The sequence below is a fragment of the Natrix helvetica genome (assembly GCF_964273705.1).
Source record: "Natrix helvetica genome assembly, chromosome: 3".
NCBI lineage: Eukaryota > Metazoa > Chordata > Lepidosauria > Squamata > Natricidae > Natrix > Natrix helvetica.
Window position 1 is genome coordinate 68,100,753 of NC_138549.1, and position 72,089 is coordinate 68,172,841.

The 72,089-nt window shown below is 40.4% G+C and overlaps 1 protein-coding gene across 2 annotated transcripts; it reads right to left on the reverse strand.

Annotated features, from left to right (window-relative positions):
* Nucleotides 1-9,514: 9,514 nt before the first annotated feature.
* On the reverse strand, nt 9,515-46,669 carry RGS8 (regulator of G protein signaling 8). Of its 2 annotated transcripts, none has more exons than XM_081948943.1 (6): nt 46,442-46,669; nt 46,145-46,200; nt 35,155-35,256; nt 33,327-33,391; nt 13,266-13,432; nt 9,515-12,251 (listed from the first exon to the last, which is right to left on the reverse strand). In XM_081948943.1, exons 1-6 carry the CDS (start codon nt 46,610-46,612, stop codon nt 12,069-12,071), a joined length of 744 nt encoding a protein of 247 aa, XP_081805069.1. In that variant the 5' UTR covers nt 46,613-46,669; the 3' UTR covers nt 9,515-12,068. The 2 variants fall into 2 exon arrangements, with proteins under 2 accessions (XP_081805069.1, XP_081805068.1); XM_081948942.1 differs by having other exon boundaries at nt 46,409-46,669.
* Nucleotides 46,670-72,089: the final 25,420 nt, after the last annotated feature.

Genomic DNA, 72,089 nt, shown 5'->3' on the forward strand with positions numbered 1-72,089 from the left:
GTATATGCCTGTATTTTTCAAGTGTGGCACTCTACACTCCTGTCTCCGAGGAAGCGGATGAAATGGAAAATAAGGAGATTTGTGGGGTCCACGTGAAGCTCTGGTGGCTCAGCTGGGCTATCTTTATTTCCTCTTACGCTTGACTAAACTGGATAGCTAGTAAAGTTAGATTGCTCTCTTGCCACCTCATTTACTCCTCTGATTATTCTCTCTGGAGCAACATCTAGTCTTCATAGAATGTGTCCCAAGGTACGTAGCTCTCCAGGGAAAGAAATACGTTATTGCCTGCTTCAGCAGATATAGCAACTGTCCTGCCTAGCGAGGTTTTATAGAGAGTAAGTTAAGCAAACAGAGGACCGTCTGTTATTCTCCACTTCGCGGCTGAGATGTAGATTATATCATTATGGTCCAATGCCATTCACCAACTGTTCTGTAAGTTAGATGGTGCTTTCTTTTTAAGTAAAAGAGTGGAAGTTCTGCCCCAACCTCCTTCAAGCACACAGCTTTCCAACTTTCTACTTATGGGGGAATACCTTTTCACAGTCCAGGCAAAGACAAATCTCTTATTTAAAGGTTAATTGCAGGTGAGTCTTCCTATCTGGCAAGCTCAGCATTGTGATGGACACATGGGTAGAATGTCTTACTCCTCTCCCTATGAATTTGACGGGGTGACCATCTGTGATTCATGCATTCTAGTAAAACCAAAAAGCCAACATTAAACGCATACATGTTTGTGGCTTGGGAATTCAGATTGGGATGATGAATCACAAAGGATATATATTTTTTTAAAGCATATCTTGCCAATCAGCTTTTCTCCCATTTGGGGGAAAGTTTCACCTTCCTGAAACTTCAAAACTAGAAAGGCTCAGGGTGCATTCCAGAGTAAAAATGAAACTGCTTGTTCAGGAAATAATATTTCTAGCACTGCTACGTGTCCACCCTACCACCTTCCAAGAAAACTGCACGTATGCTTCTCAAAAACTCTGATTGTATTATCCATCCCCTTCTTCTGATACTCCAGTGAATCAGAGAAGTGACTTTTACCAAATTTTATCTCATTGTTCTGGACTTATTAAACATTTCAGCCTCTTTTGCCTATGTAATGTTCCCTGAATAAGGAGGGTCATCTTTTTTATTGCCTACAGTCAACCCCTCTCCCCAAATTAAACAACAATGTGGGCTCTCCAATGGGATTGCACAAAATATTGAAGTTGAGATTGTTGAGACCTCATGCAATGTGATGATTTCACAATATTTTCCTCCCTCCCTCCCCCCTCCCTTTCTCCCTCTCTCTCTCTCCCCCTGTGCGTGTGTGTGTCCCCGTCCTATCATACAAGGCAAACTAACAGTTCAGGATGCCTGAAAGAACTTCCAGTCCCTGCATGGGAGCTTTAAACCACAATATACAAATTGCAATGGCTAGATCCAGGCAATGCACCAAGGCAAAATCAAGCTAATTATATTGTGATTTAGCATGATATGTGAACCCAGCAAGTCTTAAAAACACTATCTTATATAATCTTCAATCAACCAGGCTGTGTTCTATATAGCATCCGTTCTTGGCTAAACTTAGCCCTGTTGCTTTGTGCTTTTAAGTTTGCTTCTCTTCCTTAAAAATTGCTTCTACTTTCAGTCTTCTACCCCACACCTCTCTACAAAAATATAACATGCATAAAATAGAATTTTCTGGCTCATTCTGGGAACCTAATGTTAACCAAAGGAAAATATTCTCCCTTCCCCATCTTTACAAAAAAGTCAAATAACAATATTCCATTTTCATATTTACAAGACAATTCCACTGATGATGTCAAAGAGATTTTCAATCATATAAAATATACATTGTATGAGCCATTGTACTGATATATTAAGAAGATTACTCATAAAATAAGCACTAAAATAGCAAGTAGGAAGATATTTCAAACAGAGCTGTACTCCCATCCTATTTCTAACTTTAGTATATCTGCTTGTCAGTTTTGCAGGGAACAATTTGCTTGGTAGTTTTGGCAATCAACAAATGCATGCAAGAGAATGGAAGATGTTCTGGGGAAATTTGAGATGCTTCCTCCTTCTCTTGGGAGCCTCATAGCTTTAGATGAAAAAGCGGCACATATTTTCTCTTGCTTTCTTCATGACCGTCAGGGAAATTGAGATGGGGAGGGAGAGAAAAATTATTATATTCCTCCAACCTGAAAACATTTTAATATGAATTAAAGCATGAATTACAAGGCCCTACCTTTGCAACAGACTTGCAATTTCTGTTGGCTTATTTATAATGCTGCTCAGAAAACCACTTTCATATTGTGGCCACTATTTTCCCCTAAACGTGGGTTTCAGCAATGAAATAAAGCAATACCTAGAACATTCTAGGCTATGTACAACTAACACATTAAAAGTTGTTTTTTTCCCAATCTGCTTGGACAGCATTTACCTTTGCTCTGTAAAAACAGATGAGGCATACTAACAGCACCACTGTTAATAAACTCATCAGTTTGCTAATTCTCATAGGCTTTACAAGACCGTAGGATCACTCACTCAGTTTCTGCATGGACATAAGTGCATTCATTAATTGATGGATGGACTAACAAATTGAGCTTCCTGACCAGTGAGACAGGTGTTTTGGTTAGACTGAGAATGTAAGCAGTGGCATACTGGATCAGAACCCTGGTTCATCCGATGCAGCAATCTTTTTTCACGGTAGCCAAACAACTGCACAAGCAGGTGGACTTTATAGGCAATCCACTGTCTTCAAGGTTAATAGTCACCAATCACCATGATTTCCATGATTGGTCCAACCCATTTTTGAAGCCAGCCAAACCTAAAAGTTGGCCTATGTCCATCAATTCACTTCATTCTGTTCTGGCACCCATTCCAGAGAATCAAGGTTGGTAAAACGTTTTAGCCCCAAGGGCAACAGATAATATCATGTAAAGAGGTGTATATTGTAAGTTCATGCACTCACATAGAATATGCATGGTGTACCTGCAGATATACATAGACCTTCCTATCTTCCGCCCCTTAAAAAAAACTACATTATCACATAGCCTGTTAAACTGCTAAGTGGTGGGTGTTTAGGGCTATCATAAAAAGTAAACTATTATACAATTATAAAATGAAATGAGCATAGCAATTTAGCATTATATTGGTATCGCAGTATAATGTTTTAGCTTTATGGCAGTATAATATCACATACAATAACATGATAGGACTCTCTTTCCCAACAGAAGTTCATTTCCCTTTCAAACAGCTTACTAGGGACGCTACTGTGATAAGTTGCTTTAGTGTTAATGTTATAATAACAAAATAATGTTACTGTGATACAGCACATAACATGATGATACAACATCTGTTCATCAGCTTTTTAATGTGCTGCAGAGTAGGGCTGCCAAGCTGGGGGAAAATAATAGGTGTGAAAATTAAGTTAAGTGATTCTGGGCTTTGAATAATCAACAGTTCCCAAGTCAAAAAGAGCAGAAAAAAGGCAATTAACATGGGAAGATGGGAGAAATGGAAGGAGGTACTAGAATTAAAAGATAGTGGCTAGATAGAAGAGGTGCACTTACTTCAATGGAGATTGATTTAATAGAGTCATCATAATATGCAATTAAGATTATGTGATGTGTGTTGGGCAGCTATAGACTAAATACAAGCCTAGTGCCTAAATGGAGAATCAGGTGTGGTCTCTTGCAGTGTTGTTTAATTGTATCCGCTTCCAGTTGGGTACCAATCAATGGCTAAAAAATTCTACCATGATCTTCCAATAAGTCTGACAACAGTAATATGACATAACCTGGTTCCTGATCTGTGAGAATGAGATTTGGAACCAGAGGCTGAGCATAAATGTAACATCTGCTTGCATATTAGCAAATCAGGTTTGCAGATTAGCAGTAGCCTTTTCCAGAAAAATCTAATCTAGATATGGTCCTGCATGCTTCAGATTTGGTTATTTTGATATACCACAGAGCTCTCTTTAATGACTATTCAAGACCTGCTAGTAGTTCAAAATATCTTTATCAAGACAGGGCATTTTATTCTTATAGTATTCAATCTACAGTTTTGTTGTCTATCTCTAGTCCTAAAAGTGTATTTTGGGATACAATCTAAGCTTTTAAAACCTTATTCCTATCTGAAAGTTATCTTAGTCTATTAAATTTTATTCACCAATTGTGATTATTTGGGAAGGATGTGCCAGTGTTCTACTCCTGCTTGAAATGAGATCAGTAAGTACACAGGGCTAACTTTGGCTGGTGGACCCAGGTCTTCTACATTTTCTGAATCGGCTTAGACAAAATATCTGCAGGTAGCCCTGATACACTTTTAGTATGGAATAATTTACATCCAGACTGATTTTCATTACTTATGCAGGATATTTTTTGCTCTGTTCTTTTTTTAGTTTGCTCTGATGCAGCTATTCGTGTGTGTGTGAGAGAGAGAGAGATTATTCCATTTATTTATTGCTCAAGAGACTGAACTTGGCTGAAAAGCAGCAGAAAAATAAGTTTTATTACTCAAACTCACTAGTTTTTGCTGAAATATTCTTATTTTTGTTTAATGAAACTTATTTTTTTATTTTTTCATTTCAGTATTCTACATATTGGTATATGGGGGCTGAACACAGATGAAAAGCAGCATAAAAATAAAAGCATTTGTCACCAGTCTTATGTATAAGAAGGAATTTTGCCCAGAGATTCTGGACCTATCTTATTTTAGTTTAAAGTTGTGTAGTTAAAATCATGCGGATTGACATTATGAGGTGAAGTTAGATGCTTAGTTGGATCTTGGACCATTTTATCTCAACAACAAAAATAATAAATATCTCTATGTTTCATATGGGAATTTTATTTAAGATGTAAATTGTGAGGGCCAAAAGAAAACAATAATGTTAACATGTTTATGAGCTACTTATTAGCTGAAAAGAATCCAGACTTATATTAGGACTGTTTCTTTACTTGAATTAGCCAGTACACATTCCTACTTTCTACTTATACTTTCTGCTTTCTGCTGTGCCTTTAAATTATTGCCTTCATATAATCTCTAGTCCATGTCTGAACCAGCCTTAAATAATCCTTAGTTGTACTATTAATAAGGTAGTGGGTTTCCCCTTATATTTGTTGTTGATATAATCTAATGGACTATTCTGCCATTGTATTTTGTTGGTTCTTCAGTCAGCTGATCATGGAGAATGGGATCAGTCTGGCACCTTTTGACATGTCCAGCTGGTCCAGATACATTTGTTCCCCAGTCCATTCTACTTTGGCAGGGCGAACCACTGTTTTCAAATTAAACCAATGAAAGAAGACTCCGAGACTTGAGTTTCCTCAACATTCCATTTTATTAGAGATGTCATATTGGCATATCTGGGAAAACCCAAATCTGAAAGTTTCCAGGTTTTTCCCACCCAAGTGAAAATTCAAGATCCTGCCCAGCACCCACATGTCCATCACATAATCCAATCAGGTATCACTCAAGCCAGGAGTTATCTCCCAGTCATCCCATCAAAGCTGCAGGGCCAGTTGACTTTGACTTTCTGAGAAAGAATGTTATTATGGCTACATATCACCCACACTCTGTATAATCCCCCCTCCCATTTTCCCACAGTAGAAAATGTGGCAGGCCTGAAATCCAAAAGGTAAAAGATAGCTTCCAGGTCTGACAACTGATGCTTGTAGGAGCCCACAGCCAAGCCCTAGGCCCCTGTTTTCAGTATCTACATGTAACTGCTGGAAAAGGTCATCCAGCGTATAGGACAAACTACAAAATAATATGTTGGTGATACCTTTTAGTCTCTGTTTCTGGTTTTCCAAGTGAAGCTGTGAAGATTTTACAATGTATGGAGACTGTGGGGATCTGAATGGAAAAGATCATATAGGAACGTAATGTTATTTTTCCTTGAAGGTTTGATCAGTTTTCTCACTATGGACCTAGTCTCTAGATCAAATAGGTGGCCTAGACCATTCATGTGCTTGTTTATAAACATCTTTCCAGTATCTTATCAACTATATGACTCTAAAGAACAGAAAGCACTGAAACAATGGGCTTGATCAGTTGCTTAGCAGGCAATTAGTGTTAAGACTCAGAGGAATATTATAAAACACTTCCTAGAAATCCCTCTAGAACTCAGCCGGACAGCTTATGGACTGTAAGTAGCCCTCAGAAGTCTGTGATTTGCTAAGGTCACAAAATACACATTGTACTTTCCCTTCCACACTCTCGAGACCACTGCTGTTGTTTGCATTCTCTACATTTCAAGAGCCAATTCTGCCAAACATTTTCCTCAGCCGCTAATGAAATCTATTATAAGCAATTGATCCATTGAGTTTAGATGACAGAGTATTTAGCAGATGCTCACCAGTCATACTTAGAAAGTCAAACATAGAAAGCTTCAGATCTTTTAGGCTCATGCTCATGTCTTGCTTGCATAGCATGAAGACACCTTACTTTTTAGGGACATGTTCCCATGACATTATCTATATATTATCCCTACATGATACTGATAACAATGCTGATGATGACTTTTGGCTGCTTAAGTCCTCTGGGGTCCATTTGGTTTTGGCTGAGAGAGAGACCAGACATCTGGATTTCACAGTTCTTGTAGGGGGAAGAGTTGTTGACTTTGTCACTCTTATAAAAGCCCAAATATGGGTTTTCCAGAAGACTGATATTCTTATATCCAAATAAAAAAAAGTCCACCCAAATGTTTGCATTTAGAGATGAGGAGCCAGAGGTAGACATGGTAATTCCAGGCTTGGGCCTTCAGCCAATAAAATTTCCACATCACCATTGTGAGTGATCACATCCTATCTTAGTTCCCATTGGCAGACCCTCAATCCTGTCTATTTCTTCCTTCTGAACAAAGCAATTACACTCAACAACTGGCTTGGTTTTCTTGCAACTCTACTGTTCAAATTGTAGATGACAGATCTAATCTAATATAAGATAGCCCTGTTGAAAGAAACCTTGTGTGTGGAGATAGAAAGTAACACACGTCCCGATCTTCAGTTTTTCCATATGCAAGGATGTTGTTAATACTGTTTATTGTAATCAGATATATAATCAGAACATTATGACATATATATTCCTACATGTTTTTTTCTAAATAAATACACAAGCTTAGTTATGAGTGTACAAATAGTGTTTTCCATGTCCTCTCTTTAAATGTTTTGTACATAAAATAATAGTTCAAAAATCAATACGGATGATATCCTGCAGTTTATTCTGTTTCTCAGGGGCACAGGCATGCACAGCAATATGTTCTTGCTGATATGGCAACAAAATCATGTATATTGAAGTAATATTACAAGTCTCAATTAGGAATAAAATAAACATACTGGCCATTTCCCATAACTCATTTAACTGAAAAAGTTCTCTTTAAGTCAAGCTTGACTCCTAGTAATTAATTGACGCATCCATGTAATTTTCTCCGTAACTGTGGTGAATTTGTATGTCACTATTTTAGTTCAGGTTGGGTTTTGTTGTTGTTCTGATTGCCCGCTCTAATATATAGATTGATACATCTGTGTATTATGGAAACACCAAAAAGGAATCAAGTGACCCAACCATCTAATCTTCAGGGAGTTAAATTTGACCTCAAACAGACCCATCCTTGAATAAATCAACTACAGCCAGCCAGTCAGCCATGTTGCAAGAATCCACATGGAACCAACAAAAGCAATGCCTTCCTGTTTCATACTTTGGCCCAACTAGTCCAGCCGCTGTTCTCACAGTGGCCTACCAACTACAAAGGTAGTCAACTACTCTCCCATCAAATGGCCTTTGGAGATAGTCACACCATCATCAAGGCAAATAACCATTGATCTCCATGACTTCCATTAATTGGTCCAACCTTGTTTTGAAGCCAGCCAAGCTGGTAGTCAGCACCAGATCTTGTAATAGTGTATTCTAATATCTAAAGATTATATGCTATGTAAAACAAAAATCCTTTTATGTATCCTGGTTCTTCCAGGATTCAATTTTATTGGGCAACCTCTTGTTCTAATCTTTTGGGAAGGGGAAAATAGCACCTGCCTGTTCACTTTATCCACACCATGTAGTATTTATGCTTATTTTAAGGTTCCTTCAAAAGCCTGAGACCGCATACAAATTAAGGACCTTTCAAAACAGAGATTTCTAGAAACTGGGAGAACATCATGTGTACTCTCCACTGCCCTTGCTTCCATGTGACACTAGAATTTGGAGCATAGAAACCGTTAACTAACAAATAACATATTGTATTTATTTAATACATTTAGGCTGCTAGGGCTTGGAAACAGGGTTTTTTCCTAGGATTGTCCATTAGAGTTAAAGTAAGCATATATTTCTATCTTTTAGGAAATATTATTGTGATAATTAATGGTCTGCATCCATTTCCTTGAATTTATTAACAGGGAAAGAAACTATTCATCAATGAGGCTGCACTGTTCACATGATATTTACATTGGATGCCTATTTTTCCATTAAAACAATGTTCTGAATAATTAGGGTATTTTTATTTCCAAGAAAGAGAATTTCCTTGCACAAAAGCAGTTACCAAAATAATTATACAGCTTTCAGATGTTTCCTTTCATTATATATATATATATATTTTAAGTTCACTTTCCTATAGTCTAAACCATGGGATAAGCTTTCAGAGGCTAAAACGGAGGCAGAAAGCAGATAGAAAGCTCATCTAATATTCCACTGTTTCTTCAGAAAAATATTATCAGCATAATGAAAAGTTATGCAAACCTTGGCGTTTAGAAGTTAAGACCATTAAAATGAATGAAACTTTTGTTCAAGGGCTGGACTGCAGTGCAAAGCACTCCACATGAAAGAAAGAATAATATTTATGAAACAGCCTTGCAACCACCAGTGTGACTGGTTCAAAATAATGTTTACTAGTCTATGACCTTGCATAAGCTTGTGCAGTATTTTTCCATTCTGTACTATATGCTAAATGAGTCTCTATTTAAAATCTTGCTTCAGAATACTTTAAGCTTTTGCTAAGTGAGGAGGTGAGGGTAGCTGCAATACAACCCAGTATCTATCATGTGATCCTAGGAGAAATAGTCCAGCATAAAAACCCATGAAGGGCCATAGATACTCTTCTCCTTTGCTTAATAAGCTCTAATTGTTTGTAGGTGTTAAATGACCAAAATCCAAAGATTTTATATCCATACACACAAAAACCCCATAGAACAGGGGTGTCCAAAGTTGAGAACTTTAAGACTTGTGGACTTCAACTCCCAGAATTCCCCAGCCAGCTATGCTATGCTGGGGAATTCTGGGAGTTGAAGTCCACAAGTCTTAAAGTTCTCAACTTTGGACACCCCTGCCATAGAAAGCCCACCCTTGATTCCCTAAGAAACCTCCTAAATTATTCTTACTCTGTAATTTTAGAATGTCTCTACTAGGAAATCCATTTTCCTTCCTTCTCCTTTATCCAGCACATTTGATTCCTTCTGAATTGTAACCACAAATCTACCAAGGGACCATCATGCAGCTCAATTTTCTACTTCATTTTCTTCTTTTTTTAAAAAAAAAAGTGTATTATTTTTATTACATATGGGGGGAGGGACTGCATAATACGACATATTTGAATACACTCTCACACCAGAAATACATGCAAATAGAACGACTCCCAGCACTCATCTGCTCCTCCTCCTCCATTCATATTTGCAATTCCTTATCTTCATTTTGGTGGGTTACACTGCAGAGATTTTCTACTGCAGAGAATCATACTGGATTCATTCTATGCTAAGTCATAGGGTTACCAAACTGCATTGATTGAGTTCTTATTAAATGCTAAGCCAAAACTAAGCCCAAGACAGAGTGGCTTAGCATTTTTTGGGCCTCCATCCAGTGTGATTATCAGGAAGAGCTCCAGACAGCAATGCTTTGAAATCGCCTCTGGAAGAAAAATAAAATTTCAGGAATGTTTCAGGAATGTGCTATATTTTCTCAGGCAACATTGGCAGATTGGTTTCGATGGTGGCGGCAGCTGGAAATCCAAGGCATATGCAGTAATTCACCTATATTTATTGCTTCTGCTTCATCCAGTCTGCCCCCTCCTGTCTCCGTTTTACCTGATATCCCACATGGGTCCTGTTAGTTAGCAGAAATAAGCTCAGCTGCCTCCCTGCAATCACATCAAGTACAAAGTCTGTCGTGAAATATTTATTCTTTGCAAAGCCTGGCAACATCATGACACAGCAGATGTCTAGGTGAAGTCTATTTTAAGCTGCAAATCTCAAAGTTATGAAATACAACATCTGCTATACATACATAATTGGGCATGCTGCTGTAAGGGAAGAGAAATGTGGGCTGGATGATGTCTAGTAACTAGGCCGTTCACGCAAACAGAGCTTCAAGATAGGGCTTTTCATCAAAAGACGGATATTTCCCCCCGCAAAGCAGGTTTCCTAGAAACAGGGTCAGACCACCAACATCAGTTTGGTAATAATAAATAACAGGGCGTGGGGGGGAGAGGGGGTGGCAGTGTCATTCAATCTCCCAACGTGAGGAAAATGACCATTCTCGTCAGAGTCTGGGATGTTTTGCAGCTTTGTCTCTATGACTGAAGATCTTAAAGGAATAAAATTGGGCTTCACACCCAGAAGTGCTCTTCCTTGGGGCAAAACAAAACAAAACTCATCATTTTTGTTCCAAAAATGTTACCACTCAACTGGGTGTTTTGAAATAATCAAGTGAGGGGAGCTGCAGCCATGTGTTCTTACTTGTTAATTCAATATTCTAGATCAGGGGTCCCCAACCCCTGGTCCATGGATGGGCACCGGTCCGTGGCATGTCAGAAACTGGGTCACACAAACAAGTGAAGCCCCATTCATGGGATGCAGGCAACACATGAAACCATGGCTCCTCTGGTCCATGGAAAAACCTCTCTCCATGGAACTGGTCCCTGGTGCCCCAAAGGTTGGGGGGCCCTGTTCTAGATCCAGTCCCAAGCTGAATTCCCAGAAATTTCTATTAACAAAACAAGTCTTTCTGGGCAAAAAGTAATCTGTTACTTCTAATACCCATCTGCCATTTTAAAAAATCTAGCACCTTAGACAAGTTGTCCAGTAACAGAACTAGCCATGTTAATCAAGGTTGATTGGTCCATTCTGTGCAGGAAACAGATGTTTTGACCAGGAAGAAAGACCTTTGCCTCCTTAGTCTAAAATATGAAAAATGTATTCAGAAATCCTTGCCAGTACCAGTCTTACTATCAGGCAATGTGAAGGGGTTACTTTAAATTACACACTATTTTTCCCTAGTGTCCATTTGTACAAATTATTTTCTAAAAAACGCAATCTTCAAAATATTGATGGGAAGACATTGAATTTCACATCCAGTTGTCATTACTTCAGCATTTCTGTTTTATACAGAGGATAAAGTGGGATGGGGATATGATCCCATATGACCTACCAGATGCTGCTTCCAGCAGTTACAATCGTAAAGGATGCTCAGACATCTGGAGGGCTGTGGGTTTTTCTATCTCTAGCCTATAAACTGAAATTATGTGAACCTGAATTATTTGGACAAAACAATTGACAATATCTTTTTATGTTCATTCAAAATCGCTTTCCCTAGTTCAGTCCCCACCAGATGTGTTTGGGCTGCTGGAAACACCAGAAGCTGCAACCTCAAAACAAACAGGTTGGAGATGTTAAATACAATTATAATTCTGTTACATGCTTTCCTTCCAGCAACATTTCAGACAAATAGTCCAATATGATCATTGTTCTTAACCCTACTTTTACTTCAATTCATTGATTTGTCCAAATATATTGGAATATGCTAGAAGCTTCTATCAGGGTTAGACTAAGGATTTTACTTCTATACATATGCATGGTCTTCAGTTAAAATATGGACATGCATACATAGAACTATGAGGATCCAAAGACAGCACTGATTCATACTGTGAAATGTTTTATCCATGTACACAACTCAATTTCTCCATGCTTCTTCCATTTCTCCTCTCATTCTATTGCTGTTGTAAGGAAATGAATTTAACATCACACATAGAAATGGATGTGGCTAGTGCAAGAAGCTTGTGGCGCCTAAGGAGGACATTCCTCCTCCCGATCCCTGCCTTAGCTGAGCCTCCTCTGGGTTTGAGACAACAGGTCTGAATACATTTTGGACCTCAGGAACCTGGGGTAAGAGTCTTTTTCCATAAGGCTGTGGATTTTCCCTTGGGCTTGGTCAAAACATGATGGTGATGGTTCTTCTAGATTCCTTCTTGTTGCCTCTCTTGTCTGGAAGTCTATGTTGACCTAAGGAGAGAAAAACACGAAAATAATGTAGATAAAACAATTATCTTCCTATTCCTTTCATTTGAATGTTACATAGTCAAAAACAAATATTTTGCTTTCATCTGAAAAATGAATCTAATATCAGGCTTGCTGACATATTGATGACATTATAGAACAGTGATGGGGAACCTTTTTGGTGCCGAAAGGGAGCACTTCGTGCGCACCCGCGCTCATCTGGGCTGTGACCAGGAAGAGGAGCTGCCCACGGGGCATACACGCGCTGGAAAATGTACTTCCGGTTTCCGGCACATGCATTCCAGCCAGCAAGTCTTTTGGTTACTGCCACACATGCACATGCAGCAATCAGCTGGCTAGCGGATGCCGGAAAACAGAATACCAGCTCTTCCGGTTTCTGGCACTGCCGCACGCACAAAGGCCAGCTGATCGGCACGTGCGCATGTGCACCAGAAACCCAGAAGAGGAACGCCCAACGCTGTGCATGGCAGGCGATATGGCTCTGCATGCCACTTCGGGCACGCATGCCATAGGTTCGCCATCATGGTTATAGAATATTGACCACTTGTATTACCAACTTACGGTTTGGTAAACAACCATCTGTATATGAAAGTAATTATTAATCAATATTAATTATTTCCTATCCTTCCCTTTCACCGTGAAACGTAGTTGACTGTGAGCCAGTGATTATCTCAAAATCTAACACACTTCACAGGGCTGTGTGGATAAAGGGATATGCGGAGAAGGCAATCATATATCCTTGGATTTGTTTTCTTCAAATATTCAGAAGAATAATATCATTTTAAAGACACTTTAGGTGTGATGTAGTTTATTCAAAGATGACCGAGACATCATCAGAGTGATTATGGTTTCTTCAGTTGCCACAGTAATACCACAGATCTCTAAGAATCCCCAGCCCTAAAGGTAATGCTGAAGTACTAAGTTTGATGAACCCAAGAGGAGAAACTCTCGGTTCCCAGCCATATCCTGCCCAACTATCCATGCCTTCCATCTGCTAACCTCTCGTGGTGCTTGCACATCGATAAATTCTTCAAAAATCCGGTGGGCCTTGGTAGCTAGTTTGGTAGTGGATCGTATCTTCTTGAATTCCTCGCATGCCAGCCAGAACTCCAGGTTTTCTTCACTGAATTCTGTCTTCAGAAAGGCACGAAATGCAGCCACTCCATCTGGCAAAAAATATTTTAACATGGTTCAGAATTAAAGGTGGCTGCTATTTTCCATTGTGGCATCCTTGCATGAATCGATGGCAGAGTAAAACAATAGAAATTAGCAATTCAACATGATTCAGTTCACATTGCTAATAATTGGGAGCATGGACATATCCACACTTAGTGCTTACTCCTTGAACTTCCTACTTTTCCTTATGTACATATGAGGGTTCACTGGTGTACTATTTCATCATTTTTCACATCAGTTTAGGTATGAGGGCATCACCCTCAACTTCCTAATAGCCCAAATTATCTCTGGATTATTTGTGAACTGTGGTTGAAACCCTTGTATTTCAAGTGACTGGGAAAATAAAATTATGCACTGCTAGGAAACTTTTTAAAAAATACAAAGAGAAGTGGGGGGGGGGGGGACAATGTTTTTAAAAGTTCCTGGCAGATTTCAAACCAACAACCTTCCATTTACAAAACAAGAATTATGGCCATTTTGGTATTACTGCATTCATGATAAATGTAATTATGAAAGGTATTAGACATCATGGTAAACACTGAGTCAGTTGAAATGGCATTCTGCTTCTGTGGGGTAGTCAGTGCACCTATTAGATCGGTGAATGAAGGCACACTCAGGCTTCAGAGTAACAAACAGCTCTTTATTAGCACAAGTCAACTATGTACAAACCAGAGAAGGTTCAGTCTGACAGCAGCCCTTTTATAGGGAGTGTCAGACCCTTCGACCAATCTCTATTCCCACCAGGACAGAGGACCTTGGTGTAAACCATTACCAATGTTTCTGGTATCTAACACCCCTCCCCTCTTAGATGGGCTCAACCGACTTGTGACGTAGTCACGCAGGTAGGTGGGCTTTCTGGTGGCTCACCCAGACCTGCGCAGTTCAGTTGGTGGGTGTTCTTCAGTCAGGTCGGATGGACCTGTTGTCTCCGCGGCTTCGCCTGGTGGAAGCTCCTGGAACTTTGCACAGGCCGAGGGGAGTTTCTGGAGCCGGTTCGCTCGGAACTCGCTGCAGGCCTGCAACACTTAAAGATAAGTGCCCCAGTACCTTCGGGATTGAGTTATCTGTGGAAGGAGTGAATTCGTGCTCCTTTTGTGTAGGGATTTGGCTAACTCGTGCAGGAATTATCTCTGGTTGCCTAAGACTGGAGTTGGAGATGCGGCCACGGAGTTGGTCAATGTGCCGTCTCCAATTTCGACCATCCTCAAGTTCTAATAGGTAAGAGCGAGACCCGGTGATGCCTATTACTGTGGCAGGAATCCAAAGAGTTCCCCCAACGTAGTTGTGAGCATAAACTTGATCCCCTACACTAAAGTTTCTTATTTTGCCGGTCGAATCTGGGGGCAACATGGCAGAGTAGTTTGGGTGTAGCCGGTCTAAGTGGGACCTTAGCCAGTGACCCATTAGAAGCTCAGAAGGGGTTCTACCAGTGGTAGCACTTGGCGTGATGTGCTGAATGAGGAGGAATTGATCAACCAGTGTTTGCCAATCTCCCAGGCCCATCCTGGCTAGGGCTTCTTTTGCAGATCTCACTATTCTCTCCACCTGATCATTGGAGGCCAGATGGAATGGAGCAACCAAGGCATGTCTGATTCCCTGTGCTGCTAAATAGGTCTCGAATTGCATGGCCATGAATTGGGGCCCGTTGTCAGAGACCAAAACATTAGTCAGGCCGTGAGTGGAGAAAAGTCTCCATAGTGCCTTGATGATCGCTTCTGCCATGGTAGAGGTCATGAGGACTACTTCTAGCCATTTCGAGTAGGCGTCCACAACTACCATAAAGGTCTGGCCATGAATAGGGCAGCAAAATCTATGTGCACCCTAGACCATGGTGCTTGAGGTCGCTCCTACTCCTTAGTGGGGGCCTCTGGGGGAGCTGGTCTGGACTCCTGAATGGTGTGCAGGTAGCCACCCATTCTTCTATCTCCCTGTCCATGTTAGGACACCACACGTAACTCCTGGCCAAAGATTTCATCCTGACAATTCCAGGATGCCCTACGTGTAAAGCTTCTAATACTGCAATGCACAGTTTGGGTGGAACAACGACCCGGTCTCCCCACAGTAAACAACCATTTATTACTGACAGTTCATCACACTTGCAGTAAAACATTTTAAATTCAGACCCCACAGGCCCTTGGGCCATCCCCTCCATACCCAGTTCAAAACCTGTCAGAATGTAGAGTCTTTTGCTGAGTGGCAGGCAACATCACAAGACAAGACAGGACCAGCCTCAAGACACTCAATGAGGAGGACTGGCGTCTCAGGGGTGGGGTCTGCAAGCAGTTCAGGGAGTGGGCATCGACTCAAGGCATCGGCATGCCCCAAGATAGAGCCAGATCGATGGACGAGGCGATAGCTGTAGGCCGCAAGAAAGATTGTCCATCTGGTCATTCGCGGCGACAAGGAAACAGGAATAGGTCGGTCCCCAGCCAGCAACCCCAGTAACGGTGTTGTCACGGTTTGTGGTCCATGACAAGTTCAAAATCACGGCCGTAGAGGTACTTGTGGAACTGTTTTACACCAGTGACTGCAGCCAAACCTCATCATATAGGATTCCCAGTGTTCGGTGGCTGGGTTGTACGGAGTCGGTGGGGCGTGCATTGTCATCTTGTGTTCCTGAGCATGTTTGAATTTGCCTCTCAAAGATGGCTGCTCGATGCCGCACCAAGCTCTGGGCTGGATTGACTTGCTGGATTGTCGTTCTCTTTTTGTTTGCCTAGTTGCCTTCCGATACCACCCTCGTCGTCAGTGTTAGATCGGTAAATGAAGGCACACTCAGGCTTCAGAGTAACAAACAGCTCTTTATTAGCACACGTCAACTATGTACAAACCAGCGAAGGTTCAGTCTAACAGCAGCCCTTTTATAGGGAGCTGTCAGACCCTTCGACCAATCAGATTGAATCTCTGTTCTGGCTGGAACAGAGGACCTTTGTGTAAACCATTACCAATGTTTCTGATATCTAACAGCACCTATGGTGTTAGCCTACATCAAACTGAAGCCTATTGTCCAAAATGATTCCTTGCCCTTTCCGATGAGAGATCACGATAATCCTTAAGCATATTATTTGCAAACATTAAAAAAATATGCATGGAAAATCCAAGAATAATGTTTGGGCATTCTGGAAAAAGAGAAATCTATCTCCACTTATTGAGAAGAGGAAGTAGATCCTGCTGACTTCCCACCATTGTTTCAAAACAGGAACTTCAACATAGGCTTGACAGGGGCTTCACCCTGAAGGTTTCTACTGAAGGTGCTTGATGAGGCCCACGCTACCAGTCAAGGGAATCCCACTAGTGAGTCACTTCCTCTTTGGCTGGAGAGCAAGTGAATAGCAACATCTGTTTAATTAAATCTTCCATTCAGGCCATAGCTAATCAAATCGGAAATGGTAGAATACAACTCATGCTGCCACTTCAATATCCTGTTGTGTCTTTCTGAGGAATGTGTCGTACCAGAAAAACAAGCATGAGTATCTTACTGAAATAGATTTTAAATGCTTACCATTTGAGAAACATAATTGGATCGAAGATCAAAATGAGATGAAATGAAGATTGTGATTGAATGGAATATTGTACCCCGGGTGATCTCTGAATATGAATGATTATAAAGTATTTCTGATTCCCATTGTGTGTAAAAACAAGTATCTTTATTCCACTCTTTAAACTAATGAGGGAGGGAGGGTGGGAGAGAGAGAGAGAGAGAGGGAGAGGGAGAGGGAGAGGGAGAGGGAGGGAGGGAGGGAGAGAGAGAGAGAGAGAGAGAGAGAGAGAGAGAGAGAGAGAGAGAGAGAGAGAGATTTGCTGCAGGCTACAGGTAGTGATGTTAGTGTCCTTACCTCTTTACTGTTTGATAACTGATACTTTGAGCAATGGAGAAAAAGGCCTTTAATAACAGTGTTTGCATTTCCTCTTCAGCAGGTTCTAAGAAATTCTGCCTCTCAAAATACTATAGTCAATTTTTTTTATTAAAACAAATTAGTTGTAATTCAACTGAGTTCTCCCAGAGGTAGTAAACCTATATCTGGACTGTACAACTGCAGGTTATAAGTGGGCTTCTGCAAACAACAAAACATATCCACCCAGAAAGCAGAGAGTCTGATTGTTGCTGTTATTACACAGAAGAGGCAGTAAACCCTATCATTCTTTATCTGAAAGTACATAGATTTATCACTTCAGAAGCTGAGATTGCCTTGTTTGTTGCTCAATGCATTATGCCAGGCCAGCCAATGTGTTTAGGCAATGATTCAGTATATTAGATGAATCTAGTGCATTCGGTTAGCCATCAAATTAATTTTATTTGTTATTTTATATATTCATTGAATTTATATCCCACCTTTTCTCTTTAAGTGCAAGATAGCCTACCTGGAGTCTTCTTTAGTTTTATCCCTTAATAACAGTTTTGTGAGATGGGTTGGGTTGAGTGAAAATAACTGAAAATACAAAATCTGTATGTTCTGATACTGGCTTTGTAAATGGCCCCTTTTACTGGAGGTAACTTATTCCACATGCCTCAAGAAGACTTGGGATTGATTCTTTAAGAGATTTAAGAGATTGTGCAATAGGCCCATTTTTTCATCTGACCCTCTACGACCACCAAAAGTCAATGGAGTTGATAGTCTCTTCTGTAAGTAAAGATTCTTCCTGGGAGTAATGACTGGAAAATCACTATCCTAAATCAAGTAGAGAGCTTTACAGGTGGGTCTTCACTTTAGGTGGCCACCCCATCTACGTACTTATGGAAAATGATGTGAAGCTGGCATTCATCCCTGCTCTTTCTTAACTCAAAGAAATTGCAGAGGAAGGCAAAAGAATCCCTTGTATTCAACCTTCTTGCAAACCTTGAGTGAATAAATATATATATACATATTTAGTATAATAATAAGAATAAATAAGAATAAATATAAATATACATATTTAGGCATACCAGGGGTTGTAACACTAACACAAATACATATATATATACATATATATATGCTGGTTTTGTTGTATTCGGGTCTTTTCCCGTGTAAGGTTGAGATTGCCGAAACGTTGCAAAGACAATCTCAACCTTACACGGGAAAAGACCCGAATACAACAAAACCAGCATACCTACACCCGTGAAAATCTACGAAAACACACACACACACACACACACACACACACACACACACACACACACACATACATACATATATATATATATATATCCTCTTTTAGAAGGTTCCCCTCTGATTATGAAGTTCAAGTGAGTTGAATTATCAGTACAAATAGCGTTTGGGCTTAGCTTTGCCAACTTGTAATTGTGATGTTATAATAAATGTGGAATAATGATTGTTTTGCTAGGCTCAAAAAAGTGGGAGGCGTACTCAGTAACTACCAAATCAGTTCCCAAATCTCCATAGTTCGGAATCTGTCAATATGCAAATTCTCTCTCACGGTGGTAAGATAATTCAGCCTTATCTTCATTTTGTCACTAAACCCCTGCTCTTTCTTGTTTTGAAATTCTAGTAGTATTTTGAAATATGGTTAGCAATATTTTATCTCTGTGGAAAATACTGAAGGTGTTTTTTTTTGTTGAAATGTGATTTATTTTATTTATTTATATTCCACTGTTGTTATTTTTATACATAATTGAAGGAGGCAAACATACCTAACACTCCTTCATCCTCCTACGTTCTCCACAACAACAACCTTATGAGGTGAATTGGATTGAAATATGGTGACTGGCCCAAAATCATCCAGCCATCTTTCATGCCTAAGGCAGAACTAGAACTCACAATCGCCTGGTTTTTAGTCTGGTGCCCTAACCACTAGGCCTTCTTTTTGTGCAGATCAAATTTAATACTGCTTCCCTGAGGATTGAGAATCAACCAATGCATGGAGTTCATCAGGTGATACAAGTGCAGGGAATCCTCGATTTACGACCACAATCAAATCCAAAATTTATGTTGCTAAGAAAGACATTTGTTAAGTGAGTTTTGCCCCATTTTACGACCGTTCTTGCCACAGTTGTTAAGTGAATCACTGCAGGTTGTTAAGTTAGTAACACAGTTGTTAAGTGATTCTTTTTCCCCATTGACTTTGTTGTCAGAAGGTCGCAAAAGGGGATCACATGATCCCGGGACACTGCAGCCGTCATAAATAGGAGCCTGTTGCCAAGCATCTGAATTTTGATCATGTGACCACAGAGTTGCTGCAAGGGTCGTAAGTGTGAAAAACGGCCATAAGTTGCTTTTTTCAGTGCCGTTGTAACTTTGAACAGTCACTAAACAAAACTGTTGCAAGTCGAGGACTATCTGTAGCTATTTAACATGTTTTTAACATTACAGATTCTGGCAATCACAGGAGAACAACATTTTGACTTTAATAAGGAACCAGGAATATAGCAGTCAGACTTTTGCCCAGCATCATTTGTTTTTCTAATTGTCTTGGGATGTTTTCTAAAAGAATAAATAATTTGGGCAAGAGATAAATGGGATTTTGAAATGCTCTGCCAAATGGCATGGCAATGCCTTTAAATTACTTTAGGGAAGGAGAAATTATCCAGTTGTTTCTCAAGGGAATTGTCTGCCATGAAATACTGTTATTAAAAAGAAAAGAAAAAAAACATCCAGTGGGAGCAGTACTGTCACATTTACACTTGAGATTTACTTGAACGCTGGTAACCCTGTGATGCTTTAGGTTTTTTGAGGGAGGGTATTCATACACAATCCTTTGCTACTTTTTCTCAACTATTTCTAAAGTTTTCTTGTCCTTTGAGATAATTTCTAATATATGTGTGTATATTTGTATGTGTGTGTCAGTGGTGGGTTTCAAATTTTTTTAGAACCTCTTCTGTAGGTGTGGCCTGCTTTGTGGGAGTGGCTTGTCAGCCATGTGACCAGGTGGGAGTGGCTTGCTGGCCATGTGACCGGGTGGGAGTGGCTTGCCAGCCATGTGACCAGGTGGGAGTGGCTTGCCGGCCATGTGACCAGGTGGGAGTGGCTTGCCAGCCATGTGACTGGGTGGGTGTGGCCAACTTGTTAAATGTGGTGAAATTCACTTAACAACGGTCTTGCTTAGCAACCAAAATGTTGGCTCAGAAACTCTGGCATTTGAAGCACGCAAGTCTTAAAGCTATCAAGTTACAAGACCCTTGCACCCTTAACCCTTTAGAAAAAAAATCCCAGGGGTGTTCAAATTTGACAGCTTTAAGACTTGTGGATTTCAACTCCCAGAATTCCTCCTCTCGCTCTTCATCTTGATGAGTGCGGACGGGTGGGGGGAGGGAGCTGGAACCGGTTCTAAATGGCACTGTAGATTTGTGGAATCTCTTCTATAGAAGAGATTAGAACTGGCAGGAACCCACCCCTGGTGTGTGTATATATCAGAGGTGGATTGCTGCCAGTTTGGCCCAGTTCGGCTGAACCAGTAGTGGAAGTCAGGCCTGGGTCACAGAACTGGCGGTCACCCAGGCCTGCCATGCCCCCGAATCGGTTCCCTCGCAGCCGGTGGGCTGCCGTCATTTTTAATTTCAGTGACTGCGCGTGCGCAGTTCACTGTAAATTGTTCTGTGCATGTGCCTGACGTGCACAGGTTGCAAACCGGTAGTAAAACCGGCAGCAACCCACCCCTGATATATATATGTATGCATTTCATCAAACAGATTTAAAAGAAAAAAGAATGTTGTTGCCCGGCATTATGAGAAGCTATTGTAATTGTAATTATTAATCATAGTTGATGCTATAATTAATGGTCACAGTTACAATATTTTCTCATAATGTTTCATGTATTGTCCTGCCCCTTCCCCTTTTTTTCCTGGCTCTCTGCTTTCCAGCATCCTTACATAATTTGGGGTTTCTCAGCTAGACGGCTTGCCAGAGGACGTGAGGAGTTGAGCAGAGGCTGAAAAAAGAGGAATACTTTCCCATGTTTGATAGACTGGGAAAAAACCCTCTCTTTGCTTCAGAAAGCAGCTTGGAGACGTCAGAGGGCAGAATGAGCAGCTGGAAGTAGGAGATCCAATATGGACTCCTGGCTGACTTCCCATCCTCAGTTTATTCTGGGATTATATAAAGAAAACATCTTAAGAAAAAGGAGCTTGACTCCTGGGAACTTGTTTCATTATTCTCTTTTTTCTTGCAGCTTTTGAAAGCTCCCACCCACTTCTCTCCCCACCCATATTCCTAATCTTCTCCCTGCTGGGACTTGCTCCTGCTCAGACTGCATATTTTGCATATATGTCTTCATTTAATTGAAGAAGGATTCTGTAGGGTGGGTTCTCATTCACATGCAAGAAGCCATCAGTGGACTGTGAATGCATGAGAAGACCAGCTACTTCATTGTCATGTCATCTGTCCGTATTATAACAATTATTATAATTATAACCGAATAAGAGTTGGAAGTTTTCTTGGGGGTCTTCTAGTCCAAGCCCTTCCTCAAGCACGAAACCTTACACCATTTAACATATAACAATTATTAGATACAAATAAGGAAAAGTAGAGAATAGGATGTATGGATTTGCTATTCCTTTTCTTTGATGCTGGGCCAGAATAATCAGTCCTATGATTTTTGTAAACCTCAGGGGGCAACAGTGACTTAAAAGTTTGGATTAACCTTTGGGCTGATGATAAAATCTCTAGTTTACTAAAATTAGCAGAAACAGGATGTAACAAGGTTCCCACACAGTCTGTCTGTCTGTCTCTCTCTCACCCTCCCTCCCTCTCTCTCTTTCTCTTTCTCTCTCTCCTCCCTCCCTCCCCTTCTCCTTCCCATTCTCTTCCCCTTTCTTTTTCTCTAAAAAAAGGGGATTGGCCAACCATTCAATCTATGGTTTGCCTGTTCCAGTCAAAGTCTGAGGAAGGGAGGTTCACAAGAATAATTGCTGCCAAAAATTTGCTCCTCTGTCGCTGTAATGCAGGGGTGTCCAAACTTGGCAACTTTAAGACTTGTGGACTTCAACTCCCAGAATTCCCCAGCCAGCAGAGCTGGCTGGGGAATTCTGGAAGTTGAAGTCCACAAGTCTTAAAGTTGCCAAGTTTGGATACCCCTGCTGTAATGTGATTGCAGTAACTGAAGCTCTATTTGAAGCTCAAAAAAATGTAACTTGATGTCTGCAAAGGACAGAAATGGCCACCGTGTGTTTATTGTAAGACAAACACTCTTGACATTTGCCCACTGTGCTGGAGAAAATAAATCTAACAAACAAAATAGAGGGTGTGTCCTTTTTCCTCCTTATCTTTTGGACATCCTCAGGACCAAATCCAGCTTCTTTCTTTGTCTAATTCCATTGGGCACAAATTAACCCACTCTACCTTCAAACGCCCTGTAACCTTATCTAAATCAAAGGATAGAAGCCTTGCTCACAGTTCATAGTACAAGGCAGCCTCTACAAGGGAATTGCAATGTAGAAAATCTATCCTCAACCTGGGAAACTTTCCTGATGATTTCAACATCTGGGTTCTCTGTGTTAGCATGAATTCCTGCAACTCTTGAAAGGGTCTTTTTGCCAAGCAGTAGAAAAACCCCAGGTATACAGATAAGTACCTCCCTGACTTCCTCAAACTGACCAGCAAATCAAATCCCTAGGACTTCTTTCCTTGTAGCTTTCAACTGCTGTAAAAAAAACCTTTGCTTTCCATGTATTTTCTTGTAAAAGGCACCCAATGATTGTTGGAATAAATATGATTCCTTAGAATTGGGCTCAATCTTTCTGAATTTTCTGTAATATTCACCTTCTTGAAATGAGCCAAATATTCCCCATCCTTTTTTTAAAGCTGAGAAATGGCTCGATGAATGTATAGGCATGATATTCTGTTTGATGAAGTCTGATAACATCTATTTTGATCTTTAACAATTACTTTTTTCAGCTTTTTTATCAGTTCATTCAAAAATGAAACATTGTTTTTAGTTGTCTGTCTTTCCCAAATGATCTCCTTCATTCCCATCCATCTCCCCTTTATGTGCCAGAAATAGCAAGAGTAAAGAAATTGATGGAATCTGTGTGAATTGGATAAGTGAAGGAAGAGGAAATTGTTTTCAAGAGACAAAAGTAACCTTTCTGATAAAGTGACTTCTTTAGCAAAAAGCTGAAAATACAATTTCAGAAAGCTGGGTTTGGGAGGACCCTCTCTCCTCAGGTCATGTAGACATGTTTTTACTGCCCTGCTGTCTTGTCCTGTATTTCTAGACAGTTTATGGTCTGCCTTATTAAAATACCAATCTGCAGAAGTCTTCCATGAAAGATGAAAGCAGAAGGTATATCTACAAAAGAACAGCAACACTTTCATAGTCGCCTCAGCATTTCAGCTGGGGTGGGAACATTACCTTCCCACAAGGTTCTCAGCAGAGATGGTGATGGAAGCTAATCTGTTAGATTCGGGCAAGGAGAGGACAGACTGCAGATGATCGTGACAACAGCTCTTTATTAGTCAAGTAGATCCGATCCACCTGAATACGGGGTCGTGCAGCTCCCCTTTTATGGGGAGCTGGCAGACCTCCCGACCAATCAGAGTAACCCTTTGTTCCCGCCTAAACGGCGGACCTGAGTGGAGACTACAGCAGTTTATGCAAAAATCAAGGAGAGAATCAGCCTAAAACTAAGGAGAAATTTCCTGTCAGTGAGAACAATTAATCAGTGGAACGACTTGCCTCGAGAAGTTTTGGCTGCTCCAATACTGGACGTCCATTTGTCTGAAATGTTAAAAGGTTTCCTGCTTGAGCAGGGGGTTTCCCTAAAAGACCTCCAAGTTCGCTTCCAACTCTGATATTCTGTTATGTAGACCAGAGTTTCTCAACCTTGGCAACTTGAAGATGTGTGAACTTCAACTCCTGTAATTCCCCAGCCAAGAATTTGAAGTCCACAAGTCTTCATGGTTGAGCTGAAGTCCACATATTTTTAAATTGCCACGGTTGAGAAACACTGATGTAGACTCTGCAGCTGTTATCCCATTAACAGATTAAAGTTGACAACTTCCCTCACATAAACACATATTAAAGTAGCACGCCTGATTCTGTCTCTGGGGTTGTGAGCTTCCTTGCCAGTCTAAACAGCAGCCAGTGAAAAAACAGGAAGTTGCAAGGTGACTTTCATGAAGAAATCCGGGCATTCCAGAAAGGAAAAGGCAACGGTGATGCAATTAGAGCACACACTTCCACCCAGTCCCTCACATGATGAGGATAATTTTTGCAACCACAAACCTTTTTTATTCCCAAAGGATTTCGAACCTTGGAACTATGTATGACTGAAACAGCAATGGATCAGTGACCTTATTGCCCTCGTTCTCATATACAAAAAGTTTATTTCTTTCCCGCCAGTACGCGGAGGGAGCCTTAATATCCTCACATTGGCCTTAATATCCATGCCTTGTCATTTCAAGTCCTTTTCCTCTCAGCTATTGGAGCTGAGCTAAAATAAATTTATTTGAGGCTACAAAGGCAAAGAAACTTAGCTGCTCATTTCTATAAATATGAAGTACTCCCCCCCCCCACCTTATCAGTAAAGGGAAGACAACTGGTTGGTTTTTTTTTTAATGGGTACTTTGGTCCTTTATCTACACTCAGAACTAAACCTTTAAATGGGATTCAATATTTTTAACTAACCAGTTATTTAAAACAAAAAACAACAACCAAAGCCCTGTGATTGGTATTTGACCCTATCTTTTTTAGAGTGTTTCTTTTTGTAAACCTGGCAACCACATACAAAAGTTTAAAAATGTGGGTTCAGAAAAACTGAAAGGCTACTAGGAATGTCCAACATTGCCAAGTTCAACAGGAAGGATGAGAAAAGGGGAAATCTCCCTGCAGCAAAGCCCGACAATTCCAATCAGGATTTTTCTCTATGTCAGTAAATTGTCATCAGGCTGTGGATTTGAGGATAGATTCATCCCACTAGGACCGGAAAAAACACAGCTAGCCTTGAAGAGATGTAGCATGAGCTATACTGTTATTTTATGCCTATCCCAGCAACTTGTCGAAAGAAATCTTCATTTGTTAGCCAAGTATATTCTCAACAACTGGACAAGGAAGACAAGTTTGTTCGATCTCTCTGCCATTTCAGCTCTCCTCCCTTCCTTTCTAGGAGCAATTCCCTTTCTATTTTCCTCCCACTTTTGAGATTTAGCATCTAAAATAGGAGACTTCACATCAATGATATGGCCACAGGGAAGATAACAACTCATGGCAAAGGAGAATAGATTCATTGCGACAAATTCATCTCAATGTCAGAAATATCAGATGATAACAAGTGTATATGAAATGGTCTTTATTAGTCAACTGCTGCAGATAGAGCTTTGTTATTATTTCAAACCTAATAATCTTTACTCATGCTGTGAGTAGCAAACAGAAGGGACTTCAAAGTCCAGACCAGCTATTTTCTCTGGAACTGCTATTCTTTGTGCACTCATATTTTACAAAGTACCCAAATGATAAGTATTTTGCGTTGTTCTCCCATGTTTTTTTAGACTTTTTTTAAAAAAATGAAGCATAACTGTAGTGGTAACCTGCTTAAATCCATTGCGTGGCACAAAACTTTTGAAGCTTTTAAATATCTGTGACCTTTAATTAAAATTGTTCTATTTATGAATGTAACCCATTTCCTATTGAGCACAGGTAGATAACGAGCACAGAACAGCTAATTAAGTGTCAATGTAATCACCAGGAATCAAACTTGATTTTATCATTTTTTTAAAAAGCTATTAATAGCTCCAACATCTATTTCTGTTCTGACATGGAAAACGGGCTTTGTTGCTGTTTTCCATTCAGCGTTATTTTTTCTTCATGCAATTGTTTATAGCAGAACAGTATTCCTTTATAAAAAGAAGAGGAAATTGGTAATCCTACTTCTTATAGGAAGACAAATTGTTATTTTAATAACCCCAGAAATACTGTCCGTTAATTAGAGCAAATATACCATTAATCCCCACCTATGCTCAGCAGGAAACACTAAGCAGGCTGAACTTGATATAAGTTTTTTTAAAAAAAAATTAATATAACTTGAGAACTTTTACTTAGTGTGAGCTACATATGAATGAATGTTGTAGCAGGATGTTGTTCAGTACTGAATGATATAAAACCGTACATGTGGGAACCAGTTTGATATAATGCCAGGCCAGAAAACAGGAGAGCATATGTTCTAGTAACTAGTTCCATCTTAGGCATGAAGCCTTTACGTGACTTAGACGAATTATTCTCTGAAGACGAAGGAAACCACTCTTAAAAATCTTGCCAGGAAAACTGTATGGGTTGACTCAAAGGCACGCACAAAATAGTCCATGAGTGGAAGCTTTCTTTATTCCATTTCCAGTTAATTGAGGAAAAGCTGAGGCATTATTAAAATAAGCTGGAAAAGAGCCAACCAAATGACATTTTCCTGAACTGTCATTGGCATTTTATCAAGTCATTAAATGGTAAAGAAGTAATGTTTGAAATGGAGTCCCGGTGAGTTGTTTCTATTTAGAGGCAGTCTAATGTTGCAATTTTAATAATAGAAACACTAGCATAGGAAATTCTGGTTATCTTTCAGTTTTGTCTGACCTCTTGTGTTCAAGAGGGATTTTCTATGTAATATGTAGGCACTCATTTTTCAATTGAAATTGTCTCTCATTGGAATTTTTCCCTCCAAGTTCCAAACTGAGTTATATTTTAAATTTAACAGTATTATTTTTATTCAGTTTAACCTAATGGGATGTGTGTGTGTGTGTTTATACATATACATACACATACACATATTATTTATAATTAGAAAGATGTAAAAGGCTTAGGACTTGGTCGTCCATGTGTTTCTCCAAGTGCAGGATAACTCTCCAAAAACGTAACAGAACAAGATCAAATGTAATGTTGAGAGACACACCAGCAGCAAGTATGGAGATCAGGGTAGATCCGTTTGGAAGCTGAGAGCATTGGTTACTAGAAGAAAGCTGCCTCATTTTGGTTTCAAGAAAAGAGTGAACCAAGAGAAGATGGTAGGATAGAAAAAAGTAACAGAGAGAAGAGTTTCTTATCTCTTACTTTACTTCAGTCTTCTCCCCAAATGACATGTTCAAGTAAACTTAAGCAAAATGATTGACAAAAGGATAGAGAGGTATCCAAGGTAAGTAAAAAGATGTTTAAGTCCTTAGGATCAGACAAAATTATATAGAAGAGTCTTCAAGGAGATTGCAGATGACCTATGGTGATATTTTAGGAAACATGGAGAAACAGGTATATGGTGGCAGGCAGTGTAATAGGGTCAAAGAAAAATAAAATGAAAAATAGGCTATTCTCCGGGCCATGGGACAGAGTAGTGGTTGCAGCACTGTGGTTTGTTTATTGTTATTTACAGTATGACTTTGGGAGATTTATGACTTGCCTCTTTTTGTTCTTACATTTTTGTGTAAGCTGCCCAGAATGATCTGAAATAAGGTGGCTTCGAAATGAATGAATGAAGCAATCAATGTTATTCCTATCAAAAGGGAAAAATGAGGGTCCACGTAACTACAGTCTAGTCATCTTACACCTGGCAATGATCTGGAACAAATTATTAAGCAGTTAGTTTATGAGTATTTAGAAAAGAATGTCCTGCTTGGCAGGAGGCTGAAAGTAAGTCATTCTAAAAATCATCCCAATTTCCTTTTTGATAAAGTGACAAATTTAATTGACCATGGGAATGTGGTGGACATAGATTGCCTTGGCTTCAGCAAGCTATTGAATGAAATGCCCATAAGATGACAAAATGTGGGCTTGATTGTGATATTATTTGATGGGTATAGGACTGGTGGCACAATCTGACCCAAAGAATATATTGTCCATCAGTAAGTGGAAGGAAGTGTAAAGTGGTATATGACAGCTCTGTGTTTTTTAACAAAATATTTATAAATGACTCGACATGAATGAGGATCTGGTTATCAAGTTCCCAATTGATCCCAAGATCATGGAAGTGATAGTAAACAGAGAGGAAATTAAGATTCAGACAGATTTTGACAAGCTAAAAACCAGTGGGCAAAATCCAGTAAGATGAATTCCAATAGAGACAAACGTAAAATCCTTCATTTGGATAGGGGAAAAAATCAAACAAAGATTAATAGAATGGGGAAAACTACACTGGGCCACAATACATGTAGAAAAGATTTGAGCATCTTGGTATATAGCACATGCTGAACATGAGCCAAATTTATGATGCAGCTGCAAAAAAAATCTTAAATGCAATTTTGAACCTCATCAACAGAAGTACCATTTCAGGATCAAGAGAAAGTATTGATGCTTTGTAGTCTGCAACCACATTTAGAATACTGTGTTCAATTCTGAGAATTGCATTTTAGGAAGGATATTGATAAACATGATCCGAGGAGGACAGCCAAGATAATAAGGGGACTGAAAGAAAAGGCCCATTTGTTCTAGTGATTAAGGCATCAGGCTAGAAAGTGGGAGACTGTGAGTTCTAGTTGTGGCTTAGCCATAAAACCTATTGCGTGACCTTGGGATACTCATGGGGCTCCCCTTGAGATGCACCCGGAGACTGCAACTGGTCCAGAATGCGGCCGCGCGGGCAATTATGGGAAGAATGAGGTTCTCCCATGTAACACCTCTCCTGCGCGAGCTGCACTGGCTCCCTGTGGTCTACCGGGTGCGCTTCAAGGTGTTAGTTACCATCTTTAAAGTGCTCCATGGCACAGGACCTAGCTATTTGCGGGATCGCATTCTGCCCCATACATCCCTGCGACCAATTCGCTCTCACAGAGAGGGACTCCTCCGGGTGCCGTCCACCAGACAGTGTCAGAGGGTGGCGCCCAGGAATAGGGCCTTCTCTGTGATGGGCCCAGCCCTCTGGAATGACCTCCCCCCAGACATCAGGATAACGACCGATCTCCGCTCCTTCCGCACGAAACTCAAGACCCACCTGTTCCAACTAGCCGGCCTGGCTTAAACTAGAACTTTCTAACCTCCCTGGCAATTTTAATTACGGTAAATGTAAATTTTGGGGTTTTAAATTATTTTAACTGTTTTAATTTATTGTTATTTATTTTAACCTAGTGGCTTTTTATTGGAATCTTATTTGTTAAGCATTGATGTCACCTCCTCCATGCCACATCTGTATATTTGTTTTGATTGTACGTCGCCCCGAGTCCCTTTGCGGAGAGGGGGCAACTGATAAGTCAAATAAAATAAATAAATAAATAAATACTCTGTTTCAGCCCAATGCACTTCTCCCAGGGATGGTTATTGTGGGGAAAATAGAAGAAAGATGTGGGGAATATATATGCTGCCTTATTTGTAAAAATAATAAAGGGAGGATAAAAATAAGAAATAAAATAAATTACTGCTATGACATTACTAGTGATGTCACTCCCTTCTTTAAATTTTTATGGATAGTGTTTTTGTAATTTTCTAAGGCTGATTGCTTCCCAACAGTTCAAACCTAGAGACAATCTTTAGTTGAAATAAAGGAGTGAGTCAATAATAAGAAACTGACAAGAAACTGAATCAGAAGATTGATTCTCTGATTCAGTTATTATCAGCTCAAATGGAGGTTTTTAGGAAGTGAGCTCTCCCTGTCTGATCACATGAAATCCTTTAAATCTGATGAAGCTTCCTTCACTTCTGCAGTGAAGCCCCTCCTTTCAAAAAAAAATAAAATTACTTCTGGGTTGAGCATTCCTTCCAGCCAACTCTGCTCTTCTATTTTCCACCTACATAGAAACCGATCTTCTGAACTGTCTCTGGGGCTGATATTGGGCTTGTTAAAAGGGTATACACTGGGATTTGATCAAAGAAATTATTGGTGCTCCTGGCCTCCCCAGACCCGTAGTCTTTGACATTGTTTAACCTGTTGGAATCAGGTGTGCATCTGAGAATACTCCTGAGCCCATTTTACAAGGGTGCAGCTGCACCCTTGTAAAGACTGGAAATCCACTGCCTCTATCCCCAATAAACTCAGTTGTGGCTATAATAACACATGCCTTGGTTACAGATCTCAATATAATAGCACATGTCTTAGTTACAAGTAAATGAGATTAATTCAGCATGTTCTTGTAGACAGTAAGGATGACCTTGACAGATATGCAAAAGCTGTTGCGTAGGCAAAAGGTGCTAAAACATTTTTTTAAGTCCACAATGTCCAGATAACATTTGGAAGCAGCTCAGACAGACATCTCTCCATTCCACAGAAGAAGGAAAGAGAGGTGCAGCAAAATGAGACTTGCAAGATTCATGTCAGCCCAGTCAAGTAGACCAGATAATGAAATCAACTCCACAGGTATGCTAAAACCACTTCATTGATAGTGGCTATAATAACTTTTTGTGCTACACTTCCTCCTCCTTATATTTCTGTGAATTAGTGAGGTGTCTATCTGAGTTGCTTCCAAATGTTTTTGGGCTTTCAATTTACTTTGCAAGAATATATGATTTAGTCAAGTTGACACGAACACAGCCTGACCACTTTTCCTACGCAAAAATCCTCTTCTGTGATTTTCATATGTGCAGTGACAAAGTATATCTCTCATTTATTATTCAGATCATTGACATACCATGATTCCCCTTTCTCACAAAATTAGTCAAAGCCATTTATAAGATCTAAAAAGCGTAAAAACCATGATCAATCATTAAAACTATTTTCAACAAGTTTAAAGCAACCATAAATATAAAGCAAGCAGCTGGTTAGTATATATATCCTTCATGTTACTAATTGGCTGTTTCCTTTATTTTTATGATTACTTTATGCTTATTAATATGTATATGATGACTGCTTAGACAAGTCTCTGCAGTTTTCTTGACAAGGTTTTTGGAAGACATCTGCTTCCTAGGTCTGAGAGAAACAACTGGCTCAAAATCAGCCAGCTGGCTTCGTGCCTAAGGTGAAACTAGAATTCATGTTCCTTGGTGCCTTAACTACTATACCAAACATTAAGCAAAAGCAGAATCAAATATTTCTTTAAAAGAAATAAGTTTACAATCTAAGTACGGTTAGCTAAAATGTGTGTGGCAGGTTCATAAAAATTACAGCCATGTGTATAATAGCAGCAAATATGTTGATATCAACAGAAATATGTCAGCGTACCAAAATAATATTTTCATGACTACCACTGGGATAATAGATTGGTAATAAATGACACAAAGCACGTTGATTATATAGCTTCACGGATTCAAATAAAATTATATGGAAATGCCAGATTGTAGGTTTTTCTTGCTGAATATAAATTATATTGTGCGCCATCTGAAATAAGTAGCTTTTCATACTAAACAGTGCCGTGGGGGGGTGGGAATCTGCAGCCTATCTTAGAGATCTGAATGCCCAATTTCCACTCATTTTAATTAACTTATTAGATACCTGTGAAAAATCCCAAAGCTCCTTGTTAAGATGGGAATATAAAGAGGGAACAAGACTTGTGATGTGAGGGGACGTTCCTCTCTAGCCAATAATTAGAACAGTTTAGATTATCAGAGGGTTACTGTTGAAAAATAGCATCTGTCTCTTTTAGGTCTCCAATGTTATTTTCAGCAAAAATTGTTGTATGCCATGCCATTATGCTATAAAGTTTCCCAAAGCTTGACAACTATATCCAGGAGAGAGAAGGGTTGATTAAAAACTCCTAAGAGGTTTTATTTATTATGTCTGACCAAATAAGAGGGTGACATCTCAAAGAGAGATTTGCAGTATAGTGGGGTGGTGGTCAGTATAGATAGCATAGGTAGGTTGGAGCCAGAATTCACTCTTGTATCCTTTAAATACAGCTGGAAATCAATAGATTATCTCTTCATTTTTCCGATTCAGAAATACTGCAATAAAGAGTGAGCTGCCACAGGGAAGGTGAGACTGGAGCTCTGTTAGTCCTGGTTTCAAAATGGTTTCTCTTCCAAACAACTCGGCCACAATCAGCTCAGCTGCCAAAGAGAGATAAATCTGATTTGGGTGTGGCGAAAAAAGGAAGACCATCCTGGTATAGTGACAAAAAGTGCTGGTTTATACTGTGGATACCCAGGTTCCAGTGCACTTTCAACCATGGAAACTCACCTAATCATTTTATGTGAATCACTCTTTCTCTCACACAGGAAAATTCCACTGTAGCCAACCAGAGGATCCACAAAAAGTTGGAAATACATTCTATAAAGGGACTCAAGTTACTGCCTGTTCAATTGTCCACCTGCCCATCCATCATTAAGATAACTCTACTCTAAGAGAACAGGACTAAATGTGAGGTTGGTGGAGATGCCAACCAAAGGAAGATCAAGTTTGAAAATGGAAGGTTGACAATTGCAAAGAGAAGAAATTCGTTTAAAACAAAAATCTCCCAATGAGAGAGGTAGGGATGGTGTGAGAGAGGTAGTCAGAATGTCCCCAACTTCCAATTTTGATCTGCATTCTTCCTTCTTCTCCTTCACAAACATGTCACCACTAGTACTTGCCATAATTAAGACTTGGGAAAGAATTCTATAAGCTGCATTCTGCTTCCTTTCCCTGTCTCGTTCATATAAAAACTAGGGCTAAGGAAATGCACATAACACATGAAATATAAATATGGTTTCCCTATCTTTTATCTTTTCGTTCCTGATTTGGAATTTCTATCTCTGTATTATAGCTGTAATGGCTGTAAACTGTGGAAAACAATCTCTATGGCTGATAGGAACGGGAATCCAGAAACAGTTGAAATGAAATTGGCCACCTCTGCTTAAAAAAAATAAATCTGAAATACATTTTGTCACTTGAGAATAATAGCAACTGAAGTTCGGGGGGGAGTCACATTTATTTCCTCCTGGACTTGTCACAATCAATTTAAAACTCATCCATGTAAAGAAAATCCCCATGGTATCTATTCCACCACAGAATTTAAGATAACTGAATCGCTCTCCTGCTGTATGCATAATTACTCAATAATTTTTTATTAATAAACTATAGGCACATTTTTGAGCATGAAGGCAAATAATTCAGTGTAATGGATATGCTTTTCTACTTACATTTATGAGTCAGGAGAACATCAAAAGAATCTCCCCATCTGGTAGCTTCTTCTGTGGACAATCTTCTATGGGGGAAAAGGGAAAATCAAGATACAAAAATTGCCCAAAATAATTTATTAAAATTCTATAAATCTGATGTGTCCATATTATGTATCTGAAATAATTTGGATAATATTACAGATCAGTTAATAGCTTATTCTGCTGCATCAGGAATGGGCAGAAGATAAACACACAATAGAATCACCAAGTTCCAGACTCCCAATTATTGAACAATAAGAGATCCTACCATGCCCAGCTTTTCAAAAATTATGTTGCTCAAACAAAGAAACTGGGAGGAGAGGAACCAGGAGTGGATTTTGTGGTGAGTTAATTTTGATCTCAGTTCTGAATAAATTCTTGAACTAAACATGGTTTGTAAGGCCATCTCTTCCTGAGAAACTTAATGTCTTTGCATGATTACCCAGCCACTCTTGAAATAAATCTCCTCGCTATTGTTATTTTGGCACAACAGTGATTGAAGGACAATAGAATAGAATAGAATAGAATAGAATAGAACAGAACAGAACAGAACAGAACAGAACAGAACTCTATTGGCCAAGTGTGATTGGACACATGAGGAATTTGTCTTTGGTGCATATGCTCTCAGTGTACATAAAAGAAGAGATACATTCATCACGAATCATAAGTTACAATACTTAATGATAGTCATAGGGTACAAATAAGCACACTAGGAAGCAATCAATATAAATTGTAAGGATACAAACCACTTAGTTATAGTCATGCAGTCATAAGTGGGAGGAGTTGGGTGATAGGAACGATGAGAAGATTAATAGTAATAGTAATGCAGACTTAGTAAATAGATTGACAGTGTTTGAGGGAATTATTTGTTTAGCAGAGTGTTGGCGTTTGGGGAAAAACTGTTCTTGTGTATAGTTGTCTTGGTATGCAGTGCTCTATAGCGTCATTTTGAGGATAGGAGTTGAAACAATTTATGTCCACAATGTGAGAGGTCTGTAAATATGATGTAGGGCATCAGTGGGAAAATGGCCTTAGAAGCACTCAGTCTCTAATAGTAAGGATACATCGAGATTATATTATTTCATTTGGGCTTAAGGGTCTGTGATGAAAAAAAGGTTTGAGAACCACTGTTTTATGACATTTTGTATTAAGTCATAGACTGTTTTCTGATCATTTGTATGTCATAAGTTTTATAAAAATTGCCAAATTTCAATTCCATGGGAATCATGGGTCCTGGATTTTGGGCGCATTCTGTAAGTTAACCCATTTGAAGTATAAAGCTATAATTACTAGTAAATCATTTATCAGAATCTCCATACCATTCTGCTGTGGATATCAGTGTGTGTGTGTGGAGGGGCAATGATGACCCATGCATTATGACATCAGTATACCAATAACAACTTAGATACTCCTAATTGATGCAAGTACTTAATTGTAGCACTCACATGAAAGCATTCCTACACACACACATCTCATCATTCCGATCCCCAACCCCCATGTCTCTCTTGCCAGTTATTGCATTTCTCCCTATCTTGGTAAATTCCTTCACCTTGCCAATTGTCGAAAATGGCATACAGAAAGCCATACTTGCTATGGTGAAAGAAAATCTGTAAATATTATTTTTATCCTCACTCATGAAATCATTAAGGATTCATCTTTTTAAAGATTCCTCGTGTGTCTCCTGAAAATGGTCAATCAGTAGATCTTTGACAAAGAAAAGAAAAGAAAAGAAAAGAAAAGAAAAGAAAAGAAAAGAAAAGAAAAGAAAAGAGAAAGGGATCCCTCACTGAAAACAAAGGCCCCAACTTACTTCAAAGCCCGGGTTGGTTTGTCCGGAAGGATGGCTGTGAAGTCGCTGCATGAGTCTGACTTGTGAGACAGACAGCCCAGGCGAGTCCTCATCCCTCTGTTTCTGTAGTCGGTCATACACGATAGGGGAGCAAATGGGAGAGAAAGAAAGGGGATAACAATTAATACTAGTGGATAAGAACACAAGAAGGTAAGAATTCTGTTTATGCTATCCTTTACATGTTATTTTTAAAATTGTAAAAGTGCGAGATTTGGGGGGGATCTCTACTGCTAACATGGGAGCTACTAAAATTTTCTATGTACCCTATTACCCTTTCCCTATAAATGTTTTAAAACCAATAAAAACTTTTTACAAAAAAAAAAGAACACAAGAAGGATCTCAGTCATTGGATCCATTTATCTCTGTATTCTCTGTTAAATACTGAATGGCCAGATGCTTCCTAAACCTCACAATAAGAGCAAGAAAGTCATTCTGCTTTGTTCATTTATTTGAAAGTGATAGAATCTATAAGCAATCCCAAAAGAGCATCTTCACCAACCTCAATCTCACGAAAATTTAGGATCTTGAGGGACGTCAGTTGTATGACACCTTAAGCTGCAAAGCTGATATGTTTTACATGTGCTTCACAAAATCATGTTTACAGTGGGTTTTTTTTTACTTTAAACCCTAAGACCTCATCCCTAATGCTTGATCCAGGTAATCGTTTTTATACTATTTCTATAATTTTAAAAAAAACTGTTTATCTATTTAATCTTTTTATTCTGTATTTTTATAGCTGCTTTAAATCTCCAGAGTAAGAGAGTGATACTTGCACATATATACCTTTAATGAATAAACTAACTAACCAGAAATTCCACTTAACTACTAGCTTTGTTAACCTAACACTTTCGAAAGGCACCACTTCTCGTCTCCTGGCAACAAATTCCATACATTAGTCACTGAGAAAAAGGGTTTTCTTTTGTCTTTTCTAATTTATTTTACTGCCAATCAATTTCACTGAAATATAATGCTGCAGGGATGGGCTAAAACAGGTCTTAAAAACAATTTCAGGAAGAGAGCCTTATAAGTAGAAAGATATATTTGGTGCCTTCTTTCCTTCTGAGAATATATGGAATATATAGAAAGCCAACTCAGGCACCAAACAGAGCCACTTAGGTTCAGTAAACAGGCTACATTTAAAAAACTGATATATCATTCATTAAAGTAAACATTTCTCCTGCCCATTTCCATTTCTTAGCTAAGGGTGCCAGCATTGTCTGAAGACATTTCCATGATCATGTGGCCAGCATGACTATATGCCGAGGCACATGGAATGCTGCTACCTTCCCACTGAAGTGGTACCTATTTATCTACTTGCATTTGCACACTTTCGAACTGCTAGGGTGGCAGGAACTGGGGCAAGTAATGGGAACTTGCCCCATTATGCAGATCTCAGATCTCGAACCAGGGTATCAGCTTCCCAGCTGACAAGCTCAATGTCTTTACCAGTAACTGCTGACCCATTGCTCATTAGGGGCACTGCAAAATCTGCATTGGGTTAAGAGATAGGCTGCTTAGGAACTAACTATAATGAAGGCAATTATGGGAATTTCTATGTGCTGGTGAGAGCAGAAGTTCCTTCTTATTGTAAAGATGCTCTGACTTCTCTAATACTTGGATTGATTAGTAGAAAAGAGCAAAGGGCTGTTCTTCATTCATCTATTCTCAGAGCAGATGAAATAGACTTGAACTATAGCAAGATAAATATCAGCTGAATGACAGTAACACTTTTTAAAGTAAGAATGTTGGAGAATAGAATTTGACAATCAAATACATGAAGCTACGCATCATCTGTTACAGATGGTCTGCCTCTGGTTATCTCTCAAATTTCTTGGCCTAAAAACAAAAAACCCTCCAAGCTACCATTGCATTTTTCTAAGAAATAACTTGAAGAATAGGGGAAGTCAAGTCTACTTGCAAATAATAGTTCTACGTGTGTATGTCTGCATTGTACAGTGTGTTCATACACCTCTCTGTACTGTTGCCTGCAGGAAACAGAACCTCAGTATTATTACTTCCAATAGAGTTTTTCTTTAAAAAAGCATTGAATGAGAGGAAAGGGAAGTGCTCCTTGTACTGTACATTGTAAAGTGTGCAAAGCATTAAAAATACTGGATTCAGGGAAAATTAGTTGCTGCCTATTCTGACTGTTCAAAAAGCTGTACAGCTTTTATTAGCCTTGTGCTACAGAAATTCTACTGACAAGGAAGACCCTACCATATGGCATGTGGGTTCAAACTTTCGTTTTCAAAGACCAACATGAGAGAGGAAATGTTTTACCTGGCTTCTATAAAGTGTAAAATAAAGGTTATATTTGAGATAACTTTTCAAATATGAGGCGTTATAAGGACTGTGAAATGCTAGTAATCCATGGATTACAAGCAATGGATCCAAAGCAGTTAGTTGATGGAAGCCAAGAGATTTATGTAATCATGACTTTAAAAAATCATGACTTAAAAAATAAGGTCATAATATTTTGAGATTGAATGTATGTCCCTCCACTATCCCCAAGGCTTGTAGAGAAACGCTAGAAAGAATAAGCTATAGCTCAAGAGAAAACACAGAGACCTACTTTGTATCTCTATTTTAAGTCATAACCAATTAAATTTTTATCAATGTTCTTTTAAATTATTTAATTATTTTAAAAACCTTCATATGGCTTGGGTTTTTCTTACATCTGGGAGATCACCCTTGAAGCAGATGGAGCTCCAAAAACTCTACAATCCAAATTATTTTTTCATTTTCAACCCCACCTCCCTCAGTTTTGAGAAAGGAACCAACCTTAGAAGTAACTCTAAGCAACCCCAGAGATCAAGATAAGGTTGAAAAGTTTGAGTTTTCTTTTCACTTTCCTCTTTCAGGGGAACCATGCCCAACGGGCTTAAAGCTGAATGATGTGACTATTGCTTGCATTCTTATTGAGGCTGAAAGGCAGGGTAATAAATGTCCTGTTTTAATGAATGTGACCCAGCCACAGTTCAAGCAGAGGAGGAAAGTGAGAAGAGGCCAATTGGCTTGGTTCCACTTCTCTCATAAAATCCTCAGCTCTTTGCCTTCATAAAATCTAACTTGGTAAGCAAATACAAATGCGAAGAGTGAATAAGGGGTCATCTCCATTTCTCTCCATAAAACAGAATGTCAAAATATACTGGTTAAAGAAGCATAAATCTATCCATCTGTCATTTTCCTTTGTGCTCCTGAATAACTGGGTAAGGATTGCTTGAAAGGGATCACAATGCAGGGCAACCCTGAGGGGATTTAACACATGCACGCATAGACAAACCTCAGCTTTTCCTCCCCTTACACACACACACACACACACACAAACTTTCTGGAGTTCCTATATCAGAGATAGGGAAAGTATGACAACAAAAACAGTGGGCAAGTAACTTTGGTTGTTTGATTAGTTATAATGATCCAGTTCTATGTGGATGAGCATAGCTTCCCGGCTTCCTCTCCAGGAACAAAGTAGAGGAAGTTCATATAGGCTACTTTTCTAGGAAACTGGGTTTTTTGTTGCTGTTATTCTCATACATTTTTCAATGATCCGCTCAAAAGACCTTGGAAACTATAGCCTCGAACTGTATCAGCTCTGAAAGATGCCAGATCTCTACAGACCTTCCTCTCCTCCTCTTGACTCTCTCCTAGCCTCAAAGGATCTTTTTCTGCTAATTTCATTCCGAAACAGCCTACAAGAGCTTTATATCACTGCACAGTTAAATATAAAATGACATTTCTCCATGCCATATGGGAAGCTCCTGCAGAAAGCTTTGGCACTGTCTCTGAGATAATTTCACTGTGCCCACATCTCCCTTCTGTTATAAGCATTCTTGGCTAGTTTCTATTTATTGAATATTTTAATGTAATTTTAGAGCAAATCTAAATGTTGCTGAATAAACTAATTATCTGGCTGGAGCCATACAGCCTGCTCCATAGCATTTAGTTCCGTCAAAACAATAGAAAGAGCTTTAGCATTCTTTCCTGCACTTGTACCTGTGTTTCATCAAATCAGATTTTAGTAGCTAGCAGCCAAATAAATGTACAGAACAGTCACATTCCTTTGTTTAAGGATTTCAAAATGATAACTATTTTTTCTCCATCATGAAAGCTTATCGCTAGGGTTGTTATGCATTTTGAAAATGATTTAGCTGGCCTTCCACCCAATAGTATTCACTCAACAATTAATTTACATTTAAATACATATGCACATTGTCAGATGATCAATCTTTTTGTAATACTGAAAAATTTATAAGATGATTTAAAAAACTGGAGAGGGAAAGCTGTGGCATTAATTTCATATCATCAAAATGGCTTTATAAAGCTGGAACAAGTGAATGTTTAACTCAAAACAGCATCAGTTAAAATCCATTTCCATCCATGAAAGGTGCAGCTTTAGTCTACCCAGGTACCAGGTTTTAAGAATTCAGCTCTCTGCATTGTCTGCAGATGGATGACAAGTCTGTTCTTCTCTTGCTGGCAAAAAGTATCCTTTAAACTAATACAAGCATTGGCATAATTGCACACCAAGTAACAAATAACAGAATCAGAAAAACCATCCCGATCACATTATATTGTATTTACCAGCCAAAAAAATTGATAAGTTCTAATCACAGTATGATCTGTTCATTTAACAAAAAAGCAGATGTGTCAATTAATTAATTATATACCTATCCAGCCTTTTCTTTTAGTAAGCTCATGATTTCTGCTTAAAGAACTCTATGAGGTAGGCTAATCAGAGTGAGTGAATCGGGTTTTGAACCCGAGTTTCCTTAGTCCTAATTTGGCATAGTGATGACCCAAGCAGGGCATACCCTTTATGCAAAGAACTGCATAATATCCTAGTCTAAAGAGGTCACCAAAGGACAAAGGTTACACTAAAGCTGAGAAGTCAGAGAAACAAATGCTGTGTGACTCGTATGGAAAAGTACCTAGTAGAGATTTATTCAAATCCTTGGGTTTCCCTGAATTTGATGCCTTCAATAAACAGTTCTCCACCCACCACTTTTGTAGGTAAAATACTGGGAAAAGCTCAGAATCACTTATTGAAAGCATGCAGTACTGCAATGCTAGTTAAATTCCTTTGAGGTCAGAGCAAGGAACTGAAGGAGGCAATGATAATATGTGGAGAGCCGAGCAAAAATGAAGGAAGCCTCATCTTGGATGGTTATACTATCCAAGATAGAGAAACAGGAGGCCAAAACATATGAAGTGGGAAAGGGAAAAGAACAGTTGGGATACAGAGAGAATATTCCCATGAATTTACTACTTCATGTCAAAAACAAATGATAGCTGAGCTGGCCGTACTGGAGAAGTTCTGTTACATAATGAAATACCACATCACAGAGATGTCCAAGCTTGTCTTTTTGATGTACTAATATTCCATTATATTTGCAGAAACAATTTTCCCACCTGCCGTCTAAAATGTGCTGTTCTGCTGTTTTCCCAGCCCATGAAAACTTTACCCTTTTTCTATTCTCTCTGTGGATAGTCCAGAGTTGAATGTAGACGGGGGAGGGGAATAGAAAAACATGATCCTTGGGAGTTGACCTTTGGAGCATGTTAAATTCCACAAATGTGGAAATGTGGAACTTGTGTGGATGAGTGAAAATTGGGTAATTATGCTTGAGAAAGATGAAAACAGTCCAAATAGGTGTTTTTCTTAACTATTACAGTTGTGTCAACAGCATTTTTCCTATATTGTGTTCATACGATTCCCTTTTAAGGATTGTCATTAATATATATTCCAGAATTTAAAACCTCAGGGCAGAAAGATTACGGTGGTTTTTGATTATTTAAAACAATGTTCATCTTCCAGTGATAAAATGTTCCACAAGTAGAATTCAGTAATATGGCAGGACAACAATTCAGTTATTAAAATTTGAATTAAGTCTTTAATATGAACAAAAAAAAACACCTCCAGATTTGGTGTTCTTGTTGGAGCAGTGAGTATGTGATCTGAAACAGAGGAAGCTCTTGATGTCTCCCTTGTCATAGTAAGATTGTGCCCTGATTTCCATAGAGTTTTCTAGTGCCATTATCCACTGCTGAGAGGCTGGATCCATTAGATGGTCTGCCTCCAGTATCCGGTGGAGCCAGATGACTTTCAGAAAGAGTTAGGGCTTTCCTTGTTGGTCTGCAGTGTGGTCTATCCAAGCCTTGGTTGCTACTTGGAGTAAGAGTGCAACTAAAGCATTGGATTGGATCACATCCATGCAACCTCTCCCCTAGTGAGGACACTATCACTCCCCATGATTCACAAAGGAGTAGATGGAGACAAAATGAGAAATGTCTATTAGCACTTAACAAAATACGAACTCAACCAAACATGGGTTAAAGCTATTATTAAGGCCTAAGATAAGAGTGCAAAGCCTCATAACATCTCAATCCTTACTGTGTGCATAGATTGTTGCCCTGTAGCCCTCCTTTGGGCGATACAAGCCCTCTTGGGAAAGTGGGCTTGGGGATTCTCTTTCAGGGGCATACAGGGGAATTTGCTCAGCATTTATTGGACAAGTTGCTTGGATTTGCTTACAGTTGGATGCCAACCTTGTTGCACGTCCAAAGGACATGCCTGGGAAGGAGTTTTGCCCAATTACTGGTACCTAGGAACAGTTTGAACCTGTTGGATATGAGAAAGCGGACAGGGGCCTTAGGACTGTGAATTCATTCACCTCCTCTTTAGATCTATGCCCCTCCTGGCCTGCTAAAGTGACCCAGGGAGTGTTATGTCAGTGGGTCTAATCGTGGTTAATGAGAGGATTGTTCCACTACCTCTTAAAATGCCTTGATTTTCCCTTTTACAAGAAACTATCACTGGAACCTATCATACTGGATTATATTCATCCAATATCTAACCCCTATTGGGGGAAGGTGATTGCTAAGCAGGTTCAGAGAACATTGGGAGAAGTGGATTATTTGGAACCTTTTACTGGGATGGAAAAAGCATTAGTTGCACTTTTGGATGATCTCTGGCATGAGCAGCTTGTGTGTTCAAAATTCATCCTTGCCCCAATTGATCTCCCTATGGCTTTCAGTATCATCATCCATGGAATCCTTCTGGATTGCCTCAGAGGACTATGATTGGGCAGTTCATTCTCTGTGGTGATTGGGGAGAAGTCCCACCTTTGGCCCCTATTATATGAGGTGTCATAGAGTTCAATGTTCTCTCTCCTCCTATTTTACATCCACATGAGACCACTGGGTGGGTTTAGCCATTGCATTGGGGTGAGGTATCAGCCGATGATACCCAATTGTATATCTCTTCCCCTGGTGAATTAAGCGACATCATGAATGTCTTATCCCAGTACTTGGAGGCTTTGAGGTTCTCTCCCTGTGCCTTGTGGTTTGTATATTTTTATTTTTTTATATTTTTAATTTTAATAATTGTTTTTAATATTTTTATTATGACTGTTTTTATATATTTGTTGTATGCTGCCCGGAATAATTTCTTGTGAGATAGGTAGCCATATAAAGTTAATGAATAGGTAACAACAAATTTTTGCAAGCATGTTGGGATATATTTTTTAAATTGGGCAATTTCTTGGTCATCTTGCTGAGACCCAAAATCTTTGAGCAGTTGCTGAAATTTAAGACAATTATTGGTTTAAAAACAGTAACAACTGCAAAGGAAGCTAACAATTCTTAACTCAGTAAATACAGTTTTCCATTGGAAGTAAGCACAGAATTTCATTGTAGTTGTTCATAGGATTGATCCCACAGAAGGTGCTATTTTTGCTATTCTTCTGTCAATAAGTTTAAGCTACAGGATGGAAGATAGGTTACAAGAGAGCAAAACTATTGAACGGAAGAGGAAATCTCAGTTAAGGGTCAGACTGATTTAAGGAGGGCAAGCTACCATTTCTTTACATCAAGGCTGGAGTTCTTCTAAAGATGCTAAGGGGAAAAAAGCTGTCACTGAAACTGACCTGTTAAAGAATGGGAGGAGGGGGAATGAATGTGATGTTAAAGTATTTCTACCTCTTAAATTATTTCAAATATTCACACGGAGATTTTTCAAGCAAGGAGTAAAACTGAGCATGTATAGAGACAACATGGCAATATATTGGGTGTGAACGTTGACAAAGGCATTTGTCAAAAGGCACTAAGAGTAAAGGAAATGCAATTGCTGAAAGAATAACCTGGAAGTAAACTGATGAGAGTCACCGTAGCAGCTAATGGCAGAGGGTGCAATTGTGTGTTATCTGCAAGTTCAGATTTCCAACCCTGTGCTGACAAAAGAAGGAAAGATAGAGGCCTCAGACTTCCATTATTATCTCTCCTGCAAATATCCTCATTGTTTGTGAGAACATTTGTCTGATCCTGAAGTAGAAGTAACCTCCCTGGCAGAGAAGGAGGCACTTCAATGGGTCATTTGCAGAGCTAAACAGACAGGTGGGAAAAGCTTAATCCTACACAGACCAACTTATTTTCTCCCAGTCTCTCCTCAAGGACTTTTTCTAGTGCAATCGAGTTTGTTTCAGGTTTCTCAATGCTATTGAAAAGGATGGCACATCCTTGCTCAACCTGGGTGATCTGGTGCATGAATAGCAATTGCTCACACTCTCTGCAATGGAAAGGATAGCTAAATAATTTCACATATCCAGTCTGGAAGAGGCTGGGCTACATACTGACTTGGTTTGGTCCCGTGTCTCTCTTTAGTTCTCATCCAGTAGATCCCCCCTAAAGACATTTAGTGGCCTGAGGCAAGGGAGATGGTTCCTCCTTCCTGTTCCATGTACAAAACACAACCAGTTTGGCAATTGAATCATTTTTCAAATTAGCCTCCTCCACTATGTCTGGGAAAATTTTTAAAAACATAAGGTAAACTGCAAAGCACACCCAGTTCTGTGTTCCAACATCACCCTGTCAGTCCCTGCCTCTCAGGCAATATTTATCACTTCAGATGGCCATCTCATTCTGCCCAGTAGAAAGCTGGTCCTCTGTCACAAGAGGCCACTTGGTCTTTCTTAAGAGGTTAAAGGTAAATCAAGTGGGGTGGAATCTTCAACCATATGTATATGCAGATCCTTTTATATTGTACAATGCTGAATAATGCTTGACATCAAATCATATCTATCCAAAATGTAAATGTAGTCCCAAGAGCAGAACTCTGGCTTTTCTTTGTACGTGCTCAGAAATAATGTCTTGGTTTGTTTGTTCGTTTCTTAAAAACCAAATTAAGGATTGAGCTAATGTTGCAGACAGGAATGAGAGACTGAGATTCTTTTTAAAAAATGGAAGAGCATTGCAGACATTTTTTAAAGGTGAATAAATAGCATCTTTGCACTGCAGTCCCTTATCTGTAGCTGAGAGCCAGTAATAAAGAAGGCAGATGCAGAGACAAGATAAAAGAAATCCCTGGTTTAAATCTCACCTTGGGTTCAAATCCACCAGCAACTTTAAACAAGGCGTGCTTCCTGTAAAAGCATTACAGGCATCTATTGCTGGCCTATCTTTGAGGGTTAGCTTGTTGAGGATTATTGGTAGAGCACATGTGAAGTGCTTCAAAATGGCCCAGAATTATTATTGATGAGTTGTTGTGTGAATGGAACAATATATTGTCTTGTTACTTGTATCCAATTTATAATGTCTGCAGTTACTCCGTAATTTTAGCATCTCTCTGCTAGAACAGTCCCACAATCTGCCTCCCTTGGTGCTCCAAGAGGAAAACAAAGGTTAAAAAAAAAGAAAATATGGTCAGCAGAGAAGTAATGAGATGGGTTTTCAAGGCATTCAAAAAAAAACCTAAAGTGGGTTCCCAGTGGTTAATTCCAATATCCATTAAAAATCTGATTAAATTAAAATACACACATGCACACACAAAAGCTCATTCCATCTAACCTAATGGGGCAGAGTATTACTGGCCAGCAAATGGATTTTTTAAAATCCCCATCCCAACTCCCTGGCTTGGCTTTAGCTGAAATCAATCCCTGCAATTTTGGAAGACCCTTCGAAAGCCTTCATTAAGGCAAACCCAGTTCCCCACCGTAACCATTTGGAGCATCTAGTGCTGCTTCCTGGATTCCACTGTCGGTGAGAAAAAAACCTGGCTTGACTCCTCTGCCTTGTCTCCATTTGTGCTCCAATGCCTGACCAAGAATTTGACCTTCCCTGTCACTTTGGATTTGGGGAGAGAGACAACCTCGCTCCTCTCTCTGCAGTATCAGCTTGCAAACATTTCAAACTTTTGCTGAGGTGTCATTTGGTCTCATCTCACTAAGTGGGGGGTGGAAGGGAAACTCTTCTGATGCTTCATACCATCCATATTAATTTCCATTCATCTTTTTCTCTGCTAAACCATGCCCTATTCACTGGGGTTCAGGTGAATAATCTCTAGATTTTGTATTATTTCCTCCTCTTTTTTAAAATTTCTCTCTCTAGCTCCTCCCGGATTCTAGAAGGATTTTAATCTTTTTCTCATTTCTCAGGTACTGCAGGAATATGTGGAATGAAATCTCTTTCTGCTCCATATAGCTCATTCCATCACCATTCATAAAACAACAAGAAGGACAATGGAAGAGGGGACTTCAACTTTGCTTGGGCGATGGCCAGGGCAGTTCCACCCCTCTGACCTGTCCTTTCCTCAACAGAAGCACTGGCTTTCCTCATTGTAGTAAGCAGAATAGGTACAGGGTGAAACCTTTTCCAGTGGATTTCAGGTACAGATTTTGAGGACAGAGGAATGAAAAGGAGAGTGAGAGTTGCCGGTATTTTCCCATTGAACGAGACCAAGTTATTTAACATTTAGTTACCCACCATATTAAATTCAGTAGGAATTACTCTGTACAGAAAGAAGCATGAAGAATAAAATGATGTAACAAACATTCCTGCAGGGGGGAAAAAAGATAGGAGAAGCTATCAAAGGCTCTGATACATAGGGAGAGCAAACAATTCAATAGGGATCAGCATCTCAGACAGACAAATAAACAGACGAAGAGGAAAAGATACTCACTGCCTTTGACCTGTCCTGCTCCGGAGATCTTTGCCAAGCGTGTGATCAGACAGGCTCTGGGAAGAGAATAGAGCAATCTCTTAAGCAGGGGCAAAAGCCACAGAGAGAGACAGACACACCTCCCAGTTTCCCCCCTCCCAGTATTCCCCCTGAGCAATAGCTCAGCTGAAAGCTCTGATCATCCCGTCTGCATATCACATCCACGAAACCCTAAAGGAATCTAACTGAGCAGGCTTGAGGTCCGGCACTGCAGAGCCAGCTCACATGTTTCCTGGGTGGGATTTGAGAAGTGTCCACCTGATCAGAGCTTTTGCAAGCATCTTCTTTCATCTTGCTCCTTTCTTCTCCACCTGATGGCAAATCTCTTTTGATTCTGCTAAATGAAGGCTTTGCTCGGGAGTGTTCAATAGACGCCTGAGAAACATTTGCAGACTGAAGCTGATTCAGGCTGAAGTTCTTTTCTCCCATTCTATGCAATTGTTATCCCAGTCATTAGAATAAAGCATCTTCTTGCAGTGTTCAAGGTAAGTCCTTGGTGGATTTAGGGTAAGATGGGAGACCCATGGAGATTCTAGGCTGGAGCCAAGCAGAGAAGAATAACATCACTGAGCTTACTTAAACAGCACCAATGCCAGGGAAGTGAAATTGCATCTATTAAATCACAATGAAGGTTTCTCATTGGGTGCAGCTATGTGATAAATGCATAGCCATTCTGTATAAAAGGTAAACTGAAGAGAAATGTGTGAATTTCTCCCCACTTCAGCTTGGTGTTATCTCACATTTCCTCGTGCTTCCTCTCACCCGAATACCATCATCAGTCCAGAGGTACTGCCAGCTTCCGTACACCTATTTCTCTTCCTTTAAACAAAAATGAGACTGGAAAGAATTTTGATGATGACTCTTTGCAGTAAAAGAATTTCCCAAGGTGTTGCCTTTTTACAAGACTTTTCAGTTGGCTACAGTCACTCTACCTACACTTTGCTTGGTTATACATTATTTATTTCTGCAATTTATAGTAACTTGGTTCAGAGGAGGCTCTGAACATTTAAAATAATGCAAAAGTTAAAGGAGTGAAAAGGAAGGAAAAACCCTCAAAACTAATGGCAATCCAAGCTTGATGAGACATTTGTTGTAGTCAGGTCAAACATTTTATTGGATGATAAAATAATGTCTTTGCACTCAAGGACTAGCTCTATTGAGAGTAAATCAACACTCTGATGTACTGCCTGCCAGATTCTATTAGCTTCTATACTAACATTCTGTGATAAAGCCAGTCTGGTCTAGTGGTGAAGGCACCAAACTAGAAGCCAGGGGACTGTGGGTTCGAGTCCTGCCTTAGGCATGAAAGCCTACTGAGTGACTTAAGCACTCTCTCTCTCAGCCCAATTCACCTCACAAGGTTGCTGTGAGGAAGATAGGAAGAAGAATAAATTACTGCCTTAATTTATTTATTAAAATAATAAAGGTGGGATATAATAAATAAAAATAAATAAATAAGGCCCATGACATGCTCTTCATTTCTAAATCTGCCATTAGTCCAATGAAGTTCTATATCTTCATCTTAGTTAGAACTATAACTGAAGCTTTCTCATGAAGTCCAGGATTGAGCAAGCAAGAGCAGAAGGGCAAGATTTGAATGGAAAACATCTTGGTCCTTGAGGAGAAATCATTCAAGATCACTGACTCAAAGGACTTACAGGTAGTACAATAAGCTTCAGATTGGCTCAACCCTTTAGCAATTATCCTAGTTAATATTTTTCAAGTCAAGATTGAATAGCAATCTCGTCCCTCCATTCTGCTGACCAATTGGCAGTGTTGACCTGCACTGTGCCCAAAGCAAACATTGAGATGTAGCTACTCAGAGTTAAACCTGACTCAAAAATCAGTCTTTTTCTTAAAGCAGGGGTCAGCAACCCAAGGCTCTGGAGCTGCATGTGGCTCTTTCATGCCTCTGCTGCGGCTCCCTGTTGCCAGTCAGCACCACAATTTTGAGAGGAACTTCCAGTGTGGGGGGGGGAGCAGGACGCTCCAGGAGGAGACTCTATGGTAAGGGGTGGGTTTTCCAGTCAGCTTCACAATTGATATAGCTTTCAGTTAGGACAAGTAGAGGAAAAAGGATGCCGTGCTCAGAGGAGACTCTTTGGTGGGGAAACTGGACTTGTGGAAAACTCCAGAATTGAATGGGGGGCTTCCAGCTAGAACCTTCATGGCTCTTTGAGGTTTAAGGTTGCCGACCCCTTCCTTAGAGTAATAATACAAGCCTTGAAGCCACAATCAATGTTGCTTTATGTACCTAAGTTCTGAATCAAACCAGATTTTTGCATGCTTGGTTGCTTGGTAACATGTGAATTCAATAACAATCTGGAGTTTTTGTTGTAAATATTATTTGTTTGTTTGTTTTGCTTAAAAACATTTAAGCAACAAAATAAATGATTACATAAAAGAGAGAACAATGTGAAATTTTCCACCTTCTGGAAAATAGCAGTAAACAAAGAGAAATTTACAATTGTCATAAAACTTAAAATTCCTTAATTAAACAATTGAATTATTGATTCAATTATATAATTTAATATATAAAACTAGACCATGACAACAACGGTCTAAAATAATCAATGTGGTTATTGATACGATGCATATCGTATCGGACAATATGATTCCAGTTTAGCAGAGACTCAATATTTTCTACCTGTTTAAATAATGAGTTTGTATTTGTAGAATAGATTGATAACGCTTTTGTAAGAGTCCCCAGGAATAATCCAAATTCTGCTTGGCCTTTCTTTCTGGTGTGATTTCAAAGACTAGATCAGGGGTCCCCAACCCCTGGCTGCAGAACAGTGCCTCTCTGCGGGGGGCCCAGGAATCATGCTGTGCAAGCAAGCAAAGCCCCATCGGCACACACACACACGGGATCTGGGCAGTGCATGAAACCATACCCCTGGTCCACAGAACAACCGGTCCCTGGCACCCAAAAGGTTGATGGCTGTTGGGTTAGATACAAACCATCACAACTAACATCTTATAATATCCATAAAGGAGACTTGCAAGTTGGAACAAGGTTCTTGAAGCATTGTGTTTACAGTTATCATCATTATCATATCAAGCAGGCAAATCACAAAAATGTTTCCAGGAATTACGTACACAAAACGTTCTACCTGGCTGACACTGCCATGCCCCCCCCTCAAAAAAAATACAACACATATAAATTAGGAAACAAATCAACTCAGGTTGGTGTTTAATCGGGCACCTTGTTGAAGGAGCAGTAATAATAGTTTTATTTAGTATATGTTTGTATAAAATGTGACATAAAAAAGGCAAACTTGCATACAGACTTATATAGTATTGAGTTATTTGTTCCTTTGTGTCTAAATCATCTTTCTATAAAAAAGTCAGCAGTGTGTGAAGATAATATAGACAGAATAAACCACAAGGATATAGATATCGATTGGTCCCTGCTAGCCTTCTGCTGGCCTTCTACAAAGTGTTGAAAATCAGGCAATGGATTTGTGAAGTTGGTGAAGCTTGGCTGGGTTGATACTATATTATATTGCTGTTACTCTTGGCTACCTTTTTTTTTAAAACTGTATGTTTTGAACTGCATGTTTGAATGGTTTTATATTATGGTTTTTGTTTAAAGTTTTCCTTCCAGTGTCCCTGTGATGAGATGGACAGCCATATAATTCTAAGTAAAGTGTAAATTTACTTAATAAATTAATAAATACTTATTAGCAAAATTGGTTCTCCAAAGTTTGTACTGCTGCTGGTAATCATGAAAAGAAGAAAGCTGTATTATGTCATTTTCTAATGGGAGAGGGCCAGTGGTGGGATTAAAAAAAATTACTACTGGTTTTGTGGCCGTGGCTTGGTGGCCGTGGCAAGGGAAGGATACTACAAAATCTCCATTCCCTCCCCACACCACTAACCTGCTTTCCAAATCTGTTCTCCTGTTCAGGGCAACAAAAGAAGATCAGCTGGGAGGCAGCAGGGGCAGAGCCAGCCTATTTGCCAGTTTTCCAAACTACTCAAACAGCCTACTTGCCAGTTCTCCAGAACCTGTTAGAACAGGCTGAATACCACCTCTGGAGAGGGCATATTTATTTTTTTTGCAGACGTTCCCATGCACCTCACTGGTAAACCCTCCTCCCTTTTTTTAAAGGTTCCCTGATAATAATTGATGATAGACTGCCATCAGTTAGACTTATCTTCCTGATCTTCAGGTATTATGTACATTCTGGAGATTTTTAGCCTTGTATCCAGAATTTCCCTTTTCTACCGAGTTCTAAGTAAACAGAAGAGAATTTACTGTCCATATTCAGGAACAGAAAGTGTTAGATATTAACATATATCGTAGCAAGTCTCCTCTCTGGTCCGCTGCTACAGCGGGAAACAGGTATCGCTCTGATTTGTCGAGAGGCATACCCGATCCCTATAAAAGGGGAATCCTCTGGCCACAGAGCAAGCTGGATCACTACTACTACTAATAAAGAGCTGTTAAGTCACTTCGTGTCCGCAGTCTGTTCTCTCGTTGCCCAGATCTAACATTGGCGACAAAGGTGGGATCGAGAGACAGATAGGACGAAGAACGCTACTTCAGAATCTCCGGATTTGATCCAGCCTAGGAATTCGGCAGAAATTCCGGCAGCCATCTCAGGACACCGCAGCGCGGCAAATTCAAACAAGAGAAGATGGCGATGCACATTCCCCCCGCTCCATTCGACCCAGCAAACGACGAATGGGAGGCATTCATGATTCGTTTCGATTGCTTTCTCGAAGCGAACGAATACACGGGGATAACCGACGCCCGAAAGAAAAACATCTTCCTCGGCTACTGTGGAAAAGAGGTCTTCAACACGGCCAGAGACCTAACCGTGCCTACTCCGATACAAGCGGTATCATGGACGGCGTTGCAACAGGCTCTACAGACTCATTACGCGCCAAAACCTTCCCGCCACGTTTGCCGCCAGGAATTCAACACGCGGAACCAGAAGGCGGGAGAATCAATCAACCAATATGTTGCAGCCCTGCGTAAAGCAGCAACTCACTGCGAGTTCAGGGATCTGGACGAGCATATCCTGGCACAATTTGTCTGTGGGTTGAGAGACATTTCACTACAAAAGAAGCTGTTGGCAAACCCCAATTTAACCCTACAGATAGCACTCAACGAAGCAAGGGCATCAGAGTCAGCGGAGAAATCATCGGTGACCATACAACGCGGGTTCAGCGCAAGCCAGCCAGCACCCAGGCACACCAGAGTTCACTACGAGGACACCAACCCCGACTACGAGGATCCCGAGTTCGAGGACAGTCACCTGATGCGGAGCAGTCACATGAGGCCTGGGGGGAGACCCGGATTCCGTTTGCCGCCCTGCGCAAGCTGCGGAGGGAATCACCCCCGGTCTACCTGTAGGTTCAGGAACGTTGTTTGTTCGCACTGTAACAAACTTGGGCACATCGCACAAGTGTGCCGGAGCGAAGTCCCTGCCGCACGGCAGCCACCTATGTACCGCCAACAGAGGCCCAACCCAGGGGCTTGGCGAAATCAAAAAGGGCACCCAGAGAGAAATCCACAAGTGTTTACCCAGAGAGAAAATCCCCAAAGAGCTGAGAGAGCGTATCCCCAGAGAGATTACACACAAAGAGCTGAGAGAGCGTTCTATCAGGACGCTCAACGAGAGTATTTTCAGGATACAGATGCCGAGATAGAGTTGACCCAGAGAGAGGAATTGCGAACGTATCTCACCACAATAAGTCAGGTCCGCACCAAGCGGCCTAAAAAGCTGAAAGTCACAGTCCTCTTGGAGGGCTCACCTTGCGAGCTGGAAGTTGACACAGGATCGTCCCTGACGATCATTTCATGGGCATCCATGAAACAGGCTATCCCTAGCCTCAAAAAGAGCCAACTACGCGTTCCAGACATCCTGCTTCGAGACTACCAGGGGAACCGAGTCCCCATCGTGGGCCAAGGCACGTTCCAGATCCGTTTCAAAGACATCGTAGCCCAGCTGCCCGTGACCATCGCCAGCGCACCGTTACAGAACCTTCTAGGACTAGATTGGTTTGAAGCCTTGGGGCTAGAAGTCACCGGGATCAACGCCGTGGAGAACAGCAGCGCTGAGCAGATATTTAAGGAGTTCGAGGATGTGTTCAGCCCCAGTCTTGGTAAGTATGTGGGTAAACCAATCTCATTCAACTTAGACCCCAAAGTGGCGCCAATCCGACTTAAACCGAGACGAGTGCCTTTTGCACTCCGCCCAAAAATAGATAAGGAGATAGATAAGTTAGTGGAGCAAGGAATCCTTGAGCCGGTGGATCACGCGCGCTGGGAAACTCCCATCATGACCCCAGTCAAGCCAGACGGGTCAGTCCGCATCTGCGCGGACTATAAATGCACAATTAATGTCGCGCTACAACAAAGCGCATATCCTGTGCCAGTAGTACAGCACTTATTGCACTCGTTGGGGCCAGGAAAGATATTTGCTAAATTAGACATGGCACAAGCTTACCAGCAGTTGCCCGTGGATAGCGCCACAGCGGAGGCCCAAACTATAGTGACACATAGAGGGGCATTCAAATGCAACCGGCTACAATTCGGTGTGAGCATTGCTCCAGGTTTGTTCCAGAGCGTCATGGAACGGCTTTTGCAAGGGATACCGGGAGTCGTCCCCTATTTCGACGACATCTTGGTGTCTGCTGCAAACGAGGAGCAATTAAATAAAAGAGTCAGAACTGTTTTGGCCAGAATCAGAGAGAAGGGTCTCCGCCTTAAAAAGGAAAAATGCCAAATTAACGTGCCTAGCGTAGAATTCCTGGGATATAGAATCGATGGTCAGGGAATACACCCCACATCAAAGAAAATTAAGGCGATCCAGGATGCCCCCACACCACGTAATCAGACCGAGCTGCAGGCCTTCCTCGGACTACTTAACTTCTACAGCATTTTTCTGAGACAGAAGGCGACCGTTGCTGAGCCATTACATCGACTACTCCAGAGGAACGCAACATGGAGATGGGGACAATCCGAAGCAGCAGCTTTTGCCGCAGTAAAGCGCCTGCTCACCACTGATTCGCTGCTAGTCCAGTACAGCCAGACGCTCCCGCTGGTATTGACCTGCGACGCATCACCATTTGGAGTTGGCGCAGTCCTCAGCCACAGGATGCCAAACGGAAACGAAGCACCCATCGCCTTCTACTCCAGGACTCTTTCATCAGCCGAGAGGAATTACAGCCAGATGGACAGGGAAGCATTAGCTGCTGTAGCTGGAGTAAAACGTTTCCATGAATACCTCTACGGCCGCGATTTTGAACTAATTACGGATCACAAACCGCTGTTGGGACTTTTGGCAGGAAACCGCCCCACTCCAGTCTCCCTTTCTCCACGCATGACCAGGTGGACTGTTTTCCTGGCTGCGTACTCATACAAGTTAATTCATCGACCGGGCTCCACTCTAGGACACGCAGATGCACTCAGCCGTTGCCCACTACCGGACCTTTTGCCAGACCCCACTCCCGAAATACCGGTGTTACTCATTGACTGTTTGGACTCAGGACCGGTTTCTTCCTGCAACGTTGCAAGGTTCTCCTCCAAAGACAATATAATAAAACAAGTTCAAACTTGGGTTTGGAGGGGGTGGCCGAAGGGAAACGTGGGCCCAGAATTCAAAGTGTTTTGGTCAAAATGGGACGAGCTCTCAGTGTTACAAGGTTGTTTATTGTGGGGGGATCGAGTTGTTATTCCTTATGCATTACGGAGAAATGTGTTAGATGCGTTACATGTTGGTCATCCGGGGATTGTTAGGATGAAAGCGTTAGCAAGAAGTTACGTTTGGTGGCCAAACATGGACAAAGAGATAGAGGAATGGGTGTCTACTTGCGATCCATGCCAGGAATCGAGGCCAGCTCCCCCGGAAGCACCCGCCACAGAATGGGAAAAGCCGAAAGCACCCTGGTCGAGAATACACATCGACTTCGCAGGGCCAGTTCAAGGTCAGACTTTCCTTATAGTTGTGGATGCGTACTCCAAATGGCTAGAAGTAGTCCTAATGACTTCAACCACGGCAGAGGCAGTCATTAAGGTTCTACGGCGACTTTTCGCCACTCATGGCCTGCCCGACCTCCTGGTATCCGATAACGGGCCCCAATTCACGGCCATGCAATTCGAAACGTACTTAGCAGTTCAGGGAATTCGGCATGCCCTCGTCGCGCCATTCCATCCGGCATCAAACGGACAGGCGGAGAGAATGGTGCGATCAGCAAAAGAGGCCCTCGCTAGGATGGGTCCAGGTGATTGGCAAACACGCATTGACCATTACCTCCTAATTCAGCACATTACCCCCAGCGCAACGACGGGTAGGAGCCCCGCTGAAATGCTCATGGGCCGCCGTCTACGGTCTCACCTGGACCGTCTCCACCCCAATTACTCTGCCACAGCACCCCCCAGACTCCACAAGCAAAATTCGGAGTTTTAGCATAGGGGATTCGGTATACGCCCATAACTATGCAGGGGGAACATTGTGGATGCCGGCAATGGTCATTGGCATCACGGGTCCACGATCGTATCTGTTGGAACTGGAAGATGGGCGTAACTGGAAAAGGCACATCGATCAACTTCGGGGTCGCCTGGCGCACTCAGACCTACGAGCCGAGAACGAGAACTTCATACCAATGCAGAGTCAGCCACTCGAGAGCCCCAACACAGAGAACTACGACACCTGCGAGCCCAGGACAGAGCAAGAGGTCGGGCGCGAAACGGAACAACCCCCAAGCAATGTAAGCGAGCAGACCCCCGAACACCAAGGCAACGAAAGCCTGAAAACCCCAGAACTCGAAACAAAGAAAGCAACTGATCCTGCAGCTACTTCTGACCAACCCGAACTGCGGCGTTCCTCCCGAGTAAGGCAAACGCCAACATACCTTAAGGACCACATAACTAACCGAAATGTTCCGTCTAAGAGGGGAGGGGTGTTAGATATTAACATATATCGTAGCAAGTCTCCTCTCTGGTCCGCTGCTACAGCGGGAAACAGGTATCGCTCTGATTGGTCGAGAGGCGTACCCGATCCCTATAAAAGGGGAACCCTCCGGCCACAGAGCAAGCTGGATCACTACTACTACTAATAAAGAGCTGTTAAGTCACTTCGTGTCTGCAGTCTGTTCTCTCGTTGCCCAGATCTAACAGAAAGCAATACAAGTTTTCTTCCTCACATTCATACATTACTCAGTTTACTGATAGATAGAAGAAGAAGAAAAGTCATCCATCCTGTTTGTTTACGGGAATAGTAACAACTTTCTTCCAATCCTGAGACACAAACACAGTCTTCACATGCAATACAATAATACAATAATACAATAGTAGAGTTGGAAGGGACCTTGGAGGTCTTCTAGTCCAACCCCCTGCCTAGGCAGGAAACCCTATACCGTTCCAGACAAATGGCTATCCAACATCTTCTTAAAGACTTCCAGTGTTGGGGCATTCACAACTTCTGGAGGCAAGCTGTTCCACTGATTAATTGTTAAATACATTCTAAATGCATTAAATACATTCTACAACCAGTCCAATAAACAAAGTATACTTATATTTTAACATTTACAGTTACGACATACCCAGTTTTACCAATTTTCAGCAATCCCCCAGTATTTATATCTTTTCATCAATTGTTCCTTGGACACAACTATTTCTAGCATTTATTTCAATACCCTTCTTTTACATATTATCATTCTCATGAAAATCTCTTAAATCTCATTTCAGTTTTATACCAAATAATTTTATCGCTTTTATCTTTAGTTCATTTTGCTGGGTTTTTCATCCATTCCAAAATCACCCTGCATTTTCTACGCCTCTTAGAGGCTTTGATCTCAATGGCTTCATGCTCTTTCTGACTATATTCTTTTGATTATCATTTTCTCTCACAAGCATTAAAGATTATTTTTCTATCAGCCTCATTTTCAAAGCATTCTCTTATGTACATTTTTCACAGCATATTTGACTTTATCATTCCATTAAGCAGTTTCACATATTTTCTATTTTAAAAAAAACCTCCAAAAACCTCAGGGACACACATACATACACCATTCATTCATTCTGTTCAAGCAATTTCCAGATTTTTTTCCCCCATTCATTCTAATGGCAGGTGAATTGATCCTTTTGAGGTAGAACTTATACTTTCTCTCCCTGCAGTTGTTCTACTTTCATTCTTCTTCTGTCACCTTCATTTTTCTGTATCTTTTGTATCCTTCACTAATTGCCTCCATTTTTCATAATTGAAATCAAATCAGTCAATTAGATTAATATTAATTAAATCCCCTGGCATATTTATAGAATCAGGCTTTAATTATATATTCAGAATGTACTTTTTTAGTGATTAACATTCTTGTTCATTTTGGGCACTCTGGATGTCCCAATTACGTTTTTGCACTCTCTCATCTCATTCCCATCCATCTACCCATGTCACCTGCTGATCTCTGGTTCATCATTATCACACACTGGGGCATAAAATGAAACTCTCTCCCATCTATGGATTACTATTTTCATACTGTATGTAACCTAAATGACACTAATTATTTTGTTCTGACATGCATTTCTAGTCATTCCGTTCTTTATTGAACCGGTACCTTCAATCCTCTACATGTATTCATCAACCTAGTTTCATAATATCAGAGCATCTTCAGTAATATTTTTATACCCTTCTTTTTCTATTTCGCAATCCATTAATCTTGCTCGCTTGCTTCCTTTCCCTTTCCTTTTTGCTCTTTGCCATTTACCTCTATATCATTTCATGTCACAATCCTCCATGTGGACTCGTGGTTTCATCATTGCTTTGGTCAAATGAGCCTGTCCCATTATACTCAGACATACTCATCCCTGAGTACGGCAACCAAAGCAACCTAGGAACCCAGATGGGTTAAAATTAAAGCAAGGCAGAAGTGATGGGATTTTGATGGAGGCAAAAAGCGAAAAGAAAAAGCCACACATACCACTGTTATCTGTCTAATGCAGAGCACTCAATTTTACCCATTGAATTCCTGGGAGGGGGTGGGAAGGGGAGCTAGGCTGGTTTGGTGCAAGCCCACTGGTTTTGCGAGGCTGTCACAAGGATCAGGGCCACATTAGGCTGCTACTTTTCTCTTTTGCAGTTGGTGAAAGCCTGTCTCAACTGGACAGCCAGCAAAATCCTCTGTCCTTTTGGCCCAGGAGCCTGGCCACTCCTTAGTGAACAGAGATATCACCAACACCTATGATAAGCTGGCACCAAAATTTAACCAGGGTGCCTTACCAAGGGAAGTCTGGCAGAGGGCTGATATCTCAAAGAGAGATTGGACATTATTTCAGTTCCCATGCAGTGGGTTGAACGAGCTAGAGAACACCTCAGCGGCAGACTCATATTATGGCAAAAAGGGATGAAAATGGACAGGAGACAAGAGATGGGCCTTGTGCCCATGATAAGCCTGGGTTTGCACTATAACTCTTCAGATCAAAACGAAAACCTCAGGTCTACATAGAATGCTCTTCTGTGGTACATACAGACAAGCAAACAAGATCATTACATTCAGGGGTGGGTTCTAGCTGGCATTACTGCCAGTTTGCTCGTGAGCGCGCTTCATGCGTGCACGCTGGATGTGTGCTGTGCGCGGATGTGCAGTTCAATAGAAATTGATCTGTGCATGCACAGAATTCAAAAACAAGATGGCGGCAGTTACTGGGGAACCAGTTTGGAGGCCTGACCAGCCTGGGTCACTGCTGGTTCTGCGACCCAGGACAGCATACCACTACCGGTTCGGCCGAACCGGTAGGAACCCACCTCCGATTACATTCAGAAATAAACACACTATATATAGGATTTCTTGATGGAAGATTTATATAAGCTTCGTTTACAGTCTGAAATGACACACCCCAAACTTTCAAATATGCTGCCATACTAAGGGCTAAATTTAACATGGTGAATCTGAAACTGCATAATACAGAAGCTTTTCTTTTCTCTTTTCTTTTCTCTTCTCTTTTCTCTTTTCTTTTCTGAAAGAGAAATTGCATACAGGGCAGCATAGCTTTTTCAGTTGGTTAAACTGAGAATTCACGCTGAGAATGAAGGTAAATCTCCATGTCTTCTTGGTTCTGCTCCACAGCATTCCTCCCATTCTCCCTAAACTGGCTCATACATCATATCTCATTTGTCCTTAAAATTTAGGGCTGAGAGCAGAGAGATCTGGTGATCTGGTGATCTGGAGCTGTATTTCATTTAGCCAGTTCATCCAAATCATTGGCAGTGAATTTGGAATGCAACAATGGCATCTCTAAAAGCTAAAACATAAAATTATGTGATACTTTCTATTTGTGTGCGTGTAGTCAGTTTAAATATTGATACCTGTAGGTATTAATTATTAATAAGGAAGCTTGCTTCCTGGAAGGTAGTCAAAAATATCTGTACAGTAATCCAATGCGTTTACTTTTCACTTTCACTAGTTATGGGGTATATTCACTTAGGATTGAAATGATGCTCAAGTATTTGTAAGTTTCATGGCAAATGAAATTTATGGACAATAAGAGCCATAGTGGCACAGTGGTTAGAGTGTAGTATTGCAGGCTAACTCTGCCAACTGCCAGGAGTTCAATCCTGAACTGCTCAAGGTTGACTCAGCTTTACATCCTTCTGAGGTCAGTAAAATGAGGACCCAGATTATCAGGGGCAATATGCTGACTGTAAACTGCTTGGAGAGGGCTGTAAAGCACTGTGAAGCAGTATATAAGTCTAAGTGCTATTGCTATAAGCAGAATGGCATTTCCCAATATTTTAGATATTTTATTTTGAGGCAAGAAAAATAATAAATGGAAAATACTAACATAGATTGCCCCAACATTCTCTAAGGTTTTATTTATTTGTTGGTCTAAAGAACTTACAAGACCAGCTTCTATTTAATAGGTTTTCACAACACAACCATAATGATAAAAATGCTTCAATGACACCCTTGAAAAAAGTGTGAATCAAGCAATCGTTTTAAATTAATAGCCTCATGGCCCAGCTTAAATCATAAATAATGTGCTGCACCAGGAGAAGGCAAGGAGAAGGAAAGAAAGGATCCTTACTTTCTATACAAGCCACCCTCCCCACTTGGATGCAAGGATAGACAACATTATTTTCCTTCCACTTTCAGCCCATTGCAAATACACTCTGTGCCTACATTTTTCAGCTTCAGTTCCTAAATGCTCCTTTCCAACCTCAGCTGTCTTAAGCCCTTCAGAGCAAGTGGTCTCCGATACCTCTGCCCATTCTACTGGTGGACCCTGCAGTGCCTGGCATTCCCCCGATCCATCCAACAGCTAGCCATTCCCCTGAGCAGCCATTTGGCCCTGTGCTGCTCTGTAAGCTTGCAAGGGATCCAAAAATGGCCTATTAAGTCTATACAATACAATGCAATAGTAGAGTTGGAAGGGACCTTGGAGGTCTTCTAGTCCAACCCCCTGCCTAGGCAGGAAACCCTATACCGTTCCAGACAAATGGCTATCCAACATCTTCTTAAAGACTTCCAGTGTTGGGGCATTCACAACTTCTGGAGGCAAGCTGTTCCACTGATTAATTGTTCTAACTGTCAGGAAGTTTCTCCTCAGTTCTAAGTTGCTTCTCTCCTTGATTAATTTCCACCCATTGCTTCTTGTTCTGTCCTCAGGTGCCTTGGAGAATAGCGTGACTCCCTCTTCTTTATGGCAACCCCTGAGATATTGGAACACTGCTATCATGTCTCCCCTAGTCCTTCTTTCTCTTAAGCTAGACATACCTAGTTCCTGCAACCGTTCTTCATATGTTTTAGTCTCCAGTCCCCTAATCATCTTTGTTACTCTTCTCTGCACTCTTTCTAGAGTCTCCACATCTTTTTTACATCGTGGCGACCAGAACTGAATGCAGTATTCCAAGTGTGGCCTTACCAAGGCATTATAAAGTGGTATTAACACTTCACGTGATCTTGATTCTATCCCTCTGTTGATGCAGCCTAGAACTGTGTTGGCTTTTTTGGCAGCTGCTGCACACTGCTGGCTCATATTTAAATGATTGTCCACTAGAACTCCAAGATCCCTCTCACAGTTACTACTATTGAGCACGATACCACCTATACTGTACCTGTGCATTCCGTTTTTGTTGCCTAAATGTAGAACCTTACTCTTTTCACCATTGAATTTCATTTTATTAGATAGTGCCCAATGTTCAAGTTTGTCAAGATCCTTCTGTATCTTAAGCCTATCTTCTGGAGTGTTGGCTATTCCTGCCAGCTTGGTGTCATCTGCAAATTTGATGAGTTCCCCATTTATTCCCTCATCCAAATCATTGATGAAGATGTTGAAGAGTACTGGGCCTAAAACAGAGCCTTGGGGTACTCCACTGCATACTTCCCTCCATGTAGATGCAGTTCCATTGAGGACTACACGTTGAGTGCGGTTGGTCAGCCAGTTACGAATCCATCTGGTGGTGATGCTGTCTAACCCACATTCTTCTACTTTATCTAGTAGTAGGTTATGGTTTACCTTATCAAAAGTCAATAAACAATACTCAACCCTGGACACTCATGCTGCATTCAGCCCTTACTTCACACCATAGTTTCTTTTCCATCCCTTCACAGGCTAGATGACACGTGTTCTTTTTGCTTTCCTATCCTCTGCCCACAATGCCACAAAGCTTCCCTTTCCTTAACTTTGAGTTACAAGTAAGAACATTGCTACTTTGTTTCTATCAAGCTAAACTATCCGTTCTTCCTTACCTCTGTAGCCTACAGAGGAAGTAGAAAGAAAAGATTACTTTAATTATTGCAGCATCAGAACAGTAAGAGAAAAAGAAAAAGAAGGATGGAGATGTTACGTTATTTCAGCCCTTTGCTAACTCAGTTAAGGCGATGGAGGTAATGCATTTATGTAACTACTAGCTGAGTGCTGCTGCTGCTGCTGCTGCTGCTGATGATGATGATGATGATGATGATGATATCAGTCATGTCTGATTCTTGGTGAGCCTATGGGCCAGATCTCTCCACGTTTTCCAATCTTGCACTATTTCTTTGCTCTATTTCTATGCTCTGTCTGGTGTCAGCTTTGATGGTATGAACGCCAAAGTGATGTTCTGCAATTCTGGTTGCCACAATATTGCCAGAACTTCTTGGGGAAAAAAAACAATAGAATCCTGATTGTAGGCCATGCCTTTATCCATCTGAAATGTCCAGCTCTGCTATGACCCTACCCTATACTGATCACCTGCCTTCACCTCCAACATAATGGCAAAGCATTACAAATTTTGCACACCTCACAGCTGTCCCTAGTTGCTGACAGCCTGAGCTAGAAAGTATCACTTTAATAATAACCAAAGGCAATTTAAGGATGTAACGCACATGGCCAGGAATACAATGAAGGCTCTATCATGGAGGCACAGCAGGAAGAAAAGATGCCGTGGGACATGCTTGTGCTATGACTAGATATAAGAGGGAAATAACATCCTGTTTTAAGTCTGTATTCTTCCTTGTTTGCGGCACAGCTTACCCAAAATATTACAGCTGCTTTGGACTTTAGTAGATAGGTTTAAAGGTGATGTCAAGATCAAGTCTTTACAAGTGACAGCATTGCAGCCAATCACATATGGGTATCAGGATCTCAGAGTCACTTTGATAGGGAAAGTGAAGGGTTCTTCTCTATCGTGACTATTGAGTACTGGCTAGGGAAGTCACCTAAAGGAGATCACACAAAAAAATAATCATCCTAGCATCCATGGATTATAGAGTGCTTATAAAACCTGCAGGCTTTGTCAACCACATGTCATTCTTAGAATATATCTTTGCAGGAGAGAAGTAGGAAAGAAATATGCATATGGATTAGACTTTAGGAAATTCTTCTGCTCCAAAAACATATGGCTGTCATCCTGATTTCTCTTTGACCCGGATAGCTAACACTGTTCTGGGAAGGCTATTTCAATAAACTCTCTTTGGGCTGCGTGTGACAAAGGCCTGGGGAGAGGGTAGATCCAAGGGCAAAAACTCACCAGTTATTTCTCCTTCTTCCAATTATGTTGCCCAGTGAAGCTTGTGGATTCTGAGTATTGTGCCAATGGGAGTAGGACTGGATGTCGCAACTGAAATTAAAGGCACCAAAAGATTCCTCCTGGCTTCTAATCTTCTACATTCTCAGACATCTTGCTCAGCTTCCACAGGCAGCCAAGGCAGGATCTTAAGTCCGGGCTTTCTTCATTCTACCCCAGAGCCAGAACGGTGAAAACAGATAACACTGAAATGCAAACAATTGTCTTCTTCCCCGAGGACTCTCTTTCTCAAGCCCCAGTAGTACATGTCATTTGGATGACAGCTCTTTGGAAGTGCCCATTCGAGGAGAGTAGCAAGGCTCCTATGGAGATAAATGTGCTAACTCTGTGTTAAGAGGAAAAGGAGTGGAATGGAAAAGCTGAAGTGTAAAGACTGAGATAGATGTTGAGCTGTTCAGAATAATATTGGCCTCTCCCTGCAGTGTTCAGTGTCTCGTTATTGCTGCTGATGCTGTCAATTTATCAATGCCACTAGAGGGAAGGGAGAAACTCATTGTGGGATATCTTCTTTTAAAATACATTGGAAGTTGTGTAGTAAAATAAATCTTAAACCTACAAAATCTAGTTGTGTTTTTCTTTACCCCGACTGAAAGACTCACACAGTATTATAAGAATCTGTACTACTGCTAACTGGATTGCCTGAAAGAAGAAAAATCAAGAGGTAAGACTATTCCAACCTATTCCCCCAACGCCCCACACAAAACTATTGTTGTGTTTGATTGACACTTATGGTTTACCCCTAACAGTTTTCACAATGGATGGATCCCTCCTAAATTATGGGCATCTGATTGCCTTCCTCTGTATGCTCTTCCCTAGAAACGTCACATTAGAATTTCATCAGATCATAGGATTAGTGCTGGCTGACCTTCATGAAAAATGAAATTAGAACACCAAGAAAAAAGGAAGTTGAGCAAAAACTCCTTACCTCAGAGTAAAACTAGTAAGCTATTTGTCCCAAAAGTGCTTTCTGAAACAACAACTGGACTTTGTTTTTTCTTGAAGACATTTTTGCTTCTCATCCAAGAAGCTTCTTCAGTTCTGATGAGAAGTGAAATGTCTTCAAGGAAAAACAAAGTCCAGTTGCCTTTTGAAAAAACACCTTTGGGACAACCATGACCTGAATGACTGAGAATCTCCATAGGTATTTAGTAAGCTGTTTCTTCCTGACTGATTTTAAATTATATGCATTTCTGTGCTTCCTTTAAAAGTAATGCCCAAGGTTATAAATAGTTTTGGATTTGTTAAAGTAAAACATGCATTACTTTGATCACCTTTGCAATGAATTTTGCGTAATTAATATAATATATCATTATTATACTGGGGATATAATACTAGGGTCAATATTATACTGGGGGAAGGTAAGGTGCAATGACAGTAGCTTCCTCATGGCCAACTAAATATGACTGAAGCAGTGGTGGGTTTCAAAAATTTTTGGAACCTCTTCTGTAGGTGTGGCCTGCTTTGTGGAAGTGGCTTGCCAGCCATGTGACCGAGTGGGAGTGGCTTGCCAGCCATGTGACCGAGTGGGAGTGGCTTGCCAGCCATGTGACCGGGTGGGAGTGGCTTGGCAGTCATGTGACTGGGTGGGACTGGGTTGGCAGTCATGTGACCGGATGGGAGTGGCCAAGATGATGTCACTGAATTCTTTGCCCCAATGGATGATCTACAAAAAGAAGATATAAAAAAGGGAATTTATTATTTTGTGCACTTACTACTTAAATAAAATTAAAATAAGTAAACAAAACAATAAAAGAGCTACTTACAGAAGGTAAGTAGCTTACTACTTACCACTTGTATTTCAAAGGGACTACAATACATATTTAATTTTACACATGTTAACAGCTGCTGGAATTGTGTTTGCACAACAGTGGAAAAACAGATATGAAAATGAATAAATATTAGAATGTGCAGGAATGAATAAATTGACAATTAAAATCAAGAAGGCTTCGAATACTTTTTCACGTGGGATTTGTTTTATCAATTGCTAACTAACAGAAACAGCAATTAGAAATCTAAAAGTATGAAAGAAAACACCAATTATGTAAGGAAAGGTCACTAAAATGTATAAGGAAATATTATTAGTACTTGATCATTATTAATGTGTAGATAACTGCAGGACATTACACACCCAAACACACAAACTATGACAGTGCAAGGAAAACACCAAAAAATAACAATTTCCCCCCAAAAGACTGCAGATGAAACCAGTTTTTTCACTAACCCTAAGAACAGGAAAGACAAAGCCACTGAAATAAAAACCATCAAGGCATTGTGGGAAATTATAAAGGACAGTGCCAGGAACCTCACAGAACCAGCAACCACTTCACAATTACGTAAACAACCAGGTATCACACAGAAACACACAAAATCTGGCAAAGCTGCCTTGCACCAACCTGGCCTGCCCATAGAAAAGAAGCCACCTTGAGACACATAAACCATGCACCAACCTGCACACTTAAAAGCAACATATTGCATCACAAATAAAACATTTGCAAAAAGGAATAACATTTCTTGTAATAAACATATTCTGTAAACAATAAATAAATAAAAAATCCCTAAAAATAATTTAAAAAAAAGATATTCTACACACCATAAATTAAAATAGAACCATTAAAAATATTCTATACACAATAAATAAAATTTGAGATTGTGGAGAAGTAATTCTGAGGCCGGTCATTGTGGAAGGTCCTGATGAGGAGTTTGTGATGACCACAAAGCAGGAGGCATATAAATTTAATAAATGAAGAAATAAATGCCCTGGTGGTCTCGATGGTTTGCTTGCAGATGTTTTATTGTCATCGGTGCGAGATACCTAGCTGGGTCATGAAATGTCTGCACCTAGCTCAGGGAACACCAAGAACTCCCTCCTCTCCCCCCCCCTCCTCTTCCTCCTCTCAATATATCCCACTCTTTTTAGCACTGATGATGATGATAATACCTAGTTTTATAATAATACCTAGACTACTGTAACGCTCTCTACATGGGGCTTCCCTTGGGACGCGCCCGAAGACTGCAGCTAGTCCAGAACGCAGCCGCGCGGGCGGTCATGGGGAGTACCAGGTACTCCCATGTGACACCGCTCCTGCGTGAGCTGCACTGGCTGCCTGTGGTCTTTCGGGTGCGTTTCAAGGTTTTGACCACCATCTTTAAAGCGCTCCATGGCATAGGGCCCAGTTACCTGCGGGATCGCATCCTCCCACATACATCCCTGCGGCCAATTCGCTCTCACAGAGAGGGGCTTCTCCTGGTGCCGTCCGCCAGGCAATGCCAGCGGGCGACGCCAAGGAGTAGGGCCTTCTCTGTGATGGGCCCAACCCTCTGGAATGACCTCCCCCCCGACATTAGAACCACCACCGACTTCCGCTCCTTCCGGCAGAAACTAAAGACTCACCTGTTTCGACTGGCTGGCCTGGCATAATTTCAACACCTATCTCCTGGCATTTATATTTTACTGGTTTTTAAGGGTATTATTCTATAGTCTTAATTTTATTGGGTATTGGGATCTTAATGTCTGTTTATTTTAATTATTTATTAGCAATACAGTCCTGCACATCTTTTATCCTCCTCTTATCCATCCATGCATTTTATATTTGTATATATATATTCCCCATGTAGTAATTTTAACTGTTTTAATTGTGTTCTTTGACATGGACTGTACACCGCCCCGAGTCCCTTTTGGGAGAGGGGGCGGTCTATAAGCGCTAATAAATTGAATTGAATTGAATAGTTTGGGTAATGAAACATCTGCAAGAAAACAAGCAAGCTCAGAGAGCACCAGGGACCACACAGTCGTCGCCCTCCTCCTCTCAGTATACGCCATTTTTTCTAGCACTGATGATGATGCCTAGTTGGGTAATGAGATGCCTGCAAGAAAGTTCAGAGAACACCAAAGGACCCCACAGTCCTCTCCCTCCTTATCTTTTTCCTTTTTGTCCTTCTACTTATCTTCCTCCTCCTTTCCCCACAACCCCATTCCCTTCTAGCACTGATGATGTTACTTAGTTTGGTAATGAAATGTCTGTAAGAAAACCACCAAGCTCAGAAAGCAGCAAGGATCCCACTATCCTCCATCTCCTCTTTCTCCTTCTCTTTCTCCTTGTTGTCCTTCTATCTTTCTCCTCCTTCCCCCCCAATTCCACTCCCTTCTCGATGATGTTACCTAGTTTGGTAATGAAACATCTGCAAGAAAACCACCAAGCTCAGGACTCCTCATTACAACCTGGAGCTATCAAGAGTCTCTTCTGTTGGAGAGCCTTGATGCAAGGGAAAACTGAAAGTTTTAATTTTAATTCAGTTTTAGCATTTTAATCATCTTTGCCTCTTTCAAATTTTATATGCTTTTTTTTTTTTAGGTTTTAATGTTTTATTTGTACATTGCCCGGAGTCCGTTTGTGAGGGAGATAGTTGGTTTCAAAATTTGATCAAATAAATAAATCAAAGCAGGGGCTGAGAGAAATATGGAGGTGTGGTGCTGTCCCTAAGAGACAAACATAAAAAGATCATCCCGGCAGTGTTTCATCCTCATGGATTTTTAGCCTTCATTTAATTGTTAATTATGATGCTTGTCTATTAGCTTTTATGTCATTGTAAGCTGTCCTGAAACAGTTAAGCTAGTGAGATGGGAGGTATATAAATTTAATAAATAGACAAACTCAGTTATGGACATGCAGAACAAATTGGAAGTCTCTAAATGATGGATTACAATTGGTGACTCTCACACAAGTCATTCCTCTTTACCCTTTCAAGAATATTTATTTTTTTAAAAAAAACTTTGGTGGGGATGTTGTCTTTGCATATAATCTGGCTTTTACTTTACTTGCAAGTACATATAGGTTCCTTCTGATAAAGACCCTTTTAACATTCTTAATTTGCAAAAGATGCCGATCTCTTGCAGGAGCATGAGTCACGCAAGAGCTAAACAATCTTAGCATTAGTCCTGGTTTTCATCTGTCCCACTAAACCACAATAGGGATGATTGGATTCCGGTTGAGTAAACCCCAATTTGGGGTATCTGAAACATGATTTGCAATCTGTGGATTAACCCCAGGATCCCAAGTCCTGTAGCCCCCAAAGTTTCTTTTTTAATTATTTACCTATTTGAATTTATTAGCCAGCCAACTCCAATGGACTCCCCCCCCCTCATTCCTTTCTCCCACTGCGTGTACACTACAGGCCCCGACCAAGGCAAGGAGCGAACCGGCAAACCCATCCAGATACAGAACGTGGGAACACGGTGGAGCCTTAAGGGGAAACTCCCCGTTTTGCAAAACCCCCGTTCCATGAGATTTTCCGCCAAACCCTGTGGGGAAAATCGTCCCAAGCCGCTTCCCCCTCCGCATTAGCCCCAAGAGCCACGGCCACCAACGCACGTGGAAACCAGTCAACTCCGCAGCCTCAAAAAGAGAAGGGGGCGGGTTTATCGCAAAAAAGGAGCGTGGTGAAAACTAGCGGGCGGGAAACAGTGTAAGCACTGCAGCCAAACAGACCTGGAACAAGGAGCAATTGCTTCCTCCGCCCATTTCATCGAACGGCAGGCCTCAGCAGTGGTTAAGGCTCCTATCTTTAAACGCGGATCTTTCCTTGCCACTTTATGAGTTTGGGCCCGGACTTGCTTTCTGCGCACAGGGCGATGGGCGGTAGTTTGCGTGGCGCGGCCGGCGCAAACTACCGTCTGTCTCCCTGTGCTCAGAAAAGGAAGCCCGGGTAAGTCCTTTGCTAGCAGGCAGGCTCTAGGACGCCTGCCGCCACCAAAGGACCTTCCCAGAGTTGCTTTTCTGAGCATGGGGAGACGGACAGTGCAAACTACCGTCTGTCTCCTCATGCTCAGAAAAAGAGCCCCTTAAATCTCTTCATTCCACACAAATATCTAAGCTTCGCTGTCTCTTGGCCCTCCGGAATGCAGCCCACCCTCCTGGGAATCCAGACTACATTCCATCACACATCTCTGTTTTACATACTTTTGTCTATTAATTGCTAGGTAACAAAGAAAAATTCAACAATTGGAAAACTTTCCAATTATACAAAACAAAGAGACAGAAAAAGCTCCTGTTACTGATTTCATTTTTGTTTACATGCTCAGCAAAAGCCTTGGAGACAAAGTTTTGAAATCTATGTGTGAGGTAGATATAAGATCAACAGACCATGGGCTATTTAGGCTACTCTGTCCCTTATAATTGACTTTAGGCGGATACACAGCTAGTAATACTTTTTTAAATATCAATCTGTCCAATTCTTTAGCAATCCCCTCCAGTTATCCTTGTACTTTCTTTGTACTATCAATGTATTTTCACTACACTTTGATAAATTTCCACTGATTCTACAGGCCATTCACCTTTCATTCCATTTTTCTTTCTTCCAAGGAAAAGAGACACCAAATCCATTAAAATGCCAATCAACATTGTTACAGCAGTAATCTTATTTTAAGAAAATAGGAGGGGGGGGCAATTAAACAAAAAATATTAACTACAAAAATAACAACAATTAAATATACAGGGGGTAAAAGATAAGTAAAAAGATAAGGTAAAAAAATAAGGTAAGTAAAAAGGGAAAGACAATACACAGTGGGAGCAGGAAGGGAGAATTACCAAGTGAGGATGCTCCCTCCTATGTGTGCATAGAAAATTGAAATGATAAGGCAGGATAACATTTTCATCATGCCTCTTTATTACAGTTTTTCAGTGTTTCCAGCACACTGAATTGCTGTCCAAGAAATGTATCGATTCCAATTCATTTCAAGTATAAAATGGTTGGGGAAAAAGGAGAGGAGGCTGGGCACATTGAAAACACTGTATTATAATTATATAGTCGAGGGAGGTTAAATTGACATCCCCTTTCTGTGTGCTGGTTGGTTTTAAGTTCACAAAAAAATAGAGGAAAAAATGGGAGGGAACCTTAGGTTGATCCAAATTTTTGGATTCTGAATCCTTTTTTATGCAGGGTGGGAGGAGGGGTGTTAATTCACTTACTTAGAACATTGATTACATAGAGAGAGAGAGAGAGTCCAAGTCCAGTTGATTCCTAAACTTGCAGACCTCCGAATGAAGTGGACTTCAGGTGCCCTGAGGTACTATGACCTTTCAAAATACAGAATAACGGAGTTGGAAGGGACCTTGGAAGTCTTCTTGTCCAATCCCTTTCTCAAGCAGAAGACCCTATACCATTCTGGATAAATGTCTGCCCAATATCTTCTTGAAAACTCCAATGGTGGAGCAGCCAAAACTTCTCGAGGCAAGCCATTCCACTGATTAATTGTTCTCACTGACAGGAAATTTCTCCTTAATTCTAGATTGGATTGCTCTTTGTCCTCCCCTCAGGTGCTTTGGAGAATAGGTTACTCCCTCTACTCTGTTACAAACCCTCAAATATTGGAAGACTACTATCATGTCATCCTTAGTCCTTCACATCATTAGATTAGATATACCCAATTCCCACAACTGTTCATTGTAGATTTCAACCTCCAGTCCCCTAATCATCGTTGTTGCTCTTCACTGCATTCTTTCTTAAGTCTCAACATATTTTCAAAAGTCTTCTTCAAAAGAATGTTCAAAGGGCCCACTTTTTGTTTTCCTTAGTCTCATGTTCTGCAAGTGAAAAATAATTTGGATTTCAAGAAATATATGTGTCATTTCACAGGTCTACAATTAATAGTGCTTTGAAATGCTCCTATAAAAATTAAGTGACATAAATTCAATATGAACCAATATCCTGATTAGGCAGAAACAGACAGAAGACAATGATTCATATTTAATTTTTTATCGGAGCATTGAAATACCAGTATGAATCATTACATCAGAATCATTAAGACAAATGTCCAATGTTGTTGAAGATCGATTTGTTTATAATACTTCCATAAAATGAAAAAAGAGATACATTATATAAACTCAGGCTGTACAATTATCTGCCTTTACCAGGGAGTAAGTCTCAATTCATTAAACAAATTTCTAAGGATGAATACCCAAAATTTCAGTATCAGACATTAAGCAAATTTACCATGGACTCAATAGTCTCAGAGCTCACTTTTCATTTTAAAATAACAATTACTGATCTACTCTATTCCAACCCATCCCATCCCACTCCACTCCACTCCATAAAGCTGTTGATATATTTTCTATATTTTAAGCAGTCTGAACATCTCATTCAATTATCATTATGGTCACTAAATTTAACGCATATGTTAACATTATCTTGAAATATGTTACCCAATATACCACTAGATCAGTTCTTCCTCTAATTCACAGAAATAAAAAGGATCACACATACTATTGGTAATGGTTAAATATCTTGATTTTGGAATATCATCTAAACGAGCAATGATGTAATTTAATTTTGTGTCTAGAATGTATATTAGTATGTTGTATATATCTCCTAGTTGGTGGGATGCAGACAACAGAATGTTGGCTTGCAAGATAATTTCTGGATTAGGGATCCTAGTCTGCACTGAGCAAATTTAGAGTAAAACTGGATTTGGGTGCTTTGATTGGTGTTGCTTTTACTGTTAACAGAGAATGCTTCATGTGACCCAGATATGATTAAGGATAACAGCTTCGTCTAGACCACTAACTAACTAAAAGCATTATATGTAAGACACATTCAATGAAAAACTTGATAGGTAGCAGAGATCTCTGGGCCTTTATGAAAAATGGTTAGTTGAAATTGTAACATGTAAAAAACTTTGAACTATACATTAAATTAAATAAATAAAAGTAGATACATGTTCCTACTATTATAAGTGGTTTTACACCACTGCAGTTGATTCCTGTGTTACAGCATATAAATACGCAATAATTAATTATCAAAAACTATCAATAGATCAAAAACAATTCAGCAATTATACTATTATAATCAAAAATCCTATGATGTTATATGGCATCAAACAACAGAAATTCATCACAATTCAGATACCTCCACCTACCCTCAGCTCTGTCCCCAATACACATTGAAAAGGCATGCTTTCAAAAAGTTCCTAAATCTTAAAAAGGAGAAATTATATATTTTAGTTTTTTATCCCACCTTTATTATTTTTATTTTATTATACTTATTTTTATAAGTAATTCAAGGCAGCAAACTTACCTATTACTCTTTCATCCCCCTATTTTCCCTACAACAGGTATGTTGAAAGAGAGAGTGACTGGTGCCAAGCCATCCTGCTGGCTTTCATGCCTAAGGTAGGACCGCAACTCACAGTCTCCTAGTATCCAGCCTGATGCCTTAATCCAGGGGTGTCCAAACTTGGGAACTTTAAGACTTGTGGACTTCAACTCCCAGAATTCTGGGAGTTGAAGTCCACAAGTCTTAAAGTTTCCAAGTTTGGACACCCCTGCCTTAATCTATAATCTCTAAGAATGTGGTCCTTCTATCTGTATGAGAGGACCACCTGCAGATAATATTTGATTCCAAGTCCCCTCTTGTGGCATTTGGGAGGGGTAATGACTCTCATCAATCAATCAATCAATCATTCAATCAATCAATCAATCAATCAGAATAGAGCTTGGAAGGGACTTTGGAGATCTTCTAGTCAACCCCCTGCTCAAGCAGGAGACTGTACAATTTGGAACAAGTAGCTATCCTATCTCTTCTTTAAATCCTCCAGTGATGAAGCACCCACAATTTCTTTTTTTGTAAAGTTTTTTATTTTTTCATTTTCATAACATATAATCACATGTATACTATTACATAGCCAACATCATATTGTATTCTTTTTTTTTTTTTTTTTTTTTTTTTTTATAATAAAATTTTATTGGTTTTTCAAGATTTATAGGGAAAAGGGTAAATGGACAGGTATACAAATTTTGGCAGTTGCAAAGTGTGTGAGGCCCCCCTCCCTCCATACCCATAGTATACATTTAATATAATGCATTAGTATATAATTGATTACAGTCAGCATATTAGTT

Bases quoted from the DNA above. Each gene is read 5' to 3' on its own strand.
- RGS8 (XM_081948942.1), bottom strand. From the start codon at position 46,612: ATGGGAGAAAAGAACTTCAGCCTGAATCAGCTTCAGTCTGCAAATGTT. The intron at 35,257-46,144 runs GTGAGTATCTTT...GACCGACTACAG, and splicing joins AGCAGGACAGGTCAAAGGCA to AAACAGAGGGATGAGGACTC. The intron at 12,252-13,265 runs GTTAGCAGATGG...TTCTCTCCTTAG, and splicing joins ATGTGCAAGCACCACGAGAG to GTCAACATAGACTTCCAGAC.